General features: G+C 41.3%; 1 protein-coding gene across 3 annotated transcripts; it reads right to left on the reverse strand.

Moving 5' to 3' along the window:
- Positions 1-29,844: 29,844 nt before the first annotated feature.
- On the reverse strand, positions 29,845-57,306 carry LOC105033111 (cycloartenol synthase). Of its 3 annotated transcripts, XM_010907766.4 has the most exons (20): positions 56,973-57,306; positions 51,774-51,851; positions 50,866-51,080; positions 49,808-49,993; positions 49,381-49,470; positions 49,083-49,277; positions 48,902-48,986; positions 47,260-47,426; positions 44,803-44,991; positions 43,125-43,238; positions 42,866-42,988; positions 42,650-42,772; positions 42,487-42,585; positions 41,489-41,545; positions 37,390-37,436; positions 37,149-37,292; positions 36,788-36,965; positions 34,697-34,777; positions 30,925-31,008; positions 29,845-30,259 (listed from the first exon to the last, which is right to left on the reverse strand). In XM_010907766.4, exons 3-20 carry the CDS (start codon positions 51,061-51,063, stop codon positions 30,140-30,142), a joined length of 2,280 nt encoding a protein of 759 aa, XP_010906068.1. In that variant the 5' UTR covers positions 51,064-51,080; positions 51,774-51,851; positions 56,973-57,306; the 3' UTR covers positions 29,845-30,139. The 3 variants fall into 3 exon arrangements, with proteins under 3 accessions (XP_010906068.1, XP_010906067.1, XP_073103517.1); XM_010907765.4 differs by lacking the exon at positions 51,774-51,851; XM_073247416.1 differs by lacking the exons at positions 50,866-51,080; positions 51,774-51,851 and having other exon boundaries at positions 56,973-57,305.
- Positions 57,307-72,089: the final 14,783 nt, after the last annotated feature.

Genomic DNA, 72,089 nt, shown 5'->3' on the forward strand with positions numbered 1-72,089 from the left:
CCGGTACAAGGAGGAGATGCTCGAGTCAGGCTTCGCCTCCTACCGGGTCGGTTTCGAGGACGGTCGGGACGCCGTCCATGCCTTATACCCGGAGGTGGACGTCAGCCGCATCGTCCCGCCGCTAGCCGAGGAGGAAGGAGTCGAAGGAGAAGGAACGGAAGAGATGGCCGACCAGCCGTCGGGGGGCGTCATCGTGGTGGAGGAGGCCGTCCCAGAGCAGGTGCCGACCGAAGTTCCTTTGCCGACCGAAGCCCATCCCTCGGCGGCCGACCAAGCGTCGCTTATGGCCGAGACGCCGATCATCCCCGATCCTCCGTCGGTTGAAGAGATCGACCAGGACGGGTGATCGGCCCTGCCGACCATCTTTACTTTTTGTCTTTTTGAAAATACATGTAATCGGGCTTCGACCCGACTCTGTAATTCCTTTTCATCAATGAATGAAACTTCTTTCTTTCTCTCCTTGTTATTTGTAATGCCGGCTATAGCTGCGATGTCGAACTTTAGTCACTAACTTAAGTAAGCCACTAACCCACATGAGTCGGTAGGACTCCGACAACTTGTATAGCCCTGAAAGTAGAATGTGTCCCGACTTTAGGTCGGCTTCGGGTAGTCGAAGTTGTCAGTCGGGTCCATCCGTTGAGTCGGGAGCCGACCGAACCTGGCAAAGGTTCGGCAGTCGGACTTCCATAGATGCACTTAGTCGATCATCGTCCGGCGCAGTGTCGGGGGTACGATAGTAAGTCGAGTCCCCATGCTCTGCGTCGGGTTCCATGTCTTTTGACAGACGGTGGCAAGCCGAATGTCGTTCAGCCGGCCGTAGGTCGGTCAGCGTCGTGTGTGCGACTAAGGTCGCGTCGTGTGATAAACGGTGGTAAGCCGAATATCCCTCAACCGGCCGTAGCCTGGTCGGAAGTCGCGACAACAATCGCGTGGGCTTTAAGCCTTTCTTTGGTCGGGCCTGATCGGTCTATCGGCCGATGGATCTGCCCAAAAGTTCGACCGTAGACGGGCTGTCGACTCCCGTAGGTGCATCGGTCCTGGCAAGGGGCCGATGGCTCGTCGAACGTCGAAGGAGTATCGACTCCCGTAGGTGCATCGGTCCTGGTAAGGGGCCGATGGATCGTCGAACGTCGAAGGAGTATCGACTCCCGTAGGTGCATCGGTCCTGGTAAGGGGCCGATGGGTTGTCGAACGTCGAAGGGTCAGGACTCCGAAATTTAAAACTGAACTTGTATTCCAACCACAAAATTTACTGGTAATACAGCTTCAGGTTATCGACGTTCCAAGTTCGAGGGATGGTCTTCCCCTCGAGGGTCTCCAGCCGATAGGCTCTCGGCCCGAAAGTGTCTGCGACCTTGTAGGGTCCCTCCCAATTCGGAGCCAACTTCCCCTGTTCCAAGGGCTTCGAGACTTCCGTCTTTCTCAAGACCAGGTCACCGGGCCTGAAAAGCTTTGGTCTGACCTTGGCGTTGTAGTACCGGGCGACCCTTTGTCGGTATGAAGCCATTCGGACTTGAGCCTCGTCCCGCAGTTCGGGGAGGAGGTCTAAGTCGGCCCTCCAACTTTCGGAGTTATCTGGCTCTTGGTACTGCTCGACCCTTGAAGATGGGAGGCCAATCTCGAGCGGGATCATAGCATCTGTCCCGTAGGCCAAACTGAATGGCGACTCCCCGGTCGGGATGCGGGGGGTCGTTCGGTAAGCCCACAGAACGGAGCCCAGCTCGTCGACCCAGAGACCTTTGGCTTCGTTCAGTCGGGTCTTGAGTCCATGGAGTAAGGTTCGGTTAGTCACCTTAACCTCACCGTTGGACTGCGGGTGCCTGACTGAAGTCAGTCGATGACGGATATGGAACCTGGTGCAGAAGTCTTTGAAGTCTTGGTTGTCGAATTGCCGTCCGTTGTCAGTGATGATGGTGTGCGGCAATCCGAACCTGAAGATGATGGACTTTTGGATGAAGTCCTCCATCTTTCGCTCGGTGATCTGCGCCAAGGGCTCGGCCTCGACCCACTTCGTGAAGTAGTCGATGGCGACAACGATAAACTTCCTCTGGCCCGACGCCGGTGGGAAGGGGCCGAGAATATCGACTCCCCACTGAGCGAAGGGCCACGGAGCGACAATGGGAGCGATTTGGCTGGCCGGTTGGTGCTGAACATTGGCATACTTCTGGCATGGCTCGCACCTTCGGACCAACTCTGCCGCATCCTTCCTCATGGTCGGCCAGTAGTAACCTTGTCGCAAGACCTTGAAGGCTAAGGACTTGCCCCCCAAGTGATTCCCACAAATTCCTTCATGAACCTCTTGGAGAGCGTAGTCAGCGTCGGCCGGTCCCAAGCACCTGAGCAGAGGGAGGGAGAACGACCTCTTGTAGAGTCGGCCGTCCATGATCACATATCGCGATGCCGACCATCGGAGTCGCTTGGCCTCCGCGGGATCTTCGGGACCGGTCCCGTCGGTGAGGTACTGGACGATCGGGTCCATCCAACTTGGTTCGGACGTTAGCTGCTGCACTTCTTCGACCCGATCGATGCTCGGCTGCTGGAGATTTTCGATGAAGGTCCGACCCAAGGAGTCATAGGCCGACGTTGCCAATCTGGAGAGAGCATCGGCGCGGGCATTCTCCGATCTGGGGATGTGGGAGATCTCGAAATACTCGAGGTGTGCCGCGACGTCCTTCACTTTCTGAAGATACTTGATCATGGTCGGATCTCGCGCCTCGAAGTCGCCCTTGACCTGCCCCACGATCAGCTGGGAGTCGGAGAATGCCCGGAGGCTGTCGATGCCCAGCTCCTTCGCCATCCTCAAGCCTGCGAGGAGTGCCTCGTATTCGGCTTGATTGTTGGAGGCCTTGAAGTCGAATCGGAGGGCGTATTCGGTGACCACCCCATCCGAATTCGTGAGCAGGAGCCCGGCCCCGCTTCCTTGAGCGTTCGAGGCTCCATCGATGTGGAGCACCCAGGTGGAGATCGGGTCTGGCTCAGAGACCGTATCTCGTCCCGGGTCTTCAGCTCCCGACCCTCGGTCGGTCGTTGGGCATTCGGCGATGAAGTCGGCCAAGACCTGAGCCTTCAAGGCAGGCCTTGGTCGGTACTGAATGTCGAACTCGCTAAGCTTCATCGCCCACTTAGCGAGTCGTCCTGATGTGTCGGGTCGGCGCAGTACGGCCCTCAGGGGCTGGTTGGTGAGTACCACGATGGCGTGGGCCTGGAAGTATGGTCGAAGCCGTTGCGCGGAGATGGTCAGGGCGAGAATCATCTTTTTCGTCTCCGAGTATCTGGCTTCAGCGCCGTGGAGCACTTTGCTGATGTAGTAGATGGGCTGATGAGTTCGGCACTCGTTTTCCCGAACAAGCACCGAACTGATCACCTCGAAAGATGTGGCCAAGTAGAGATACAAGGTCTCCCCGACCTGCGGCTTTACGAGCAGTGGTGGGGAAGCCAAGTACCTTTTCAGGTCTTCAAAGGCCTGTTCGCACTCATCCGACCAAGAAAAACCGTTCGCCTGACGCAAAGTCTTGAAGAACGGGAGGCACCTTTCAGCCGATCAGGAAATGAATCGGCTAAGAGCGACGATTCTTCCGTTCAGTTGTTGGACCTCCTTCTTGGTGTTCGGATGACGCATGTCGAGGATGGCCTTTATTTTTTCAGGGTTGGCCTCGATCCCTCTCTGAGAAACGAGAAATCCGAGGAACTTCCCCGAGGTCACCCCGAAGGCACATTTGGTCGGGTTGAGCTTCATTCGGTGCCGTCGAAGGGTGCGGAAGGTCTCCTCGAGATCCTGAACATGGTCCGGGATCTGCATGCTCTTTACCAGCATGTCGTCCACGTACACCTCCATGTTGCATCCGATTTGGTCTTTGAAGACCTTGTTGACGAGTCGCTGGTAAGTGGCGCCGACGTTCTTCAATCCGAAGGGCATCACCCGATAACAGTAGAGGCCCTTGGGAGTCACGAACGCAGTGTGCTCTTCGTCTTCAGGCGCCATCCGGATCTGGTTGTACCCGGCGAAGGTGTCCATGAAGCTGAGCAGTCGGAATCCGGACATCGCATCCACCAGCTGGTCGATCTTCGGAAGTGGGAAGCTATCCTTCGGGCAGGCTCGGTTGAGGTCGGTGTAGTCGATGCAGATCCTCCACTTTCCGTTGGCTTTCTTGACCATGACAACATTGGCGAGCCAATCGGGATACGTGGATTCTCGAATGAAGCCTGCTTCGAGCAGCTTGTCCACTTCTTCGTCGATGGCCTTCTGTCTTTCTGGGGCGAAGGACCTTTTCTTCTGCCTCACCGGCTTCACCGTCGGGTCGATGTTGAGTCGGTGAGTAATTGTTTCTGGAGGGATGCCCGACATATCCGCTGCCGACCAAGCGAATATGTCGGCGTTGGCCGTCAGCAGCTCCGCCAGCCGGCGACGTTCGGTGTCGGGCAATTGAGACCCGACCCAAACTTTCCTGTCGGGATTTTCTCCAATCGGGATTGCCTCGAGCTGCTCGGCGGGCAAACCCCGTTCTTCCTCCTCCCTTTGGTCCAGTTTGTCGATTGTCAGAGGATCCTTCGTCCCGTCGCTTTGAGCGGAGATTTGGAAGCATCGCCGAGCGAGCTGTTGATCTCTGCGCATCTCCCCGACTCCGTTCTTGGTCGGGAATCGAACAAGGAGATGGTACGTCGAGACGATCGCCTTGAGGGCGTTCAATCCGGGTCGCCCGAGTATGGCGTTGTAGGCCGAAGGAACTTGGGCGATCGCGAAAGTGAGGGAGACCGTACTTTACCGTGGTTCGGTGCCGACCATCACGGGCAGGGTAATTTCTCCCTCTGTCGTGATGGTGTCTCCGGCAAAGCCGATCAGGGGCACAGGGATCCTCCTAAGTCGGTCAGTTGACAGTCGCATTCGGGAGAAGGTCGAGTAAAACAAAACATTTGTCGAACTTCCATTATCAACAAAAATTCGTTTTACATCATAATTGGCTATTGTCGCCGACACAACAACAGCGTCATCGTGGGGAGTTTGGATGTCCCGAGCGTCGTCTTCTGTGAAAGTGATTACGTCGTCCGGGCGCGGCTTTTTCGTCGACTCCCCTCCTGTAGACGTCCCTGGTCCCAGCCGCTTGGAGATTATGTTGATGACTCCGGCCGTCGGCTGGTTAGTCGGTGCCTCTTCAGTCGGCTGGGGGCGTCGATCGGCAATCGGTTGGGTCGGCGGACCCTTCCGAAATTTGTCGAGATACCCCCGGCGGATGAGATTTTCGATCTCGTCCTTCAACTGGATGCACCGCTCAGTGTCGTGGCCGTGGCTCCGATGGAACCGACAGTACTTCCGATGGTCGAGGCCCTTTGCCTTCAGAGGCGGAGGCCGTCGCAGGTATTCTTCCCCCTCGATCTCCATCAGGATCTGCGCACGGGGAACGGAGAGAGGAGTGTAGGAGTCATACCTGGGACGCACCGGCCTCGGGGTCTGTCGCCGGGGTGATTTTTGGATCCGTCGGGGTGGAGAAAGCCGACTATTGGTCGGGGGCCTGCTGGGTTCGGCGGGCTCCCGACCTTTTCTCCGCTTCTCCTTCGGACCCCTGGGCTCCGCCAAGCGTCGGTCGGACGCTCCTTCGTCCGCGCGCATATACTTGTATGCGCGCTCCAGCAGCTCGGCGTATGTTCGGGGGAGGGTCTTGTCCAGAGAATAAGTAAATCGGGACGACCTCAGGCCCCGCTTCATGGCTGAAACTGCCATGTCTTCGTTGAGGTCCCGGACCTCGAGTGTGGCCGCGTTGAATCGCGCCACGAAGTGTCGGAGCGTCTCGTTTTTCCCCTGCTTGAGGGAAAAAAGGCTGTCCGACGTTCGCGGCGGCTTTCGGCTAGTGCTGAAATGGGCCACGAACGAGTGCTCGAGCTGCGCAAAGGAATGGATGCTGCCCGATCGAAGACCGGAGTACCAAGCCCTGGCAGCCTTGCGGAGCGTAGCGGGGAAGCCGATGCAGAAAAGAGCGTCGGTTGCCCCTTGAATCGTCATGAGAGCTTTGTAGCTCTCGAGGTGGTCAACCGGGTCGGTGGAGCCGTCGTATGGCTCCACGTGCGGCATCTTGAACTGACTGGGAATCGGCTCGTCGAGGACCAGTCGGGAGAGAGGTTGGGCGGTCTGGAAGTCGACGTCGTTCGAAGACCTCTGACCGTCCATTTGCAGTTGGGCGAGTCGGCGGTCGATTTCCTCGAACCGTCGCTCGTAGTTGTCCGCTCGTCGATGCTGGGAGACCCCAGGGGTGGAGCCTCCGGAAGATTCTGAGAGAGAGGCCGACGGTGTGCGCGGCCGCTTCTCCTTCCTTGCCCGTTCTAACGGGGAAGGAGAGGGCCGCTGGGACCGTCGGTCGTCGCGCCGTGGTCGTCCCTCCTCCTCTCCGTGGGAGCGCTGTTGGGAACGCTCGCATGGAGGCGACAGGGGTCGGCGCGGCCGTCGGTGGCTGCTCCTGGAAGGCATAGGTCGGGCCGCCGGCTGCTGCTGGAGGCTTTTGACTGCGTCGGTCAGTACGGTCATCTGCCGTACGATGGCCGCAATCTGGGCCTCCGTGGTCACTGCAGGGCGCGGAGAGCTAGGCTCCGCCGCCGGGGGGGGCGGGGAGGCCTCTTCCCGGCGGGAAGAGCGCCTCGCCGACCCAGTGACTCTCGATCGTTGAGCTCTTGTCTTTGTCATGCTGTGCCCCTACCTGGCGCGCCAATCTGTTGCGGCCAATCGCCTCGTCGCCCGATCGCCGGGAAGCGTGCACCTGCAAAAATGAGAAGTCCGCACTGACCGGAGGCGGCTCCGGCGGGGACCCTCCGACGGTCAAGTCAGAGAGGTGACTGGGCAACAGTGAAATGTAGATAGAGAGCTCTGAGAGAGGGAGAGAGAAAGAGGGGCGAGCCTGCGTTTGCGGGAGAGACGGAGCGGATCGATCCCTCGCACTGTTGCCTTCCCCGGTTTATATAGTGGAGCACAATATGGCGCCGTCATTAATGGCGCGGACAAGAGAGGACCTGTCAACTCACTGTGGGCTGTCAGAGCTGCCGTGAAAACGTCATGTCGCCGTGCGGCCGTCCAATCACCAGGGTTGACCCGGCTCCCGGCGGGATAATGCCCCTAGGTAACTGCGCCGCATGTCCGTGTCAGAGCTGACGACGTCTGGCGGTTGTACGGTGGTTGGAGGAGACAGCCGACCCTTGGTCGGTGGCCAGCAGAGTGGCGTCGGGTTCCTCCGTCAGTCGGCGAGTTTCATGTGAGTCGGCCTCTGGGTTTGGTCGGGCGGGATGGATACGTCCGACATACCTCCAGTCGGCGACGGGCCGTTGAAAAGCCGTTGGTAGCGTCCGTTAGTCGGGCACTCCCGGCTTTCAATCGGGGCGTTCCATTCGTTAATCGGTCGGTCGGCCAGTCGGAGACGGTCAGTCAGCCGCTGACGGTGCCCGTCAGTCGGCTATCGCGACCGACGATCGGTCGGTGTATCGGTCAGTCGGAGTTGTCCGTTGGACCGTTAGTCGGTCGGGCCGTCGATCGGTCGGGCCGTCGGTCGGTCGGGACATCGTCAGTCGGTCGGTCGGTCGGTCGGTCGGTCGGTCGGTCGGCGGATATCGCCCAACAAATAGTATGGGACATGCACATCCCGCACTCTTCAATCACTGCCATCATGCAACACGAGCACAAAAGGATAAGTTTGTAGTGGACCTCTCCATTGATGATAGAGGATCTAAGCTCATCCCAAGCCTGTATGGCTTGAATACCAATGTTTCAATACCTAGAGTGATTTTGATTAGGGGTGCAATAAAATCAAACCAAATTGAGTAACTAGAAGCCCGAGCTTGATTAAATTTAAAATATTTGGACTCAAAACTCGACTCAGCTTTACTCAAATATCAATTGGACTACACTTGAGCTCGAGTTCGAGCTTGAATTCCAGTTTTAGCATACTTATAATATATAAATATATATTATAAATAAAAATAAGATCATTAAAAATGTATAAATTTTAATATGCTCGTGAGTTTGCAAGCTGAGTATCTTACTATTTGAGCTTAATGGTAGTTGAGTCCAGTCTAGTTTAGAATTAAATGGAGCTCGAATAGTTCGTGAGGCGCTCGACTCATCAGCACCCCTTAATTTTGATAGCACGGAGGTGCTCAAAAGAAATGTAGGTATAGGTTGGGGTGTTGGACATAGTCCACAAGAAAGACATTTTAGTGGACTTGCATCGGAAGAGAGTAGCCTGTCAGTATACACCTTCACAAAGACTTTCGTAGGATGTAATTAAGTTTATGCTTATAGATTGCTAGGTGATTAATATATTAGGAAGAAGGGTAACTAGTTAAACCGATACCACTAGATTAAATTTCAATTTGATTAGTACTTCAAGATGAGAAATATCTCTTCTCCTAGATCCTCTACAAACATGGATTAAACTTCAATATGGAGGAGTTTCAAGGCCTTTATTGTGTAAATAAATTTAACTGAGCTACTATTGTTGTTGATGGAGACCTTAGTTTGTCTCAATACTAAGCACTAATTAATACAAAATATAAAAAAACTAGCTCTTATTATTTGAGCTAATTTAAATTAATATACTTCAAGATATCAATTGATAAAATAATCATGTCAGCCAAAATGTTTAAAATTGCCTTTTTCCTAAAACATTTTTTAATTGGTACTTTTAAAAATCAATATTTGTAATATAGTTGCTGGTTTAATTAGCAAATCCTTGGGTCTGGGGTGAAAGTCATGACTTGGGTTCATGTCCTGCCGTCATGATCTTAAGAAATTTCTCATCTTTATATTAAAAATTTAAATTAATCTTGGTTTGTGTTAAAAATCTGGGCATCCTTTCCTAAGCTTCATGGCCTAATCTAATAAGTGATCATGCTCGATTTTGATAGATCGACATCCTATAAAGTCTCTTCTCTTGCCTATAAGCCCAAAGTTGATCAAACCTCACTTCTCCCACTTCATCAATTGTACATTCACCCATTGACATAGTTGTACCATTTGGCTGATTTTCCACCATATTCACCCCTAATTTACCCATGCTGTTCGATTTCACCAATTTTTTGTCATTCCAAGTTCACTTCATTCACTCTCCAACCTAAATCCTTTATCAATATTCTGATTATGGGCACAATTGAGCAAGATTCCATCTAATTCCATCAATTAATTTGAATAGGCTAACTCGAGCCCACCCAATCTAACCCTATTCACTAACCTCAATGCAATTCTCTCCTATCAATTCCAAATATGCCTAATTTGCCTAGTTTTCATGCATGTCAACTGATTAGACTTGGCTCAGTTTACTTCTGAGCCTAAATTTGATGATGTTTAAAACTGGATCAAATTAACGGTCTCAGATTGGCTCGAATTGAACCATTATCTCCCCTCATATCCTAAGTGTCCTAGTTAAAACTTCATATTTTCCCACTAACAAAACTCACCTTAATGCATACCTAAAAATCTATCCAAAAATTATTGAAACAAAAAAGGGTGGGAATATAGACTAACTTTTCTCTTGAAAAGAAAAAAAGTTCTCCAAGCCATTAGATCTAAAATAAAAAATCGCATCCCTTGAATAAAAGACTCGATCAAAAGTTGTCTTCTTAAACTAATAACTGGACACCATGTGGCATCATCTTAAACTTTATCGATTAGAAAAATTCAAATCCTATCATTGATTTGTCTCTCCTCCAGCTATAAATAGTCTCTTGGAAGAGAGAATTAGATCCCATCCCTCTCCTTTTGAAGCTTCTTCTTTTTCCCCCGTATCTCTATATTTTCTTCTTAATTTCCTTCTTCTTCTACCTCAATACCTTAAGATCTAAATCCTGCAAACCCAATAAATACCCAATCAAAGATCCAAAGGAGGCCGAAAGCAAAGAAAAACTAAGTCTAGAGGGGACCCCTAAGGGATGATCTCTTGCAATAAGGAGGAGTATTCCGAATATTTTTTGATCTAGTCGGAGAAGCTTGTTTTCTTTTTCTCCTGCTTTGTTTTATTTTGATTCATAATATGATAATGATGCTAGCTTTGCAAGTTACCAAGATCAATAAAAAAACTCCTATTCCTTGATTCTTGCTCTCTTGTTTCTTTCCTTAATTATAGCTCGATTCTAGTGCGCTTGCTGATCAGCTTGTATGTCCTTGATTTCTTTTAATTTTTGGGCATCTAAGTGGGTGCATAAGGTCTAGGGAATCACGACCTTACCCTATAGGAAGTCTTTTTCCATCACCAAATCCTAATATATTTTATCTTAAGGTGTATGGGGAGCTAGAACTCCTAATTTCTAGAGCATGCCCGTAGGTGTGCTCTGAACCCTTCTATATAAGAAGGTATATTATGCCTAGGCCTTTGTGTCTAAAGCTAGTGGGGATGCCTCCCTTTTGAGCCATTTCCAATAGTACCGTCAAGGCTAAGGTTTCATAGATTCAGCTTATGCTCGTCCTTTTCCTTGGTTTTATGCCTTTTTTATTCTTTGTGGATCCATGCTATGATTGCTTCCATATCCAGATCCTAGTGTTTGTTTGTGTATGTGTGTGTGTATATATGGACATATTATGCAATAAATGTATGACAAAATTAAAAAATCATGTACATATACATATACATATATCGGGGCACAACAAAAATTCCAACTACTTCTTAAATTAAATACCCACTAATTTGGATATCAGAAGGCTTATTTTGAGAAGTCTAGAACTTTGGCTTGGATCCACGGGTTGGAGCCTGTGGAGTACCACCCCCATCCTTCCGCATTCGCAGAGTAGAAAACCTTTGTTCCACGATTAATGCACCCCTTCTCAAAGGAAAACAGCCGTGAAACAGGGTTCGGGGCTCCGATAAACCCCTGCATCTATTCCCCTTTCACCTGCCACCAAATAATGGCTACAAGTTTTTGCCCGCTGAAAGCGCTGCAGGTAGGACAAGCATCAGGCTCAACACGAGGTTAATTAATTACAAATTTTCAACCTCAGTTTGTTTCATAACTGGACAAGATTGAACGAGCCTATCCTGAGCTCCACCCAAGCATCGGTTTATTTTTGAGCCTGGAATGTTCGGGCTTTGCTTGTTGGTGAATCCAACTCTAAAAGAGGACTGAGCCTTGGTCTATATTTTCTTAATTAGACATGCTTAATCAACCTCTCCATAAACAAATTGGTTCATTTACGCCTAAAAAGATGGCAAATCATTCAAATTGCTCCATAATTATAGGAACTAGCTTACAACCCATGCAATGCATAGGGTTCTTAAAAAACCTCCGTCCCCCACCGCCGCCCTCCCTCCACCCCCCGTGGCCCCTCTCCTTCCTTGCCCTCAGCGGCAAGCCATTGGTTTTTCCTATGTTTTCCTCGGGATTTTTCATTATTTTTTCATCCTCAGGAGTCTTAATCAGGTGGGAGGCTTGAAGCTGCCAAATAGGAAAGTTTAGACGATGGCTAAGATTTTATGCATCGGAATGAAAAAGAAAATGACTCTCACTCATTAAACTTGTGAGGCATTCTCTTTCAAATACACATGGCTTCCTCCCATTTTTCTTGAAATCCCGCACATCAAACAGAGACTCTGTCAAAATAAAAATTTTTATTTTAATACATATACATATATATATACATATATATATATATATATACATATATATATATATATATATACATATATACATATATATATACATATATACATATATATATATATACATATATATATATATATATATATATACATATATACATATATATATATATACATATATATATATATATATATACATATATATATATATATATATATATATATTAGATGCCCAGGCGCATTAGCACCATCTACTGTTACATGCTCGCACTAGTACATACACTACTTCATGCTTACTATTTAATAAATGAAAAACAAAAACAAATACATGGACTAAAATGAGAAGTAAATATTTCAAAAGTACTCTAGATATCAAGGCTCAAAAAACAAATACAAAACCCATATCATTTTCCTTTTCCATCGAAACAATACAGTACGATAATGAACCCAAAATAAGTGCATGCACCAAAATAAAAAATAATATTAAAAAAAAAATCATCGGTCACCATATGGTTGGATGCATATTGGTACAGACTCTCTCAACAGCCTGGAGCTTCACATTGGAATCATGCGATAACGATGAACAAAAATCATATGGGGCGGGCACTATAAAATATCGCGAGCTCCATAACACGCCAGATGTCTCTTAATATTAATTTTAAAAATATATTTAAAAGTTAAATATTTTTTCTACTGATGAAATTATTAGTCCCATAATTAAAATATTTTTTTTCTTCTTCATTTTCAGTATATAGCGATACATACTATATAACCATATGATACATACTAAATATATAATCAAGTGATATATACTGTAAGCTTTTTTGATACATATCCAGCAACAACTCAATATATACTTACAGCTAAATTGATACATAGTTTATTGAACTTAGTATTTATCAGTACATAGTATATGATTAGTTGATATATATTTAACAAAATATTCATTCAATATCCCAATATACACCTCTAGATAAAGCGATACATAATTTTCAAAACATAGCATTCATCAATACACAGCACATGAGCAAATAATATGTACTAGACAGCTTATTGATACATACCAGAAGATTTATTGATATACACCCAGCAATAATCTAACACACACCTATAAATAAATTAATACATAGTTTATCAAACTTAGTATTTACTATTATACAGTATATAGTCAATTAATACATACCTAGTAAAAAATTCATTCAATGTCTCAATACATAATTTTTATAAATTTTGAGATGTAAGGATCTTAGAAAAAAAGAATGATTTGGAAGAAGAGAAAGGGCCTCTAGGTATATATTGAGTCATTGCTGGGTATGTATCAAAAAAGCTTACAGTATATATCAATAAGCTGTCTAGTGTGTATCATTTGCTCATATGCTGTATGTTAATGAATACTATATTTTGAAAACTATACATCATTTTATTTAGAGATGTGTATTGGGATATTGAATGAATATTTTGCTAAATATATATCAACTAGTCATATATTGTGTATCGGTGAATATTAAATTCGATAAACTATATATCAATTTAACTATAAGTGTGTATTGGATCGTTACTGGATATGTATCAAAAAAGCTTATAGTATGTATCATCTGTTTATATATTTAATTAGTGTATATCATATGGTCATAGAGTATGTATTGCTATATACTAAAAATGAAGAAGAAAGAGAATGTTTTAATTATGAGACTAATAACTTCATCAGTAAAAAAAGTCTTTGACTTTTAAACATATTCTTTAAGATTAGTATTATGAGACACATGGCATATTATGAAGCCCACCCCATTTGATATTTTATAGTGCCTGCCCCATATGATTTTTATTTGATAATGATGATACTTTCTCACTTACCAAAAAAAATGGTGATACCTTCTTGTTCTTTTCAATCCATGCGAAATATCCTGATTGATAGGATGCAAAGTGCTCCTTCCTCTCAGCAAAACCAAGGAAATCAAACATGCCAAGTAGTTATGCATGGGATAGACCTAACCAAAGTGACCAGTTCAACATTCAGCAACAATTTAGGTAAGGGTATATGATTCAAAAGTTTATTAAAAAACATGAAGACAAACCAAAGCCTCACGAAGACAAACCAAATCCTCATGATTCAACTAATAGTTGTCTTGTTTTCTGTTTTTTCAAACCATACGGCGTGAATGCTGCGGGGAATGGTATTACACCATCGTTCGAAATTTCAAAATCGAATCTATACAAAAATAAAAATAAAAATAAAAAAAAGATGCACTACAACGAAAAAAATCTATAGTAGCGATCAAAATTATCACAAAAAATATAAAATATCATTGGTAAAATCTATACCAACGGTTGGTAAATCGTGATAACAGATGGCATCGCTAAAAACTATTATCATCTATTGTTATAGTTTTGATGAGCATTGGTAAGAGTAAGTCTATACTAACACGATTATAACTATCACTATAGATCTAATTAAAATCAAATATTTTTTTAAAAATAATCTATATTTATAATCATATATTTTTTATAAATTAATAATAATTTTTTTATGATCAAATATTAACCTCTTAAAATCATATTTGACTATGGTACTCTTGTATTTGATTACTTATTTGATCCAATTTATAATTTTAATTAATTATCTAAAAATTATTATCACCTATTGCCATGATTTTAGTGAACGTTGGTATAAATAAGTCCATACTAATGTGATTATAACTATCTTTATAAATGTAATCAAAATCAAATATTTTTTTGAAAATAATTTATATTTATAGTCATATATTTTTATAAATTAATAATAAATATTTTTATAATCAAATATTATTCTCTTAAAGTCATATTCGACTATAATATTCTTGTATTTGATTACTTATTTGATCCAACTTATAATTTTAATTAATTATCTATATAGAAAATCAAATATAAGACCTATTAGATAGCTATCTAGTGCTTGGCCAACATGATAATATTAACGTATGATATAGAGTTATGGTGTATTATATTTATTCAAAATTTATTTATATTATAAAGTATATTTATTTCAAATATATTATGCTATTTTAATTTTAATAATTAATTATTTTTATAAAAAATTAATTTTCTTCTTTTTGAAAGTGTTGGTGCAAAAATCTGTCCGCGTCGGAGAAGCTGGAGTCGAGGGAGTCGCGGTCGCCGCCGGGACCTGCAAAAGAAGTCTAAACCGGAGTTGGGGTTGCTCCAGCAAGATCCTCCGACGCTCAAGTCAGTTCTCTGCCTCAACAAGAATGGAGTGCTCGAACGAAAATTTTAGCAGAGTTTTGAGGTAGAAAATGAAAGCTTAGAGAGTAACGTATCTGGAGCCCCCCTTTTTATAGGCGGAGGGAGCAGCGGGTTGATAGCGACGTTTGTAACCGTCTAGTAGTGGGCCGCACGGGGCCAGAAAAAATTTATTATGAAGAGTAACGGGGTGGAGTCGTGGCTGTACCATGGCTCGCCACGTGGAGTCTACTGCGGAGAGTGGAGCGGCGTCCGTTGTCGCGACTCGCCAGGGAGTGGTGGAGCCGTGCAGTATCCGCCGCAGGAAGTGGAGCAGAATCGTGGCCATTACTGCGACCTGTCGCGTGGAGCCTGTTACGGGGAGTGATGGAGCCGCGCAGAATCCGCCGCAGGAGGTGGAGCAGAGTCGTGGCCGTTACTGTGGCCTGTCAGGGAGTCTAGGCCTATCGATCGAAGTTCGGTTGAAGCGCCTGGCGAAGAGAGGTGGCTATCCATCTGAAAGGAGCTCGGATGTTGCTGGCGGGCCGTCTACCGTTGGGTGCCTTGAGTGTTAGTACCACAGGCGAGGGCCATTTGCTGCAGGAGCTCAGTCGGAGGCCCTCTATAGACGAAGTTCGGCTCCCGTAGGAGTCCGGACGAAGTCTACCTGCAATTGAAGTCGGGGGCGAAGTCTGGCTCCCGTAGGAGTCCAGACAAAGTCTACCTGCAATTGAAGTCGGGGGCAAGGTCCGGCTCCCGTAGGAGTCCGGATGAAGTCTTCCTGCAGCCGAAGTCGGAGATGAAGTCCGGCTCCCGTAGGAGTCCGAACGAAGTCTTCCTGCGATCGGAGTCCGGGATGAGGTCCGGCTCCCGTAGGAGTCCGGACGAAGTCTACCTGCAATTAAAGTTGGGGGCGAAGTCCGGCTCCCGTAGGAGTTCGGACGAAGTCTACCTGCAATTGAAGTCGGAGGCGAATTCCGGCTCCCGTAGGAGTCCGGACGAAGTCTACCTGCAATTGAAGTCGGGGGCGAGGTCCGGCTCCCGTAGGAGTACGGACGAAGTCTTCGTGCAGCCGGAGTCGGGGACGAAGTCCGGCTCCCGTAGGAGTCCGGACGAAATCTTCCTGCGACCGGAGTCGGGGATGAGGTCCGGCTCCCGTAGGAGTCCGGACGAAGTCTACCTGCAATTAAAGTTGGGGGCGAAGTCCGGCTCCCGTAGGAGTCCGGACGAAGTCTTCCTGCGACTGGAGTCGGGGACGAGGTCCGGCGCCCGTAGGAGTCCGGACGAAGTCTACCTACAATTAAAGTTGGGGGCGAAGTTCGGCTCCCGTAGGAGTCCGAACGGAGTCTTCCTGCAGCCGGAGTCGGGGACGAAGTCCGGCTCCCGTAAGAGTCCGGACGAAGTCTTCCTGCGACCGGAGTCGGGGATGAGGTCCGGCTCCCGTAGGAGTCCGGACGAAGTCTACCTGCAATTAAAGTTGGGGGCGAAGTCCGGCTCCCGTAGGAGTTCGGACGAAGTCTTCCTACGACCGAAGTCAGGGACGAGGTCCGACTCCCGTAGGAGTCCGGATGAAGTCTTCCTACAGTCGGAGTCGGGGATGAAGTCCGGCTCCCGTAGGAGTCTAGGCGAAGTCTAGAAGGTGGTCGATTATCGTGAAAACTTGGATGGAGTCCATCCGTCGCGAAGAATCCGATCGACGTTGGTGGGGGCTTATCCGTCGGCAAAATTTGGGAGTGTTGCGGAGGCTCGACCGTCAGAGAGGTTCGGAGAGATGTCGTCGGAGGTCGGAAGTCGGTAGGATCCCTAGAGGGTCACTTCTGTCACGAACTTCGGCTAGGGGGTATTTTATACCCAACACCAGTCCCCCTACTTTCGAGTTCGAGTTTCGAATGGAGGAAGTACAAAGAAATTTCACAGCCGAAGTTATCCCCTTGAATCCTGTGCACGATCGCCCTCAGATATTTTGGTATTTAATGCGCGCGTGCCGGAGCCTTTTTCCAATCAGGGCAATCCGAAAGGTCCTTTTGAAATTTCCACCGGAGCGTAGTCCCAAGCGCCACACCATAATGGTCCCGCCAACGATCAGCCCTACGCCGCGGTGAGTGGGACACGTGGCGGGCACTAGTTGATCTAGGGATATCTGCCACCATAACTGTGCCAGGCCCTGTCGCCTATTTAAGCCCCCCTCCTTCCCTCCAAGGGCTTCACTTCGCCTGAGAGTCGACATCTTTCTTCTGTCTGAGAGTTTAGTCACTCCATCGGCGCCCTTTTCGACTCTAAGCACTCTTCGCACCAGTCTTCACCATCTCCGCCGGCACCCCGTCGCCTTCAGTCTTTCGAGCCCCTTCGAGGGGTTCTCCCATCGGGGCTTCTGCCCAGGAGGCCAACCTCGAGAGGATGCCACGGATCAAGAGGAGTAGGAGGGGGAAAACAGCGGCTTGCGAATTCTCCAGCTGTCAAACTGTCACTGAGGGTTCCCACCGCCTCAAAGGGGGCTCGAGGGAGAATTCCTTCAACAACAGGGATTTAATAACAGAAGCAACCGGTGAGCGCGTTCCGCCCGAGAATTTTGGAGTAGTTGAACGAGGTGACACCGATCGAGGGGGCAGAGTTGTCGTCACAAGCCGTGGCGGGATTCCTGATGTCGTCGGGGCCGAGGGACCAGAGGCGGTCGGTGCTGACGGTGGGGCAGTAGAACTTGTTGCGGGGACAGTGGAAGTAGCGCATGCCGACCTTGCCAAAATACCCTGGACGGTGGTTGCCGTGGAGCACACGGTGGTGGTGCATGCCTCCGGCGCCATCGCGGCCTCCGGGATACCTCCGGTTCTTCTTGATGCAGGTCGTCGTCGTCGCTGCCGTTGCCGTCGCTGTCCTTTGAATTCTATCCCCCTCTTTTTCCCCTAGGGTCGGAGCTTCGGCAATGGAGCGGAATGAGGTGGGGGGCGAGAGCAGAGAGGTTTATCACACGCACTGAAAAATATGGCTAAAAAGGACGGAACTGGAAAGAGAAGCCGAGAGCTTGAAGTGGTCCCTAATGTGTTCCTTTCGAGTCTTGTAGTAATGTTCTTTTTCCTCGGCCCTCAGGGTCTTGTAACGTACATCTTGTTAATCGAGAATGAGAAAGAGATTTTGTTATTGTTGCCTGCCGAACTTCTTTCGTTCACCATTGTTGTTGATGTATTCCTCTCCTCTTTTTCTTTTCGTCTGCTTTCTCTCTTCTTCTCCCCCCCCCCTCTTTCTTTTTTTTTTGTCGACGTCGCCCGGAGGTTACTGGTCGTTGCCGCGTTGGCTCATTTTTTCGGTCGCCTTCCTTCCTCAACCTTAAGGGCTCTGTGATGTATACTTAGTTAACGACATGAGAAGAGAACTTTTCGTTACCTCTTTTACTCGCATGTTGAATTGTCGTTTGCCGAGCTTCTTTCGGCTTTTGCCTTGCTCGATATCGATGCCGTTCGGAGGTACCCGATTACCGTCGCATTGACCCATCCTTTTGTCCACGACCGCAGACTTGCCCAGGGCCGCTCGGGTTTGACGCCCCCTTTCAGAGTTCAAGCTCGGAGGTCCGAGCTTTTTGTCACCCCGAGGAAGCCGTCTTATCTCTGGTCTGTGTTGAGAGCTTTCTTGAAGGCCGGGGATTTTGATAAGAACTCCGATCCTCGCTGAGATGAGGTTCCTCGCATCTCCGATGCGATTCATTTTTCATTCGTCGCTGATGCAGTTCGTTGCTTTCCTTTTTAACTCCCCTCTCCTTTTTTCTTTTTTCTTTTTCCCGAGTGAGGGTTCTCCCTCCGCTCTTCGTGGGGTCGCGGGAGCGCGAAGGGGTCGCCGGTAAGGTTCCCTTCTTCTTATCTGGTCTTAAATGACCAGATCTCAATTGGCGTCAGGACGGGGTTCTTCTCCTATTTCTGACGTAATCGATTTTAGCTCAAGTTAGGACGAGGTCCTCCTCTTGTCGCTAACAGGGCTATGGGGGCACATATGGGCGTTGCGGGGCCTCTCCCCCCATCCGGTCTAAGTGTAACCAGGCCTTCGACCTTACTCAAGTTAGGGCGAGGTTCTTCTCCTGTCCCTAACAGGGCTGTGGGGGCACATGCGGGCGTTGCAGGGCCTCTCCCGCCATCCGGTCTAAGGGTAACCGGGCCTTCGACTTTGCTCATGTTAAGGCGAGGTTCTCCTCCTGTCCCTAACATGACTGTGGGGGCGCATATGGGCGCTGCTCGGCCTCTCCCCCCATCCGGTCTAAGAGTAACCGAGCCTTCGACTTTGCTCAAGTTAGGGCAAGGTTCTCCTCCTGTCCCTAACAGGGCTGTGGGGGCACATGTGGACGTTGCAGGGCCTCTCCCCCTATCCGGTCTAAGGAGAACCGGACCTTCGACTTTGCTCATGTTAGGGCGAGGTTCTCCTCCTGTCCCTAACATGGCTGTGGGGGCGCATATGGGCGCTGCTCGTCCTCTCCCCCCATCCGGTCTAAGAGTAACCGGACCTTCGACTTTGCTCAAGTTAGGGCGAGGTTCTCCTCCTGTCCCTAACAGGGCTGTGGGGGCACATGTGGGCATTGCAGGGCTTCTCCCCCCATCCGGTCTAAGGAGAACCGGGCCTTCGATCTTGCTCAAGTTCGGACGAAGTTTTCCTCCTGCTCCCAACACGGTTTGTTTTGACTGTCCTGTCGATATAGGCTCGCGCCAAGAGAGAAGACATGTGGATATGAAATTTTTATTTAAAACAAAGTTATTGGTAATACATTCGTAAGTTTTTCGAGCTCCATGGCCGAGGGAGGTCTGCTCCTCCGAGCTCCTTGAGGTAATAAGTTCCGGGCCGGACTACTTCTTTGACTTCGTATGGGCCTTCCCAATTTGAGGCGAGCTTCCCTCGATCCTGAGGTTGCGAGACAGTGGCTCGTCGAAGCACTAGATCTCCTGCTCTAAAGATTTTATTCTTGATCCGAGAATTGTAATAGCGGATGACTTTCTATCTGTAGGCTGCCATCCGAACTTGAGCTACCTCCCGCTTTTCTTCTAGTAAGTCGAGGTTGGCTTTAAGACCTTGCGAATTATGATGTTCGTTGAATGCCACGACTCGTGCCGATGGGAGTTTAAGCTCAATTGGGATAACAGCCTCCGTTCCGAAGGCCAGAGCGAAGGGGGTCTCCCCCATGGGCAGTCTTTGGGTAGTTCGGTACGCCCACAGTACATGATAAAATTCATCTGCCCAAGTTTCCTTCGCTTTTTCGAGCCTTGTCTTGATCCCTTGCAGCAGGGTTCTGTTGGTCACTTCAGCTTCGTTGTTCGCTTGAGGATGGGCTACTGATGTGAAGTTGTGGGAGATGTTTAGGTCTTCACAGAATTCGGTGAATCTCGCTCCCGCGAATTGCCGCCCATTATCAGTGATTAGGGTTCTTGGCAGGCCGAACCTGCAAACGATTGACTTCCAGACGAAGTCTTGCACTTTAGCTTCTGTGATTTTCGCCAGTGATTCGGCTTCGACCCACTTGGTGAAGTAGTCAATCGCTACCAGGAGGAACTTCCTCTGCCCCGACGCCACAGGAAAGGGTCCAAGGATATTCATCCCCCATTGCGCAAACGGCCATGGGGCACTCAAGGGGGTAAGCTTGGTGGCGGGCTGTCTCTGGATGTTGGCATATCTCTGACATCGGTCATACTTTCTGACATACTCAATTGAGTCACGTTGCATAGTCGGCCAGTAATATCTTTGGCGGAGCAACTTGTGGGATAAGGATCTAGCCCCTAGATGGCTTCCGCAGATTCCTTCATGCACCTCCCACAAGGCGTAGTCGGCTTTCGAAGGTCGGAGACATTTTAAGAGGGGCAAAGAGTATGATCTCTTGTACAACTTGTCCTCATAGAGGATGTACCGGGAGGCTTGATTTCTGAGCTTCCGGGCATCTTTTGCATCATGAGGGAGAACCCCATCTCTGAGATATGCCACCAGCGGGTCGATCCAACTGGGCTCATGATCAATTTCCATCACGGGCCGCGATTCTTCCGTACTTGGGCACTTCAAAACTTCAAAGAGAACACCCTTGGGCAATTCAGCCGGAGCCAGTGTAGCCAGCTTGGAGAGAAGATCGGCCCTAGTATTTTTCGTTCTTGGAATCTGCCTGATGTGGAAGCTACTAAAGGCGGGGACGAGCTCCTTTACCTTTTCAAGATACTTAGCCATGCTGTCCTCCCGTGCTTCGTAGTTTCCGTTGACTTGTCCCACTACCAATTGGGAGTTGCTGTGAACTTGGAGCCGATCTACTCTCAATTCTTTGGCGATCCTCAACCCTGCAATCAGAGCTTCATATTCCGCTCCATTGTTTGTTGCGGGGAACTCGAAGCGCAGAGAGTACTCCGCGATGATTCCCTCTGGACTGATCAAGATCAGGCCCGCGCCTGCGCCTGACATGTTGGAAGACCTGTCCACGTAGAGGGCCCAAAAGCAACCAGGGGGGTCGGCTTCTCCTTCAGGGGAGTTCGGTCGGGGCTCAAGGTCGTCAATTTCACCCTGTTCAGGTTCGGCCTCCTCCGGGATAGTGCACTCCACTATAAAATCTGCCAATATCTGAGCTTTCACTGCTGGTCTAGGTCGATAGTTGATGTTGAATTCTATGAGCTCAATCGCCCATTTCGCCATACTTCCGGAGGCATCCGCCCGATGCAGAATCGCCTTGATCGGTTGGTCGGTGAGCAACGTTACGGTGTGCCCTTGAAAGTAGGGTCGGAGTCTCCAGGCTGCAATCAACAGGGCGTAAGTTAGTTTTTCTAATTTAGTATACCTGGTTTCGGCGTCTCTCAATGCGCGACTGACGTAGTAGATCAGCCGTTGGATTTTTGCCTCTTCCTTGACAAGGACTACTGCGAGAGCCATAGGGGAGACCGCTATGTACAAAAATAGCTCCTCTCCACGCTTGGGCTTTGCCAACAACGGAGGCGAGCCGAGGTAGCTCCTCAGCTCTTCGAATGCCTGTTGGCACTCAGGGGTCCAACAGAAGCTCTTCGGCCGCTTGAGGGTTTGGAAGAAGGGTAGGCACCATTCGGTCGACCTCACGATGAAGCGATTCAGGGCTGCTACCCTCCCTGTAAGGCACTGAACCTCTTTTATCGACTTCGGGGCAGCCATCTCCTGGATGGCGCAAATTTTCTCCGGATTGGCTTCAATTCTGCGCCCCGATACCATGAAGCCCAGAAACTTTTCTGAGGTCACTCCGAAAGCATATTTAGTCGGGTTCAACTTCATCTTATATTTCTGGAGGGCGCCGAAGGTCTCCTCGAGGTCGGCGACGTGGTTCATGAAAGATTTGCTTTTCACGAGCATGTCGTCCACGTAGACCTCCATGTTGCGGCCGATCTGCTCTTTGAAGATTTTGTTCACCAGCCACTGATAGGTCGCACCTGCATTTTTTAGGCCAAAAGGCATGACCCTGTAACAGTAAAGGTCACGGTTAGTAATGAAAGCAGTCTTTTCTTCGTCTTCCGGTGCCATCCTGATTTGATTATAGCCGGAGAATACATCCATAAAGGTGAGAAGCTCATGGCCCGAGGTCGCATCCACCAGTTGATCAATTCTGGGCAGAGGGTAGCTGTCCTTTGGGCAGGCTTTATTCAGCTTTTTGAAGTCTATACACATCCTCCACTTGCCGTTTGCCTTTTTGACTAGGACAATGTTGGAAATTCAGTCAGGATAATTGACTTCTCTAATGAATCCGGCTTTCAGGAGTTTGTCTACTTCCTCGGCTATCGCTTTCTACCTCTCCGGTGCATGACCTCGAATTTTCTCTTTCGTCGGTCAATGCTTTGAATCGACGGCCAGACGGTGCTCCATGACTTCCGTATCAATCTTCGGCATGTCTGCTGGAACCCAAGCGAAAACGTCCGCATTCTTTCGTAGAAAATCGATGAGATGCATCCGCACCTCTTCCCCCAAGTTGGAGCCGATCTTCACCACATGCTCCGCATTCCCGTCGTTCAAAGGATCGAAACCAGATCTTCGATTGGGCCGCCCCTCTCCTCAGCGAGGTCATCACGGGCGTCCAGCCCATCAACTGGATAGAGGTCGGATTGGTCACTTCTTTGCAAGGCTATGTTGTAGCAGTGTCTGGCTAGGGCTTGGTCTCCCCTGACTTCTCTGACCCCCTGGTTGGTAGAGAATTTCAATGTCAAATGGTAGGTTGACATGATGGCCCAGAGAGCGTTGAGGCCAGGTCGGCCGAAGATTGCATTGTAGGCTGACGGCGCCTTCACCACCAAAAAATTCACCAGAGCCCTGTATTATCTTGGATATCGTCCTGCAGCTACAGTCAAAGTTATTACTCCCTCCATCGGGACAGCATCGTCGGTAAACCCTACCAGAGGGGAGCTAATCGGCCCCAAATGGCCGTCAAGGATGGACATTCTTGAGAAGGCGTCGTAGAACAAAATATCGGTCGAACTCCCATTATCGACAAGAATGCGGCGGACATCGTAATTTGCTATATTCAAGAAAACTACAACCACGTCGTTACGAGGGAATTGAACTCCCTGAGCATCTTCTTCGGTAAAGGTTATGGACTCCTCAATCTTTTGTTGCTTGGGGGTACGGCCAATACGCTGGTTGCTCCTTGCCGGGATTCTCCCGAGATGGTGTTGGCAAAGTCCGTCAGAGGCCGATTGTCTGACCGCCCCATGCCGACGGCCGTTGCCGGAGGAGGAGAAGGAGAAGGCTGGGAAACTGGAGGTGAGGTCGGAGCCTGAGACCTGACCGCGGAGGTCGTGGATCATCCCGTGGATGCTTTGCAGGGAGGCATCGGGTGAAGACCTAGTGGGGGAAGGAGGAGAGGACGCCGGAAAAGATGACCGAAGGCGGTCCCGTTGAGCGTTCCTTTAAGAACAAGGGTACTGCGAAGACACAGGACCCTTCCTCTAGCGCCAATCCTGTTGGTGCAAAAATCCACCCGCATCGGAGAAGCTGGAGTCGAGGGAGTCGCGGTCGCCGTCGGAACCTGCAAAAGAAATCTAAACCGGAGTTGGGATTGCTCCGGCAAGACCCTCCGACGCTCAAGTCAGTTCTCTGCCTCAACAAGAATGAAGTGCTCGAACGAAAATTTTAGCAGAGTTTTGAGGTAGAAAATGAAAGCTTAGAGAGTAACGTATCTGGGGCCCCCCTTTTTATAAGCGGAGGGAGCAGTGGGTTGATAGCGACGTTTGTAACTGCCTAGTAGTGGGCCGCACGGGGCCAGGAGAAATTTATTATGAAGAGTAATGGGGTGGAGTCATGGCTATCACCATGGCTCGCGACGTGGAGTCTGTTGCGGAGAGTGGAGCGGCGTCCGTTGTCGCGACTCGCCAAGGAGTGGTGGAGCCGCGCAGTATCCGCCGTAGGAAGTGGAGCAGAATCGTGGCCATTACTGTGACCTATCGCGTGGAGCCTGTTACGGGGAGTGATGGAGCCGCACAGAATCCGTCGCAGAAGGTGGAGCAGAGTCGTGGCCGTTACTGTGGCCTGTCAGGGAGTCTAGGCCTGTCGATCGAAGTTCGGTTGAAGCGCCTGGCGAAGAGAGGTGGCTATCCATCTGAAAGGAGCTCGGATGTTGCTGGCGGGCCATCTACCGTTGGGTGCCTTGAGCGTTAGTACCACAGGCGAGGGCCATTTGCTGTAGGAGCTCAGTCGGAGGCCCTCTGTAGACGAAGTCTGGCTCCCGTAGGAGTCCGGATGAAGTCTACCTGCAATTGAAGTCAGGGGCGAAGTCCGGCTCCCGTAGGAGTCCGGACGAAGTCTACCTGCAATTGAAGTCGGGGGCGAGGTCCGGCTCCCGTAGGAGTCCGGACGAAGTCTTCCTGCAGCCAGAGTCGGGGATGAAGTCCGGCTCCCGTAGGAGTCCGGACGAAGTCTTCCTGCGACCGGAGTCGGGGATGAGGTCCGGCTCCCGTAGGAGTCCGGACGAAGTCTACCTGCAATTAAAGTTGGGGGCAAAGTCCAGCTCCCGTAGGAGTCCGGACGAAGTCTACCTGTAATTGAAGTCGGGGGTGAAGTCTGGCTCCCGTAGGAGTTCGGACGAAGTCTACCTGCAATTGAAGTTGGGGGCGAGGTCCGGCTCCCGTAGGAGTCCGGACGAAGTTTTCCTGCAGCCGGAGTCGGGGATGAGTCCGGCTCCCGTAGGAGTCCGGACGAAGTCTTCCTGCGACCGGAGTCGGAGACGAGGTCCGGCTCCCATAGGAGTCCGGACAAAGTCTACCTGCAATTAAAGTTGGGGCGAAGTCCGGCTCCCGTAGGAGTCCTAACGAAATCTTCCTGCGACCGGAGTCGGGGACGAGGTCCGGCTCCCATAGGAGTCCGGACAAAGTCTACCTGCAATTAAAGTTGGGGGCGAAGTCCGGCTCTCGTAGGAGTCCGTACGAAGTCTTCCTGCGATCGGAGTCGGGGACGAGGTCCGGCTCCCATAGGAGTCCGGACGAAGTCTACCTGCAATTAAAGTTGGGGGCGAAGTCCGGCTCCCGTAGGAGTCCGAACGGAGTCTTCCTGCAGCCGGAGTCAGGGACGAAGTCCGGCTCCCGTAGGAGTCCGGACGAAGTCTTCCTGCGACCGGAGTCGGGGACGAGGTCCGGCTCCCGTAGGAGTCCGGACGAAGTCTACCTGCAATTAAAGTTGGGGGCGAAGTCCAGCTCCCGTAGGAGTCCGGACGAAGTCTTCCTACGATCGGAGTCGGAGACGAGGTCCGGCACCCGTAGGAGTCCGGGCGAAGTCTTCCTGCAGCCGGAGTCGGGGACGAAGTCCGGCTCCCGTAGAAGTCCGGGCGAAGTCTAGAAGGGGTCGATCATCGTGAAAACTTGGGTGGAGTCTATCCGTTGCGAAGAATCCGGTCGACGCTGGTGGGGGCTTATCCGTCGGCAAAACTTGGGAGTGTTGCGGAGGCTCAACCGCCAGAGAGGTTCGGAGAGATGTCGTCGGAGGTCGGAAGTCGGTAGGATCCCCAGAGGGTCACTCCTGTCACGAACTTCGGCTGGAGGATATTTTATACCCAACAGAAAGAAAATTAAAAAATAAGTAATTTTATTTTATTCCTTATAATATTTTAAAAATCTTATTATTTAAAATATTTTAAAATATGCATAATTTTAATATATTCCTATAATCATAAATACTTTTAAATTTTTTTTTAAAATTAGATAATTCATGATTCTTCTTATTTATGCTATAAATAAAAAATAATGATCAATTTTCTTCTTTTTGAAAGAAAATTGAAAATAAGTAATTTTATTTTATTTTTTAAATTATTTTAAAAATCTTATTATTTAAAATATTTTAAAAAATAAATAATTTTAATATATTTCTATAATCATAAATATTTTTTTTAATTTTTTTAAAAATAGATAATTCATGATTCTTCTTATTTATACTATAAATAAAAAAATAATGGTATATAATATATAATATTTTAAAACCCTGTATTGTATAATTTATATAAGTAATTCTTAAATTTTTTATATATTTTTAATATAAGTTAGATTGGATGGGTTAAATTTATTTTCATACAAACTTTTTAGTAATTATATCATAGATCATTACTTGATTGTGATATTGTGCATTCAATATTGATAGTAGATTTCATCTTCAGATTTATTTTTATTTAATTATTAAACTATCTTGACTCATATAGTTAAAATTATATTAATTTTAAAATTTATTAAATATATAAAATATCTTTTTCTACCAAGTTTAAATACATATTTAGTGATTAAATATAATCATCATAAAAAATCTAAATTAGTTTGCAATGATACTAATTTATCGTAAAAATAATTCATAAATAATTAATAATGAAAACTATTAATTATATAATAATATATAGAGAATAAAATTTATTTCATTGATAAATAATTAATATTCAATAATAGAATTATAAATATTGTCAATTAGATTCTATTTAACTGTAAAATATTGTTCTTATATGATACTATAATAGCATTATAAATTTTAGTAATATCTATAAATAAACATCATAATATTACATATATTTTTTTATAAATTTTAAAATTATTATAACAAAATATAATTTTTTATGATATTTATAAAATATCGTCATTGTATAATAACTTTTAGTAACATTTCTGATAAAGTGTTACAATATTATAAATTTTTTATAATATTTTTAAAAATTATCATTAGAGAGTATTTATAGTAACACTCTTTTATGAGCGTTACTAAAACTTCATCGTCATAAACTATTTTTGTTGTAGTGGTGTATTATTATGCAAGACCCTTTCTAGCAACATTTGATGATTTTTCCAAATAATTGCGAACTTTGTTTGGTTGGAAAGCTGAAACGAAGACGAATGATTACAAACATTACGTGGTTGGGTAAGCAGAAGTTAATTATTTTTTGGGAATTGTCTTTTCATGGCAACCTGACCTTAATAAGATTTTAAGCCTCCATTCACAGAATAATCATTCAAGTTGAAGTGCTTATGCATCCGCAGGTGAAAATAAAACTATGCAAACTAGGTAGGAATAATTTGTTGATTTTTCGCTGAAAAAAGCTTCCATTCAATTGGAGCTTTTTGCGTAACCATTAACCAAACAAGAGCAGCAAGATTGAAGCCTTCAAAACACTATATATACCCATTTGCATCCTATCAGCGGAAGGAGATGGCAGCAAATTGAAGCCTTCAAAACATTATATATACTCATTTGCATCCCACCAGTGGAAGGAGATGGCCTCGCCGCCTTCTTCCACTGGCACGGCCTCCAACGGCTCCTCTTCTTGGACAGCGCCCTCCATGATGACTCTGCCTTTGTCCACCATGGCTACGACTGGGAGCTGGACCGTGCCTTCCATCACCTCGCCACCATCCTTCTACCCTCCTCCATAGAGCTCACCCACAAAATCCTCTTCTTCTCCTCAGTCTCCATGTCTGTCCGGCTCCCATTCCGGGCACCCGTCCCATAGAACTCGATGGCCTTCGTGGCCACACTGGCATCCTAGGTGTACTGCATGAGTGTGTTCCTGCTTGTCTGCATGCTCTTCCACCTCACATGCGAGCTCCAGATCCCCAGCTTCGAGGGCTTCTATAGGATGTTCGACGAGGAGAGAGCCGGAGTTGAGCATTGGAGGAGTGATAATTACACCTGGGCCATATTCAAAGAGCACCTGAGGATAAAGAGGCAGCTCCTAGTGATTAGCTACAGGTACCGCATCTTCATCATCGGCTGCATGGTCATCATCGCAGTTAGTCTCAGTTAGTCAGCTCGGGGCTCTCATGCTCGTCTTGGCTTCTGTTATAGGTACAACTCTAGTGTTCGACCCAAAGACACAAATATTGCTGCAATTTGATCATATTGTTGCTGTAATTGAATAATCAAAGAATTTGTCTGTTCTTACCTTGCATGAGCTAATGAGATTGCTTGACACATGAATAAAAAATGAATAGATTTTCAATTCAACTGTTAGAACAAACATTTCAACCCAAGCTTACTGTTAGAAAAAAGAAACCTTCAAGTTAAACAAACCATTTTCACATTGAGGAGCAATATCATAAACCAGATGAGAACAGAGGAAAATGCTTATGTTACCAAAATCCATATGAAAAAAGGAAAATCAGTTAAACAAACCCACAGAGGAAAATGCTTATGTTAACAAAATCCATATAAAAAAAGGAAAATCAGTTAAACAAACCCACAAATAGGATTCTACCCATCTACCGCAACTCACGAGAATAAAAAGAAGAGTACAAGCATTCATTATGAACAATCTGAATACCCTAAGATAGGATTTCCCGATGCACCAGCAATAAAACAAAATTTTGTTGCAATCATATTTAAAATTAACTTAGCACTCAACTCTCACTCAACATTGTGAGAATTTAATTGATAATAATGATAATATTTTATATTAAAAATTACTCTCGTCAATTAATTCTTTGATGAGATTAAAAAAATTTTTAAAAATTTTTCTTTTAAAAAATGACCTCCATGCATCACTTTACTACTATTATATAAATAAATAAATAATAATTTAAAATATTTTTTATTTTTTTATCATATTATTTGTTCTTTTATTTTTATTTAAAAATATAAAAAAATTAAAAAAAAAATAAAATTTGAAATGTAGCACTACAGGATTTAATTTATTCTTTACTTTTTTTATCATATTATTTATATATTTATTTCTTATTTTAAAAATAAAAAAAAAAACCCGACACGTGATATTGCAGAAAATTATCCAATCTCACATACCAACATGAAACGCTACCCCCAATACCTATATATTACTTTACTTTTATTATATAGATGTTATTAAAAATAAAATTTGATGGATTGATCCTGATGCAACTAGAATCTGTACAAGGATAAAAATATATTCAAAAAATATAAACTAATAAAAGATGAAACTAGTTTCTATGTAGGGAACTCATCCTCTGCACAAGTCAAGGGAAAAGAAAATATAAAATTTAAATTTATTTTTGCAAAGAATAATTACTTTATGTAGTAAAAATTAGAAAAAAAAATTAAGTAGGCTAATCTTCTTAGTAACTTGGGGCTGAAATTAAATATTTGTAGATAGATTTATTCTATCTAAAGGTAGAATCTTTTTACGAAGGCATATTCCAACTTAATATTAATAAGAATAAAATTTCTGATGCTCATATTGTTAGAACTTATTTATGATATCAAAAAATTGAACAAATTATACTTGCTAATGGATATAAAATAAATATCTTATTATTTATTTGCATATGCTAATTTTTGGTACTGATTTAAAAATTCACCCATGGTTTACAAGCTGAGAAGGCCCTTGCACACATCTATCAAGTACGCACAAAAAATAGGTTAAAATATAGAGCACATAGTTTACATTACTTACCGTTTCTAACACAAAATTAGCAGGAGCATGCATAGGCAAACTTTTCACTAAAGGCATCATATGCATTTATCAAATAACAAAATATAAAAAAATAGGGAAGGTTTAAATATAGAGCACATAGTTTACGTTGCTTACCGTTTTTAACATGAAATTAACAGGATGAGCGTGCATGGGCAAACTTTCCACTACAAGCATCATATGCATTTATCAATCAACAAAATATTAAAATAGGGAAAAATAAAAATGTAATATTTAATTGTTCGGATGCTATTGCAATAGGGAACATAGCTTGGTGCAATAGTAAAATGCTTGGGCTGACAGATGCAATCACATGGATTTGAGTCCCATGTCAGTCGCCTTGTGCCAGAAAAAATATAAAAGCTGAAGATTAGTCTAATAGTCATGCAACCCATTCTTCTATGACAGTCAAGCAGTAAGATCTGCATCTCTGAATAGTTTGATCAAGGGGGGAAAACATCAACATTCTGACCAAGGATTACAATATGGCAGAAGAGATTAGCATTCAGGTTTTCTTGGTCAGCAGGACACGACAGCGATATTCCCCAAGAGCCCATATTGGAAATATGTTTCGATACTGTGAATAACTAATCATGCAATTTCGGTTGAAGACTCCCATAATTTCCTGTAGAACACACCCAACGCAAACAATGGAACGCATTAAGGAAGAAAAGCCAGACATGCATAAACAAAGGCAATATTTAGAAATTTTAATATGCATATTCATACAATACACATAACACAAGATGCACCATTTTGTGCCCCTATTGTTACCTACTTGGGGTTCAGCAAAAGGAATCCTCGTTTTAGCTTACTAGGAGTATTAGAGCAAGTCAGGTCAAGTTACCTTTTGTATTGAGATCTGTGTTGTTGATTAATTTGACTATGTTGGGGCATCATCGAAGAAAACATAATTGATGATGAAAATCAGCACAGGACAATTTAACATAGAAATAACATAATCTGATTTATCATTGAACTTATCCATCATTATATGAAGAAAGAGAGAAATCTCTCCTGAAAGCCCTTCAATGGACAAAATAAACTTCCAAGCAGTAACATAAAAGGTGTCATTTCAAACAAATAATAATGGATGATCAGTAGTAGATGATATATATTATTTCTTTTAAAAATCCATAAATGTTAGAAATAGTCTGCATTTTTCAGGTTCTTTATAAATTGTTCAACATGTGGAAAATTGTGAGCTCTTTTTCAAGCTGTAAGTCAAGCTTCAACAAATCATGGGTTAAAGTAACATTTCACAGTTTGCTGAAATTAGTTGTGACTTACTTGTTGTGGAAACTCGCCACTCTCCATTTGCATATTAATCAACACCTTCGCTGCTCGGTGCAAAGGTTCTGGGTCTCTCTCAGCCTGTTCCAGATATGGTACAGCAAATTTACACGTTAGAAGCAATTTGACTAGTCAGCTCAGAAATAAAAACTTCTACCATATAGAAATTTTAATTAATCATTGAATTTGCTTATTCATAATATCTAATATTCATAGCACATTTCAGAGTTTCTTCTTTTTGTTTCAACAGCTTGACTGGAAGCTTTATCAAATGATGACATTGGTGGGATCATCCTCACCACCACTGATATGCTCCCATCAAGCATGACATTTAATAGGAATTCTTGTCCTAGTCTTTTATAATTATGACTCATTCTGCGTTTAAATTACAAGAATCTTCACAACAAGTCATGATTACCTTTTTGATCAACTTGATTCATTCAAGTTTCATTCATGGTTCACAGTTCACTCTTTCCAATGAATTTTGTTTGCTAGATGTTAATTAAGAAACCTCTATTTATAAATTTGAAATATTCAAATCAAACTAAACTTCAATTCATACAATTGTTAGCTTCGATTCATTGAGATATATGAGATTAGCAATACATTAATATCAGACTTGGAGAATGATGAATAGATATTCCACACTTGCAGTTAATTGAATAACCTCCGCTTGCTATGCCAACAGCTGTTAGCTCAGCTGGTTGGCACCCTTCTCTCTGAATGAGAGGTCTTGGGTTCAAACCTACTGCTTTGCCCGGGATGGGACCACAGAAGGAAGAGCCTGTATCAACATCCATGCAATCACATGTCATGACAAAATCCTATGTAAATAATATGTTTTGACTGAACCACTAAAGTCACCAACAAATAATGTGCAACATCATATCTAAGGATATGAAGAATTTTGTTAGAGGAAGGACATGTTATTAAGAATTTTATTTGGTATGTTAATGATCTCATGATCATATCAGAGGCCCAAGGCAGAGTCCCAATATCAAGGATATCTTGCCATGAAAAAAACCTCCATTTCGAAGGCAACCATTACAATTTATAGCCAAACCATTTAGTAATTCATTTTAAGATTCTAGTTAATATCAACTTATAGCAACAAACTGTAGTAACTTATTTCATCGACTTGATTCACACTCAACTTTGGTTTCATGTTTTACTCTTTCTATTAAATTACGTTTGCTTGAAGTGAAACGAGAATATACACATCTTGATTTAAGTATTAAAAGCAAACCTAAATTTTGGTTGCTACAAAGCTTAGTTGGGATTCATTAAAATCCAATAGAGTGGTTATACATTGACCATTTAGAAGAATGAAAATGATGAAGGGATGTAGTACATATGGTAATTGAGTGAAATATCTGCTATAAATATCTTGAAATTGCTTATTTCATATTAGATCATTCTTTATTATGAATATTTTGTTACTTCTTTCGTACTAATTTTTAATCTGATAGCAACTTGGCATATTAGATAAAACACAGCAAATAATGCAAATATCATTCAAAGGATATGAAGAATCATGTTGGATGGAAAGCATGGCTTAGAAAGTTCATTTTTATGTTAGTGGTATGATAGTTCTATCAGAGGACCATAATAAAAGCACCAAATATCAAGATTATTTGACATAAGCACCATCTTCATCCCAATTGCCACCATCACTGGACATTGCCAGGCTAGTAATTGAGTCTCCACATATGATTCTATAGAATTCATGTAAACACTCTCAAAGGAGAGTTTTCATGCCACACACACACACACACACACATCAACAGGTTTGTGAATAGCTGGACAAGTAGAATAAAATCATACTGATGCTGACAATGCATAATCTCTGTTGATGAATTGTAGCTCTTAGTCTTGCTGTATCAACATTTTTCAGATAGAAAAAGGTAGATGCAGCAGAATTAATTACATTGCCCACTGCTGCCAACAGTGTCAGCATTATAAATGGCATTGCATTTTCAATATTAAAAAGAGATGAAATATTCGCAGCATACTTCAGATGAGCATGATAAGGATATTTCAACATCTTCCAGAACAAGATACTCTTCAGAAGTAGACCATCCATCAAATCAACAATGAAGGCCTCAACAGTTTATAAACCAAAATATCCCTCTGACTGATTGTTAGGTATATTGTATAATTTAGGTTGAACTTGAAGTTGAATGTCATTGATACAACCCATACGAACCAAGGTTTTACGTCCCGGCGGGACAAGGGGCGTCCAAACGGTCTGGTCCCATTTTTATGAGAAAATGAGACTAGGATTGGAACTGGGTTGGGACTTGGAGGGAAAGAAGAAGAAAAAAGAAAGAATGGAAGATGAAAAAAGGAAAAAATAAAAGGAAAGAAGAAAAAAACAAAAGAAAAGAAGGGAGAAGAAAAAGAAAGGAAGGAAAGAAGAAAGAAAGGAAAGAGAAGGAAGAAAAAAAAGAGAAAGGTAGAAGAAAAAAAGAAAAAGAAAAAAAGAAAAAAAAAAGGAAGGGGAGAGAGATGGAGAATATCTATCGAAATACATCATCAGGACAGTTGTTGGGACAGGACGGAACGGGACAGGACAACAGAGCATCCCGTTCCATGGAGATACCGGGACACATCCGTTCCATGGGATTTAAAACCTTAATACGAACACTATTAATACTGCATAAAAAATTATTGTTTTCAGCTTCATGACCTACCTCATGGAATCACCTTCCACGGCCATCTTCTTGTTATTTTCAGAACATTTCGATGAAAGAACTTATTCCAACATCCATCTCATACTGGTTAAAAAGTTGAAATCTCTGGCCTTTGGTTTGAAACTTCACTTTATTTAAGGTACCCCAGGTCCTTGTACAACAAGATGGCTAATCCTAACATCAGGATTTTCCATTGGGTGTTTTTTTTTTTTTTTTTATTTCCTGCAGAAATATCTAGAAACATGTGATGACACAACATCCATATAATTGATGTCTTAAAGATCTCAAAGTATAATTGCTAATAAACCAATGTTTGAAAAACCAGAACCGAACCCTGTACCATCTTTTCATCAGAACTGTATGGTACCAGCACAGACAGTACATATTGAAACTGATAGTGTCAAAAATAACGAAAAATTTTTGGTACAGATCGGTAAGGTCAGTAAAATACCATCAGTATGCAACAATATGGTTGGTACAAACTGGTATACAGGATTAAGTACCTACCGATTTCACATTGAAACAGTATGGGTACTGATGGTACCATCCCTCTCTGGTGATTTCTGAAGCCATGAATCAAACTGCTTCAATTGGAAGGTCCTAGATGTCTAACGAGCTATTATGAAATCTAATCCTAACAAGTCCATGTTGGGAGTAGAAGTCACTTAATGGGAATAAGAGATGTTATGTGGCTGGTATGGCAATCAGAATATTCAAGATGTTGGCATAAGGAAACTAATATTTGAAAAAAAGAATAGAAAAACAACATTATAATTAGTCATCAACTGCATCAGTATCATGAACACAGTATATCTTAGTGCGTAGCTTAACATTAGCCAAAAGTAACCTGAGACATAACTGCATCGATATGTATTCCATTATTTTCAGTGCATAATTTAATATTGGACACTATTAAGCCAAGACATATCAAGGGACATCTCCATCAATCTCAAGCCTACACTATCTTTTGTCACATTGAGAAATTTTAACAAACATGGGGCAATTTGACATGACTTTAATGCATCATCATGACAAATCAATGATCATGAATATTAATCAGTTCATAAAAAACGGACCTGCCCGGCATCAATTAAAGCTAACATGGCCCATGCAGTGTTCACTGAATGACATCGGTTGTCCTCAAGATTTGAATACACCTGTTTATGAGAAAAAAATAAGTTTCCAAAATGAATGATTCAAGAGAGCGAAGTCAGAGACTATTATTGACTTTATATGAAGCAGAAATAAGTATATACTCTGAGGCTAAAAATCCAGCCAGATTGGCATTAAAAATTCATGAGATAGCGGCTGGCAAACCAACCTTGTAATAGAAAATTTAGTAAAAACACTATAATTGCACTGTAGGATAATTAAGCTTGCATCATGAAGAGGACTTGATAACTTTGTTGCATGCAAAACAGGTAGACATGCAAACTCTAAAGCTCATAGCAAACTAATTGATAGTTTAGAAAATTGAAAATATAAACCAACCTTCAAGCTTTTGACCCACTAAGTTTTTTCAAAGAAATGAACATTTCCTCACAACTGAAGTCTCTTGAGAAGGCAGTTCCATTGGAAGAGCTTAAGCTTTTCAGCATCCTTTCAAGGATCTCTAAATGACAGGACATTCTAGATATTTCTTACCAGAAGAAGATTAGAAGATTGTGCAGAAAGGACTCAGCTGAAACCCACCACTCTTGTACACAAGGATTGCTGAGGTATCTCATTATAACCCCTTAGTGTTAGGGTTTCCTACTCACTTAACGCCTGTTCCATCTGTATTTTTTGTATGAGAATGGCTGATGCTTTAGTTTGATAAGAGATTGATAAGAGAGTCATGCAGAAAGTCCTACTGTGAAGGGAAGGTCAATTCATGCACAAAGGGGCATAGGCAAGTGCTACAATGACTTTGGTCATGAGGAAAAGCTAAATAAAATATACCAAGCCCAAAGTTTTAATTGAGACCCATATGTTGACTAGCTTAAGTATGTTTCCCTTATTAGTCTTGCTTTGCCATCCTCAGTAATAAAATAAGCTAGTGAGAACACATTTAACAAAAACAGATTATATAAGCCTGGAAGTCAGATTAGCAAGTTACTTAAAAATAAGAAAAGAAGGTGACACTACATAGGAATAACATTTGTGAACTAAAAAGAAAGATAAAGTAGGAGAACAGAACTATCCTTACAGGCTTTACAACACCAAAGTGCAATAAGGATTTGCTATTATAGAACTCATTTAAAAGCATAAACTGATGTGCAGATTGTCAACCTGGATAAGATAGCAAGAAACAAGAAGAGGGTTTTTTTCTTTTTTTTTTGCGGGGATGGGGTGGTGGGGGAATGGGGGTGTTGTAGGGTTGGCTGTCGGAAAAGCAACTTATGAGTTATAAGGTGAAGAAAAGGAAAAAAAAATCTCTGAAAGGAATCATGAATGATGTGTCCAACAAGAATTAACAGTGTCTGGTGTGAAAATCTCTTATCATCTGAACATGCAGACATGGAATAAGTGATATTATCATGGAAGAGGAGGAATATCAAAATCTAAATTTTATTTGTTTTTAGTTAGTGCAACATCATCTTCCAATTTGGATACATCTCTTCCATGCAGGTGCAGAGTAGAAGTACATTGACTGTAATACCATTAATGCTGCATGATAAGAAGTCTGTTCAAGTGTCACTATAACAACACAAATAGATTATTGGCCCTTCAGTTCACCACAGTTCACCAAGCAGAAAGGATTTCTCAGCAAAATTGGGAAAGTATATGATGTTGGCATAACATATATAATTTTATTTTAAGTTAGGCAAACTACCAAGATCATCAGATTCTCCCACCAAAAAACTATAAAATGCCAAATTTATTAGTCGAATAAAGTTCGACATTTGAAACTCTTCTGTACACGTAATCGAGAAAAGAAATATAAACTCAAACACTCTCATTAGACTGTCTTATTTCTGTTCAAAAAATTCAATCGTTTCCCTTTTAAATTCAGGAACTTCTCAGCTATGAATTAATGTGAAAATAACATATAGACAAGTTTCGTTCAGAAAATGGAAGAAGTAACACCAATATCTGTGTTGATACACTATAATATGGCATACTCCTGTAGAAGAGTGAAAAATAAAAGTAAAAAATCTGGAGCACATCTTGTTGGAAATAATTACTTTGTTTTGACAAGAAAGATAGCTCTCTCCCCAACCACCTGATGCCAGTTGTTTTGACAACAGAAATTGACATGCTTTACGGATGCAAGGGCTGTTCTTGTAGGTCCTTCCACTAGCAATTAATCCCTTCACTCCAAACCATGTGCCATATGTGAAGCAAACAGCCCAAGAGCCATACCTGCAGAAAAATAATGTTAGTGGGCAACCCAACTCAAAATATTAATGAATTTAAGCCGTCTTTCAACAAAATAGGAGACATTATTGTGGTCTGTTACAGATGAGGTAACAAGGCAGAAATATGCGCAGTTGATGGTGCCATGAGACAGAATTTTGATGCGAATAGGAGACATTATGTACAAACCATGATCCATCAGGTTGCTGAATCATTTCAATGAAATTAGCTGCTTTTCTAATGCAATTTTCTATATCATCTCTGCGATGCCCAGGGTATAATTTTTTAAAAGATGTCAGTGCCTGTATTGCAGCTGAAGTGCATTCCACATATCTGCACAAGAACTATAACTTGTTAAATATTATCTGAAGAGAAATAGTAATAGGGAAAAAAAGACTCTTCTAAAAGAGCCTAAGTGTTGGAATCTTACGGATAATCGATAACAATGTCCCCGAAAGTTTCAGCAGGATTGATAATCTAATTAGAAAAGAGAAGTATTTCAATATACATCTCAAGAAAATTGCAAGAAGAAAAGATGAGCAAATAACAAATATCTGGAAGCAATAATGTGCTTAGCTAACCTAGAAAGTGTAACTTCAAGGGCCAGTCAAGGCTCTCAAGTTAGTTGACAAAAGGATTTTCTGCTGCAGTATGTATTTCAAATTTCAATAATTCTTTTAAAAGAAACTGAGCTTCATGTTACATGGATGCAATCTTCCCTATTATGAATGTAGTTCCTCAAAGTATCCTTCCATATGGGGATATTTTATGAAATCCCTCTATGAAATGTAGAATATCATGCATGCAACAGTTTTTAGAATGAAAATATTAGTTAATTTAATAGTTGAATTTGCTAATTGGTGCTTTCTTTAGGTACCAGCAGAAAAATATGGGACAAAATTTCAAACTTCTTTTCTTTATGTTCAAGCTTTTAGAACATGGTCAATCTCTTTCCAGGAAAATACATCCCATGAACGAGTGACTTTCCAATTCCAATCCTATCAAAGATTGTCTCAAAGTTCTCGATCACCCAATAATGATTCAGGTTTCTAGAATGTAATCCATTGATTTAAGTAGAGAATAAAGATAAATTCAAGAAAAAGCAAATAAAAAAACAAGGAGGTGCTTATTAAGATATTACAGAGGAAACTTTCGTGACCGCTAGTGATCAAAAATTTTAAATTAGCATTGGGGGTAACCTGATATATGCACATAAAGTCAAAGGTATCTGAGCGAAATATGAATAGTAAATTGTTTTATAACATAGTTGAGGTACATGTTGGCTGCTGCTTTGTTGTTAAGGACATGAGGTCAGGTCCACCGCTCAAGAACTATAATGCTTGAGCAACCGAGAAAGGTCAACAAAAATCAGAAAATGATTGAGAAGAATGAAAGTGGGTGGATGATTAAACAGAAAAAAGATACCTATAGCTTCCAGCAGCTATTATGAAGAATTGCATGGAAATACTAGAAGTAGGTAGGCGGTAATTTGGAATTAAAGATTTGATTGTTTTCACGGCATACTGTGTGATGCAAATGTCTAGCATTCTAATCCTAGCCATCAACGGGGAACCAAGTGTTTTTGTAAGTGAACAGAAGAGATGTGATCAATACAATTTTAATATTTCAACTGTTAAAAGAACTCAAGTATAATCACGAAAAAGCAAATTTAATATATATATATATATATAAGATTTGCCATACCGGACCGAACCAGATAGTACAGGACGGACCCTATGGTACCAGTTCAGTACCGTAATGTGGTATGGGGGGTGTACAGACGCTCAGTACACCAAACCGGTCTGTACCAACACAACAAAAGGCTAGCACCGGTACAGGGCTTAGCATTGAGATGGCGAACCTTTACATATACTACCATGGAGGCTTTGCTTGTGCAAAGATCTCCATTCATCACATAGATGCCCATATTAATAATGCCATTAATAGCTCTTTATTTTAGATAATAAGTAGGGCTCTTATTTAATGAAGTTCTTTCTCAAAATATAAAAATATAATATCATGAATAAGAAGCTTATTAATTTTATTAAACCATATTAAATAAAGAATCTTTCATTATGACTACTAAATTAATATAGAAATAAATGACATTATTAAAGATATATTTTTGCGTAATGTATGCTGATATTAATAAAAAACACTTTTCATTAGTATTGTACCCTACCCATATGTAGCACAAGTCATTACATTATACTAATATTTTATTAATTTATGTTGTATTTTTATGATCATGATCTTACTTAAAAGTAAAAGTACAATCACCGATGACCCCGCTATATTGCATTTAAATATCCCCTAGATGCAATACTTTTCTATTTCTTATTATAAGTAGGTCTAATCATTATATTATTATTTTATAATAATATATTATTTTACTATTCCGATAGATACACATATTATTAAAATTTTGTATGGCGACAATATATCATAATCATAGTTTTACATCTCGAGGGACGAAGATGTCCCGATTTCTCTATAGAACCGGATGCCCCGTTATCTCGTCCTATCCTAAAAGCAATCTTGATCATGCATCCCACTAAATATCCTCCATCTCACTCCCCTTCTTTCCTTTCATTCTTTCTTTTTGTCTTTTTTCTTTCCTTCTTTTCTTTCTTTTCTTCTACATTCCTTTCTTTTCTTTCCTTTTTCTTTCTTTTTTTCCTCCCTTTGCTTTTTTTTATTTTTCTTCTTCTTTCTTTTTCTTTATCTTTTCTTCCTTTCCTTCTTTCCTCTTTCTTTCTCTCCTTGCATAGATGGGTTTCAGAGTCTCGAACTTGTCTCGATCCCATTTTCTTATAGGAATGGGATGGGATGGCCGGAACACCCCTGTCTCGTCAGGAAATAAAACCTTAATCATAATATTAATATCCAAAAATTATTTTAGATAGCATGAAACAAGATCAAAGCCAACTATATGGATAATATTAGTATTAATATTATTGGTAAAAAATACATACTAAAATGAAAGAAAAAACCACATTAAATTGTCATAGTCCTGTCTATATTATCATACAAATTTTGCGATATACCCAATAAGCTTAATATATAGTCATTATTAACACACTGATAACAAAAAGTATTGATAACTGAATGAGGCTCAACTTATAAGTGGCATCTTATTTAACATGGTTCTTCATTTCTCAAAATAATATATTTTTCTAATAGCTATTACAATATCATAATGGCACCACAATGGCTTTGACCAACTTACATAATGTTTTAAATATAATTTGTTACACTTCTATATCGCATTTTCATAATAATTTCCAAACTAATAAAAAAACTTACCTTACGCAACCAAATGTTCATCATCCTATAAGTCAGGCCAATAATAATGCAACCTTGTTGCAAAAAGCACTATGTATGTGTAATCAACAATCGCTACCTTAACTGATAACACAACACAACTTACCCAAAAGCAGAACGTCAATTTCATCACTAATTTATGGTTCTCCAAATCACTTTCATAATTCATCTCCAGTAAGGGTGTCCTTGGTTTGCACCATCTCATTTGGATAAATATCGCTGGCCCGCTTGTTGGATGTATCACCACCTTTGGCACCTCTATGCTTTTATAATTAACTATATCATCAATCCTTCATAAATTCTTGAAGCCCACCTCCTCTTTACTTTTTGCAAGGAGGACTTCATGTGATTTTGTTCAAACCGCCAGCTTATGGTTCATAGGGAATTCATGAAATCACTAGGATAGCAAAATTTCAATAGTTCACCTTCAATATCTAGGTAGACAGATAAGCATAATTGAAGACTCAAGCATATTCACAGATGAAGCCACCAAGAGTGCATTTAAAAAAAACTGATTGACAACCTCTGTCCAAGAAACTGATCAAAACAACATGGGGAAAATGATTCTAAACTATAATCAACCTCATACAACAAGTCTGGGTTCAGAAAGACACTGCATTTGTTATCAATAGAACTGAGCTCCATCTTGAACTGCCATGTAGCTTGAGGATCAATGTGCCTACTATTCTAAGACACCATCAAAGAGATATTGGATTTGCAGCACTACTGGAACTAACTATAAAATCTACAAATTCATTTGATTCTCTTAATACGAACATGAAGCTTTCTAATATTTTCTCCAAATAGTAACATTCATAAGTATGGTCCACCTTTATCTAGAGATGCTATCTGAAGTGTCAAAACTACTAGCTTCAAAAAAGGTTCCATGACAAAAAGGAAAAGTGCTCACAAACTTGACTACAAAATTAAGGGTGTTTTCTTATTCACCAGTTGCATAGATACAAGAGGAAGCCATGCAGATGCCTATGATAAATATTTTTATCCAAATAAATTTCCAAGAAGCCAAAAAGGAATTAAGGGATTATACACAAATACATCTTCTCAGTTCAAAAATAAGTAAAGATACTGTAAAAGAATTAGAGGATTCTACATAAATACATATTCTCAGTTTTAAAAAAAAAAGTAAAGATAAAAGTGCTGAGGAACTGTGCACAGCAAGGAAATATACATGTACAAGTACTCACCTCCAACCAAGCATAGGATCTTGTAAGTTCATAAGTTGCAAAACCACCATCTTTGTTCTACAAAGAAGCCAACAAAGGATAACATAAAAAAACAGGGATTTGTTGCACATAGTAAAAGACTAGCAGATATACACAAATATAAACAAAAACATTGAGTAGAAAATACTAGTAAAAGGAACAACGTTAATGAGAATAAGCATTAAAGGGCTCAGAAGGGTCTCACATAAGGCATCCCTTGGCTCATTCCCAGCCCAGGGACAAAAAAGCATGCTTAATAAAGCGGACCCAGTTTGTATACTATTGAGTCTGATAGTGCTTCAGCTCAAAAAGTTCCCAAGTCTGATGCGGGCCAGGATTTTTTTTGGCCTAACCCAACTTGCATGCATCGCAAGCAACACAGATGCACAGGCATGCATGTATGCAAGCATGGATATGTAGATGCACATCTTTCAGATAACTTTTGAAGATGCTGAGTCTATAAATGTATGGATGCATACATTTCCAAGACAAAGCCAGAACCCATCTTGAATATAGCTCAGGCCTTATTGATGAATGCAAACTCTGTCAACAGGCCTAACTTCTCAGCCCAGGCCTATACATTTTACGTTTGGAATTTCATGCCAATTTGCTGGGACAATCCACTAATATTCCATGAGTTAATAAAGTATTTAGGTTTGGTCTGAAGAATTAGGCACATATATAAGCCAATGACACCATATTCAACAAAACTATTATTTAAATGCTCTTTAAATTATGGTACAGACAAATTACAACTAAAGCTAATATTAAGATATAATTCTTGTTTCCATGGTTTTGACTTTTTGTATTATACATGTAACTTTGAACATTATTAATTTTATTAATACATCAAGGTTGAAATCTTGCATAGTTTGGTATGCTACTGACACATATATACATTACTATACTTGAACAATGCTTCTGCGGTTGGAAATGCAACAAACTACAATATATTTATATCCAGTTCATGGCCAAGTTACCATAAGGGAAAGAATGACATTAACAGCATCATAAATCCGCCCTGCACATAATGGTTCACCAACAATTTCCGGAGAGATCTTCGACAACAATAATGAAGCCTGCACAAGAAAGAAAGGTATAAACAAGAATAGCATCAATAGAAGCAATAAATGTAAGATATACCTTCAACCCTTCTGCTGTGCAATCTGATATGGGCCATCCATGATCTGCCGTAGAAAAGGGCCATGCACCTTTAGAGATGTGGCGATACCAGAAGCTAAGATCACCAGGGCAGTCTTCAAGAACCTTCAAAAATATGTGGAATAATACAAACACAAAATTATTGGTGAAAGTGCAACAGGCACATCAAAAAGAGGCATTCTGCTAAAGAATATAAACCTGTGAGTTTTTTATGTAGTCATGTGCTCGCTTAAGAGTAGGACCATATTCTTCAAAAAGGTCAGTTGAGATAATTGCTTGAACGGTGAAAGCTGTATCCCACAATTGGCTGCCATTATAACCCTGCATTTTGTAAATGAGTATTGACTACTTAGACAATACTGTTGGAGATGCAATGTTCAGTCAAATCTTGCAGACAACAAGAAGGATGCCAATGAGCACAAAGAGAAGGAGAATGAACTTGATAGTATCTTAAAACCTGCATTTTCATGCCATCTTCTGCAAGCCACAAATAATCATAGATTCTTGGAAGGTGCAACTTGAATGCTTCTGAATTTGGATCTTCGATCCAGCAGGAAAGCATATTTAGTACCTGCATATGTTAAAATTCAGGCAAGGAGTGCTTGGTGCTACAAGAACTACATGATATAGAAGAAAACACAACATGAAAAACACTAAATAGATGGTGATTTCCCACTAATATGGCTAATGATTTATATTAACCAAAGAGTCTTTAGCAAACTTGGGAACAATTCTAGGATGCCATATGATCAAAAGCCGGATAATGAAGCATCAACATGCAACTGGTAACTATTTCTGAGATGTGAAGCACACAGCTCCAAGATTCTCAAAGCGAATAATAACTTATTAGGATGTAAGTCCAAACTTCAGAGTTTAACCACATGTCAAAGTCAACAACAAGCCTGACTAAGACATATTCAAGTTATTTTGCATCTATAAGAATTAAATTAACTCTTCATCATGATGGATTAGTTGGCATCTACTCCATCACCATTAGGTTGTAACCCTATAACTGAACTATGCTATGGGCTGTGAATTCAACTCAAAGGCTATGAGTTGATTGTGAAATTTGCTATCAAATGCAAAAAGGCATAAAAATCATACAACCATATTTCAGATTTTTCCTTTGACAAAATTTTAGATTATATTGATGTGTACTTATATTTGAAAGCACATAGAGAAGCTGAAGGCAGGTGCAACTCCTTTAACATGTTTATGAAGTTGAATATTAAAGATAGTTTTGGAAACGTAGAATGCCAATACAAAAAGGAACAAGATGGGCACAAGATTGGCAAGACAGAGAATAGGATCATTTTGTGATACATGTGGGTTGGTCTCAAATGACAATGGGGCAAAATATTGGTACAGGATAGGCACAGAACGATAGCAAGGGATGGCATAATGAAGCATGAGAAGCTGGTGGTGGAACAATTTTATAGTCAGTGCTATATGACATATCATTGATAAATACAGTGTCAAGTGCTGGTTCAAGGACTTGTAATGTCCGGCTAACATGGCCTAGTCTCATGGATGGTCGGTTTATGCATTTGATGGATGGAGTAATGGCTTGAAGGCCTCATATCTAGACCTACTTGGACTCAACTACCATAAAACGAATGGGTAATGAATATACTAAGAGTATAGAAAATTTAAAGTTCACAAGAGAACATCTAAGATCCAAGAGAATATTATGAGTCCCATGGTTACAACTTACAGCAGTTTAAATGAAAAAGTATGGAATGTAAAACAAGTATAGGAAAGGGAAAATAAACATCAACATGGAAGAGTTCGAGATCATAGAGCAGTAGAAGAATACGACAGTTCAACTTTAAATCCACATAAACAGCTGAATCAAGCCCACAGTACAAAAGTATTCATGATAAAAAGCCCTCCCACTAAAGCTGCTCGGACATACACCGAGATCTGGTCACGAATGTGTTTGTGTTAAATCCTAAATTTATCAGCATGCATAAAAGAATCATTTCATATACGATGACAAAAATTAGTAAATAATCATTTTTGTATAATCCCAATAATGAATTTCAAGTCTTAAACACCACCACGTATCAACAAAAAACAGCAATCAACTCTTACATCTACAAGATAAAGATGCAAATTGAAACTTTCATGCTTACCTTGTTAACAGGACCAATACAAATATATCGAGTATTCTCATCCTCATAATGAATATGTTGCATTGCAGCATGCAAAGCCTTCTCTCTCAACTTGCTACCAGGTGAATGCATTAGAACAGGTTCCACAACTTTATAAAGTAAAGCCCAAATTATATCCTGTATCAGCGGGTGGGGATAGTACAAATCTTCCTGAAATAAGAAAACAGTAAATACCTCAACCAATAAACATTAGCCCATGTTTAGGAGCCTTCAAAGGTCAAGATATGTTTCATCAACCTTAAGAATTTTGCCAACCAACTCTCAATCTGATGCAAAATCTATGAATTGGTGAAGTTTTTCGGGCAAAACCTCCTTGGCAAAGTGACCCAACAAGGCCAAACCACAAGTGTTACACAGGCCTATGCATGGAAATACAAATTGCAACATAAAGATAACTGTGTTCTATCTAAGCAACATCGACTCAAGACACACTATTAGTTTTAAACACCAAAACCAAATGACAACATCTTGGCAAACATGCAACTCTAGGTCCCCAGCTAAGACATTCATCATAGATGGCATAGAACTACCTGAACCACTCATATCAAAGAATTTGTGTATATGAACTAGGAGTCTAAACCTTGTAGATGGGTTTAATTCAAATCCTTCAGCGTATCATTCATCCATGTGGATTATTCTCACATATCGCATTTTAATGTCCTTAAGTAACAACATGGTTTCTTGAAGTTTAGCCCTAACGAGCTTTTCTTTCTTGTTTTTTGTTTGATCTGATGTCATGCTATTTCGTATTAGCTTGTGAGAAGGATTTCATTCAATAGTACTATGGAAATGTTGAAGACCTTTTATAAGCAACAACTCACATTTTTAGATTAATTTAGAACACTCAATTACTGGAGGTTGAGATATAAAAGCAAATTTTGAGTGCTCTTAACTTGTCAATTTCTCATTAAAAATAACTAAAAACAGCTTGCATGCAAATAAAATTGTGAGCCAATATAACATAGCATGTTATATCTTTCACTGAGTGTTGGTACAATATGTCAAGACTGAGCTACATGGGCACAATTTTCAATAGTCACCTCATCCCGTAGATTATTTACATACACCCTTCTGAAAGGGAGATCATTTTATTTGGAAAAATGGAACTCAATTGTATGTTGTACTATTTAGAAGAAGCATAATGCATGTAACTTCAATAGTAGCAAATCATCTATTATTGCACTGTTTGACAAAGTTGTAATTTTTGCCATGTGGAAAGCCTGTGCCGATGATATGTACATGGCATATGCCACCAAGCCTTCGTTTGGACAGCACAACCCTTGCCACTTGTGCTGAGAAGTAGGGTTCAAATCTAAAGAGCATCAGCCCTCGCTTTGACCCCCATAAATATAAATCCACCATTCAATGAGCAGTACTTGATCTGCCTGGGGTCTCGGCTCTGACCTAAGTGGGGATGGGGTAGTTGTAGCATAGAGGATGGGGAACAGCACCTCCCACTTCTCAAAAAAGATATTTTAATTGTATATTTCTCCAATAATTTCAAAAGGTGGAAGTCAAGTCCACTCACACCTCCAAGATCTTTTATTAAAGGCTACCCTGCTATGAGGGTTATGGGCTGCCTTTCAAATTGTATTGGCCTAACAAACAATTTAGTCTTTGCACTTGCCATGTTGGCCATTTCCACCAGTTTGGTGTCTCCACCAACACTTCCAATTTATTCTTTCTCTTTTCTTTTAGCTCATTAAGTTAATCTTGTGAATTTATGATACTTTAGCAAAATTTTAATTTTCATTAGTTTTGTAAGAGCACAAACATTGTTACATGCATAAGGTCATTCTTGAATGCCCCTTCAAACTTATCTAACAAATAAGGACATCAATTAGCTGGAATATAAATAAAAGTCTTAGTGGCTAAAAAGATGGTAACAAACACAATAGAGCTTCTATGTTTAGTATGGGCATGAAGCTGTTTGAGGCATTACTCAACACCTATCAAGTTCAAGTATTATGTTGTGAATGAAATAGTATCTGATCTCCATAAATCTATCACATTTAGTGAGTAATATATATAAATGCAGCAGGTTCATTTATCCTCTAATGGCTAACCAAGAAAAGGGAATCGACTAATATGAAAGAAAAGGATCATAGCAGGCATGTTTCCAAATCTTAACACAACGCTCCTTAATTTTTTTCAGAATTTCCTTATATCCCCTTATCTTTTTTCATGTAGACTTTCTAAAAGTTTCACACTTTTCTTAATTTTCTTCTAGAACATATTGAAATAGATGAAAGAGAAATACCCACAAACAAACATGTAACTGCCAAATTCTTTAAAATTTTACGTTCACATATACAACTAAAATACTTCAGTATATTCAGAATTCTACAAGGCAAGGCCTACACATAACAAATCTAACTTCACAAGGAAAACACATTATCAAACACATATTTTACCAACCTTTGCACACTCATTTCGAGCCCGATTCCAATCTATCTGCTGATAGGGACAACCATATAGCTCCTTTCTCAGTGATAAAACTGTAGGTGTAATTGGACCTACAAACCTCTTTCCATATATATAAGACATGGGCAAATAAACCATCCGGCAGTGACACCACATTCGTCCTGTGAAGCAAGAAAAGTTAACATGGCAAACCTTGAAGCATTCAAAAATTAAACAAGCAAGCATTTAATATTGCACCAAGGAATGGTCCCAATCAAGATTCACCATCTTGGTACTGGACCTATATCAATATCATCCTATTATAGTGTCAATATGCGGTTCGGTATGGTATACCAAGTGTCAGTATAGTTCAAGACATCCTATCGATATGTGGGCGGTATGAGACAGTACGACAGACCGTGATCCCAATACAAGAATGACAATAAAATCCTTGGATAGTAATAACAAGGGGCATGTCGTCCACTATGAATACTCTTGGACAGTAATAACAAGAGGCATGCCGTCCATTATGAATATTATTGCCTTTATTATCTAAAGCAGTAGACCTCATTTTTTGTATTAACTAGGGAAGAGAACACCATCAATGCTAACTCAACTAAGCCCTAACCCCAAACAAGTTGGGATCTGCTTCATGAATCCTTATCCACCATTCCACTCTATTTAGGGCCACACTTTTTTAAAGATGTAGAGATATGAAGTCAGCATTCTTTACTATGAATGCAGAGGGAAGGAAAACAAATTTAGTGATTTTTTGTTAGAAAAAGAATGATACTTCTATCGATTTCTTCAAGTACAGATATTAAATGTGAGATATTGGATCAAGCAAGTGTTGCTAAGAATGGAAATTCATTAAAGGTCCATAAATTATGGAATAATTGCAATATATCTTCATATATCAAAATTAATTACATGTTCCTGGTTTCCATATTTACTCAAGTGAATTCTTTTTAATTTACTTGTTTATTTGGACAAGATATCAGCTATCAGACCAACCACTTTGTTAGATAAATGGCCTGTAGCCTATGGATCATACTTAAGAAAAAGTTCATTTTGATCTATAACGTGTCAGAAGGAACAGAAGATATAAGTAGACAAAAAAGCAAGGAAACATTTTGTAAATATCAACACCTTTGATCCTTAATTTATAAGGAGGAATATTTGTAAATTTGATAATGAATAAGCTGCCATCTTAAGATTACTGGCAGTAAAAGATGACATAGTATTGTAGCAACCTTTATCGTGCAGAAAGGAAATAAACTTGTGAATTTAACCACACTTCACTGAGACAATCAACAATTGAAGAGGTGCCCATTCTCTCTGGGAATGCATCAGAACACTTAAAATATTACTAAGTTGGTTAGCAATTGCCTCAACACCCAAAGTTCAAAAATAAGTAAAATCAACAAGTTCATTGCTACTGAAAGAGATGTTTTGCCTACAAATTCTTCTAAAATCTGGCTTATCTTTGATAAAAAGAAGACAAGATATACTACTTATTTTGCATTCCTATACATATATGATACTAATCTAATACTACTCAAAAATTGTCACCAATAACCCCTTCTAGGAGAAATGAAAAAGACAAAAAACTGCTAACAGCATAAAGGAAGAAATTAGAGAGAGAAAAAGAGAATACCAGGATGGACAGAGAGAAAATATGGGAGTAACCACATCTCTGGAGGTAGTGGGTTGTTGCCAGACCATTCAAACACTCCAAGTACCTGCAATTATTTCAGCGCAAGGACATCAGAGATTACTCCTTACAACTGACAACCACAAGCTATCATTTATATGGATAAAAGGATCAGATTTATTACAGAGAGCCAAAATTTTCCCCATGATGTTATGGTTGTTGCACCACCATGGTCTAGAATCCAAGTTCGTGCTTTTTGCATCGCCCCATCTCCATCATCAGATCCTTCACCCAGCAACCTCAATGTAACATACGTCAAGACTGAACCAAACATGGTGCTGTGGCCTTCTATATGCAAACCCCAGCCACCATCTTTGTTCTGCAATGTAATTCATTAAGTGTTCAACATATTGAAAGCTTCAGATCCTCTATGTAACAAAGAATTGCTATATGAAACTGAGAAGGTTTTTAATTGTGGATGCCTGATGATTGTAGAGGTAACGACGAATCTCCCGCTTATGCTCTGGTGATAAAACCGTATTTAATGCTCCAGTAACAGATAATGCTATAATCTGCACCACACAATGAATCAAACACATAAAACAACCATCATTGTACAACAAAAAAGTAGCAACATGATGCCTTTACCCTACCCCAACTGATTCAGCAAAATGAATGAAATATATATTCTCTTTTTTTTTTTTCCAAGACAGATTGAAAGAAGGGCAGCAGCCTAAAACTTAGGAATAATGCAAAAACAACATGTTCACATTAAAGACAGAAATGATCCAAAAATCATCATTCTGCAGTATTAAGTATCAATGCTGTCTATACATACACCAACTGTACAGTACTAATTCAACATAAATCAGTGCAAAAATTGAATATGTGCCAGAGGGGAGCAAGTACCAAGCCAGGCATAAGGAACATTGGGCCGCCATAGTCCCCAGGCCAGTGTCCATCATGTGCTTGGAGAGTAGAATAACAGCTAATAGCCCTTCTTAAAGAGGTCAAGACAACTTCTTCTGTAACATCTTCATGGTCTTCTAGCTTGATGCAGGGGAAATTTATTTCAAGTGGACTCTCCTTTGCAAACTGCATTAAGAAAGTTAAAAAAGAATCATATCACCATCTTCAAATAAAGGAGATGATAGGAAAAGTGAGGGGGGGTCCATTTTCCATCAGAACATACTTTGTTGTCCAAACTATGGAGTTCCAGAATCATTCTTATCTATTCAAAGTGAGCAAGCTCATGCTAATGCACTATCATTTGGAATTTTTAATTATGGAAGACATCCTAGCAGATAGAGAGTCTTAGCTACACAACTAGCAAATATAGATGACTTGATGCGAGTGTTAGCAAATTCTTGTTTTTTGAAGGTAAGTGTTAGCAAATTCTACCATCATAACGAGTCATAGCACAGCAATTTGTATAATCATCCAAGCAACATTGCCTATCATCAACCCTTAAATCCCAAAACTAACTATGACATAATTATTTCAACATCAGCTAAGTACCATAATAGGCGAAAACCCATAAATCTCAAAATTAATTTCTAAAGTGTCAGAAATAACTTAAATCCCAAAATAACTATACCAGACACGCTAGATGCTTTCCTATGCAATGATTTTTAATGGCCTAGATATGAATTATGCAAGACAACCAAATCCAGTCATGTAATTATGAGTGTCAGCACACATGACCAAATAATTTTCCACCTTAAAATATATATGTAGGTCTTCTTGTTCCAATATTTCTTAGTCTTACATATTCTCCATGAATTATAACTAGCTTGTGACAGATATTCTCAAGTCATTGATTGATGAATTATAAGTTTACACATATGGAATAAGAATAACAGCATATTTAGGTCTCATAACTACTGCCAACAATCATGACAACTAGCACATATTACTACCTGCCCTAGTATGATAAACATTAAAAAAAAAAAAAGGAAGAAGTATACCTGCAACCGCATGAGGAGATCAGTGCTGTGCTTCATCTCAAAACGATGCTCTCGAAACAGCTCACGAGCCTTCTCGACCGCAGCGATCTCCTCATCCGTGCCCAGATTCGGTTCAAATTCCCACAGCTGCCTCCCTACATGGTTGTTCACGGTTCTCAGCCACGAGCTGCCGCCATGCGCAATCTTAAGCCTCCACATTGCCGAATCAGGAAGAACTGCAAGAATCCATCCATTAAAATGATCAAAACAAAATCTAATGAGAAAAAAAAATTCAAGATTAGGGTCAAAACCAAAGTTCACCGAACTGGCCCGAACCGGATGATTCGAGGCATGCCGAACCGTACCGACGGCTAACCAGTATGATTCAGACGTCCGATTTGAAATGCCGATGAAAACACAATAAGGGAGAAGGAAAGAAAGGATTAGAGAGAGGAGAGGGGACGGCCGGCGGCGGCCCATCGAGGCCGCAGGAGGGCCGCCGAGTCTTCGGATCTCTGTGGTCCTTTGCGAATGAAACTAAGAAGAGAGACATAGAAAGAGGGGAAGGGAGAGGAGGGAGGGGAATACGGCGAGGAGGCCACTGTAGCCGCCGTACGGCCCAAAACCCCCCCGCGACCATCGTGGGTTCAAAATAGGGGCTTCACTATGCATCAGAACAAAATCCTATTTTGAACCCATGGCGGCCCCTTCCCCTCTCTTCTCAATTTCTCTCACAAAGGACCGCTGAGATCGGGAGGCCTCGATGACCCTTCGACAACGTCTGCGGTCCTTCGGTGGCCACCGCAGGTATCTCCGTAGGCCTCCAATTCCTTCTCTCCCTCTCCCTCCCACCCTCCCCCTCTCTCTCTCTTTTCATCCCCCCTTTCCATGTCGGTTCAGACCCGATACGGTTCGATACGAGGGCGTACCGACTCGTACTGCTGGCTGGCACAGGATGTCAGTTCCAAGTCGATGATCCTTGACCGCAGCAAGAAAAAAAAGAATGCCTGCAAACATATAAACCACATAAAATCCATTCTTTCAATAAACAAATAAAATCAAGAAATAGAGAGCAATGAAATAAGAATAAAGAGACCAAGTAAAATATTTTTGATTCGATTTGAGGAGAGAAATCAAGAAAAAGATATGCACGAAGACTGTACTACCTTCAAGATCAGGATATTTTGATGGCAATGAGATGGAAAGGAAAAATCAAAAAAAAAATGCACGAAGATAGTACTACCTTCAAGATCGAGATATTTTGATGGTGATGAGATGGAAAGATTGGAAAAGATAGGAGTGCAGATTAGGGTTCTTCCGTTCTTGAATGCATCTGGAAGCTCTCAATGGCACACGAAGGTGGTGGCAGTGAAGAGCTCTCTTCCATCTCCTCCGATCTCCGTTACCATCGACTAAAGACTCTTGGGTCTGCAGGGATATTTATTTTCAAAATCTGTGGAAAGAACTATGGAGATTTTTCTCATGAAAAAGAAAACTAAAAAGGGATTGGTGAGGACCCAGAGCAGTTTACCCCGCATCACGATGCGGTCTCCTCTAGTGTGGCTATGGCCCCTCCCAACGCAATGCAATGCATCATGGGAGCTCCAAACCCATCAACTCAGCTCGACCACCTGCAAGAGGGAAGGGAAAAAATAGATGGCACCCAAGCAACGGACATGATCGTAGGGCGGCGCTTGCAATGGCAGAGGGGCTAAGCCCTTGGTGCAGATAGAGCAAAGGAGCCAAGACAAGGAGGCAAAGTCATCAAAGAGGAGAGGGCGGAGTCATAGGATTGCTTTGCCGAAGGATCGAGGGTAGAGCGGAGGGTGGAGGCATCGAAGAAATATCGATCTGTGTATCCAGGCAATCTGATTGAACCAGAAGGTTTGATAATCGCCCCGGCCTTATTATGCGATCCGTGGGGTGTGATTTTTTTTAAAATGATATTTGATTTTATTTATCTATTTTATTATGTCATGATAAGGCCAGGGCGATGATTATCAAACCTCCCAATTCAGTCGAACCGTCCAGATGCACAGATCGATATTTCTCGATGTCTGCACCCTTCAGTCCACCTCTGGCCCTTCGGCAAAGCAATCCTACGACTCTACCCTCCTTTCTTCTTTGATGACTCTACCTCCTCGTCCTCACTCCTCTGCTCTGTCTACATCAAGGACTTGGCCCCTCTACCATCGCAAGCGCCGCCCTGCAGTCACATCCACTGCATGAGTGCCACCCATTTTTTTTCTTTCCCTCCTGCAGGTGGTCGAGCCGAGCCGATGGGTTTGGAGCTCCCACGACACATCGTGTTGTGTTCAGGGGGCCACAGCCACACTAAAGGGGACCACATCATGATGTGGGGTAACTGCTTCTGGATCCTCACCGGTCCCTTTTTAGTTTTTTTCTTTTTTCATGAAAAAAAATTGCCACAATCCTTTCCAAAGATTTTGAAAATAAATACCCATGCAGACCCAAGAGTCTCCTGTTCACTCCTCTCCTTTACTAAAGGGTAACAGAGATCGGAGGAGAAGATGGAAGAGAGCTCTTCACCACCACCACCTCTGCATGCCATAGAGAGCTTTCAGATACATTCAAGAATGGAAGAACCTTAATCTACACTCCTATCTTTTCCAATCTTTCCATCTCGTTGCCATCAAAATATCCTGATCTTGAAGATAGTACTATCTTCGTGCATATCTTTTACTTGATTTTTTCTTTCCACCTCGCCACCATCAAAATATCCCAATCTTGAAGGTAGTATTTGTCTTTATGCATATCTTTTTCTTGATTTTTTCCTTCAAATCGAACCAAAAATATCTTAACTTGATCCCCTTCTTATTCTTATTTCATTGCTCTCTATTTCTTGCTTTTACTTGTTTATTAAAAAAATGGATTTTATATGATTTATATGCTTGCAGGCATTCTTTTTGCCTTGCTGTGGTCAAGGATCGCCGACTCCTGGCACCCTGTGCCGGCCGACAGTATGAGTCGGTACATCTCCATACCGAATCATACCAGATACGAATCGACACGAAAAGGAGGGATGACCCAGGGAGAGAGAGGGGGAGGGAGGAAAAGAATGGGAGGCCTACAAAGACACCTGCGGTGGCCACCGGAAACCCACAGAGGCTACCGAGGCCTCCCGATCTCCACGGTCGTCCGTGAGAGAAACTGAGAAGAGAGAGATTGAGAGAGAGGGGGGAAGGGGCCGTCGTGAGTTCGAAACAAGGATTTTATCCCGATACATAAGGAAGCCCCTATCTCAAACCAACGACGACCGTGGGGGAGGGGGGTTTGGGCTATCTAGCAGCCGCCATCTTCCCCTCCCTCCTCTCCTCTCCCTTCCCCTCTCTCTAGCTCTCTCTTCTCAGTTTCTCTCATAAAGGACCGTGGAGACTCGGAGGCTCGATGGCCCTCCGATGGCCTCGATGGGCCACCACCGACCTTCCCCTCTTCTTCCCTCTCCTCTGTGTTCCTCTCTTTCCTTCTTCCTTGCTCCATTTTCATCAGCGTTCTAAATCGGACATCTGAACCACATCGGTTAGCTATCGATACGGTTCAAGGAGCCTCGAACTGCTCAATTCGAACCAGTTCGGCGAACCCTAATTTTAACCCTAATTTTGAATTTTTTCCTCATTGGATTTTGTTTTGATTATTTTAATAGATGGATTCCTGCAATTCTTCCTCTTGATTCGGCAATATGAAGGCTTAAGCTTGCGCAGGGCGGCAGCCCATGGCTGAGGACCACAAACAACCATGTAAAGAGGCAGCCGTGGGAATTTGATCTGAATCTAGGCACAACCGAGGAGATCACTATGGTCGAGAAGGTCCGTGAGCTGTTTCGGGAGCATAATTTTGAGATGAAGCACAGCGTTGATCTCTTCATGCGGTTGCAGGTATACTTCTTTTTTTTAATGTTTATCTTACTGGGGCAGGTAGTCATATGTGCTAGTTGTCTATGATTATTGACAGTAGTTAGAAGACCCGAATATACTGTTATTCTTATTCAATATACGTAAGCTTAAAATTCATCAATCAATGACTTGAGAATATCCGTCATAAGCTAGTTATAATTCATGAAAGAATATGCAAGACTATGAAAGAATAGCAATTTGTGTAATTATCAGAGCAACATTGCCTATCATCAACCCTTAAATCCCAAAGCTAACTATGACATAATTATTTCAACATCAGTTAAGTATCATAATAGGGGAAAACCAATAAATCTCAAATTAATTTCTAAAGTTTTAGAAACAACTTAAATCCCAAAGTAACTATACTAGACATGCTAGATGCTTTCCTATGCAATGATTTTTAATGGCCTAGACATGAATTACAACCAAATCCAGTCATGTAATTACAAGTGTCAGCATACATAACCAAATAATTTTCCACCATAAAATACATATGTAGGTCTTCTTGTTCCATTATTTCTTAGTCTTGCATATTCTTCGATCAATCCTAACTAGCTTGTGATGGATATTCTCAAGTTATTGATTGACGAATTCTAAGTTTACACATATTGAATAAGAATAAAAGCATATTTGGATCTCCTAACTCTTGTCAAAAATCATAACAACTAGCACATATTACTACCTGCCCAGTAAGATAAACATTTAAAAAAAAAAGGAAGAAGTATACCTACAACCGCATGAGGAGATCAGCACTGTGCTTCATCTCAAAACGATGCTCCCGAAACAGCTCACAGGCCTTCTCAACCACAGCGATCTCCTCAGTCGTGCCCAGATTCGGTTCAAATTTCCACAACCAAGGTTTTAAATCCATGAGACGAGACTGTCTCGATTTTTTCATGGAACGGGATGCACCACCATCTCGCCACCATCCCATCTCGACACTTGGGACATCCTTGGGACAAAAGATGTCCCAAGACATTCCGATCGAGATGTTTGGACGCCCTATCCCGACACACGGGATGGTACCCCATCCCTGTTTTTCGTGGGACATCCTGCTAAGACCTGAATTCTTACCCACAACTGCCTCCCTACATGGTTGTTCGTGGTCCTCAATCATAAGCTGCCGCCCTGCACAATCTTAAGCCTTCATATTGTCGAATGGACAGGAAGAACCGCAGAAATTCATCCATTAAAATGATCAAAATAAAATCTAGTGAGGACAAAGATTCAAGATTAGGGTTTGCAATGGCAGAGCCAAGCCCTTGGTACAGACGGAGCATAGGAGCGAGGACGAGGAGGCGGAGTCATCAAAGAAAAGAGAAGGATGGAGTCGTACGATTGCTTTGCCGAAGGATTGGGGGTGGATTGGTGGGTGGAGGCATCGAAGAAATATCGATCTGTGCATCCAGGTGGTCCGACTGAACAGGGAGGTTTCATAATCATCAAACCCCGCCCCCCCCCCAGCCTTATCATGAATGACTAGCTTATAATCCCATGCGATGCATAGTGTGTGATTTTTTTAAAAAAATCTTTGATTTTATTTATCTATTTTATTATATTTATTCTAAAAATATGTATGATTCATGCATGTTATCTATTTAAAATATCTATTATGATTCTAAATAGTATGTATTTATCTATTTTAGTGTGCATAAACATTTTATTGTATCTATTTTTCTTAACCCCAACGTAGAAGCCTCCGTTTAAAACTGGTTTCTATGATTCCAAGCACAACTCCTACCCAAGCTTTCAAAACACCACAACCTATCTCACAGAGCTAATGTTCAGGAAGTAAGGACATATTACACCATAAGCCTTGAGTCTCCGTCTCTCTCATTCTGTGGTGGCTGGTGCAAGCTAACATGACACGCAGTTGGCCCTTGAGTTGAACAGCATGAGAAAGGCCTTGTTAATGTGGCTCTCATTCTGTGGTGGCTGGCGCAAGCTAATGCATCTACATTACAGTTCAGAAAGGTGGAACTTAGCCTAGTGCAAGTCTCACACCATGGATTTGGTATCACATTCATATTACCATGAGAACAGAAAGGGAACAACTCACACCGCAACAAATCGCACAAAATCCCAAGAAAAAACTCCAATCGGAACCTAAGAAAGCCCTCCGATCTCCCTCAGGTACTCTCCTTCCCATGGATCTCCCAAAATGAAAAAGAAGCGAAACGAAAAAAGAATGATCAATCTATGTGGGAACTTTACCTTTCAAATTTTTTTCCGTCTTTCCCTTGTTTTCGTTGATTTTTCCTCCCCAGGTTTTTCCGCTGTTTTTCCGTCCTCAGGAGTCTCAATCTGGTGGGAGGCTTGGAGCGGCCGACTAGGGAAGCTTAGACGATGGCGGTTTTGTGGCGTCCGGATCAATGCGGGGGGTGCTCCCGCCGCTTGAGGCCTTTTCTTTCAAATACACGTGTCACGGTGATGCCATTGTCGAGGTGGGTGCCGAGGGCCGCGCGGTCGGAGCAGGCGAGGGAGGGCTCAGAGATGAGGGCCGCGGCTTCAGTGAGAGAAGATGAAGAGAATGAGGGAGGAACCGGACTCTCCGAATGAAAATAAACTTAAATTGGATTAGATTAAATTAGAGATATTGGATTAGATATATTAACTTAGATTAGATTAGCTAATCGGCATTTTGAGTCCCATACTCCCATTAAGGAAGTATGCGATAAGTCCACATTGATGGACTGGCTCGACGTGATGGTAGGCCTCGTTCAGCGTGATCCCACCCCGCTCACGTGAACGTCAGAGAGAAACGTAATTTAAAAAATTGAACAACAGAGAACACGGCAACCTGTCATCCGAAATCTAATCTCCGCGTGTGATGTGACCGCAAGGAATGAACCTTATCGAAGAACATGTATCCGACACGATATCATATCTACTAAATAGATCAAAAAGAGTGCTCTGTCATTTTTATTATTAAAAATTCTAAAAATTATAAAAAAATTAAAATGATGTCCTTTTTTTTTTTTGGTAGACAAAATGATGTCTATCTATTAAAACGAACTTATTTGATAGGTACCTACTAAATCATACCCATTTACTAGACATCTGTTACACCGTGCCTATTAAATACTTTGGATAGACGCACAAGAGAAAATTTTTTAATTAATTTCATAGTATATAATTTTGTATGCTTATACTTGATATGTATCATTGAAACATGCTGGAAAATATCTTTATTATGCATGCATTTTACATATTTGTAAAAAAAAAAAATAATAAAATTTGTTTATATCTTTAAGATTTGAGAAAATATAAAAAAATTATGTATGAATAAAAAATACAATGATATTACTAGCATATTTTTTTTTTGGATTTCTATCTTCAAGTAGTTTCTGGATATTTGTTGCAATTTATATTAACTAAATATTTTTTTATTAAATAAATATTTACTCATCCCTAATTTTTTAATTAAATTTAAAATTTTTTATTTCAAAATATATATATATAAATCATTTTTATTTTCATAGTAATGAATTGATGTCTTATCGATTGGGTATCTGTTTATAGCCAGCGATTTCCAACCGAACAAGCATCGATAGTAAACAAATCTCATAATTAAGAATTTTTTTTCCAAAAAAATTGTCGTAACATCTGATTCTTCTTCGGTCCCTCAATATATGCAGATGAAGCTCAAGTCTAAATTCAAATCTGTTAAAAAAAAAAATAGATGTGGTTGTTTGGAAGGGATCCATACTTTTAATGTATGATTTTTGGTTGTTGTGAAGAGGAGAATTACGAGTGGGATCCACAAGCTCTTAATCTTTTTAGAGGCTGAGACTTGGGTGCTATTGGCTGGTTCATGCGTGGGATTTGATGCGTGAGATTTGAATGGCCTGGGGCTTCAAATGGGTGAGCAAGAAGTGGACTCATGCCATGCCTGGGAGCATGCTTTGAGCATTATTTGAATTTGGATGCGGTCTTTGCAGATCTTCACATGGATGTGATGCGGTTGATACGAGCGACGGGCTTAATGCAGTGAGGACATGGGTGTGGCCTGATACATGATGCAATAGAGAGTGGGTTCCGAACGAAGCCTGAGACACGAACACGCAGAACAACAACTAAAAGAATTAAAATCAAAAAGAAAAGAAATCAGGGAGGAATCAAAAGATTGAATATGGTCACGATTCTTAGCCCATAAAAAGAGATTAAGAGAAAAGAGAAGAATAGAACAAAAAATAGAGAGAAAATTATAGAGAAAAAAAGAGAGAAAGAAAGGAGCAATTCTATGCGTGGATAGCAATCTCCATCTTCAGGAGAATAGATGAAGTCCTTCGATCCAGATTTGTATTCTGATCTTATTGTGTATTTTCTTTTATTATGCAATCAATTATTTAAATGTTGTAAGGCTTTTTTATTTTTTTAAATAATATTGAATATTTAGTAAATATGAATAGTTTCTATGATTTTATTCATATGTTCAAGTAGTAGTTTTCATTATTTTATGAAATAGATTTTTGAATAGTTTATGATTATGTAGAGATGAGTCGTAATCTAACGATACGATTCGTGCTTTGCGAGATAAGCTATGTTCAAAATTTAATCATGAATTTATCTTTTTTCAATCACTAAGATTTGTAGTTTTTAATGATCTAGATTGCTTTAATTAAAATACAAATTTGTAATCAAAGGATGGATTCGAAAACCTGAGGTACTTTCTTCTATTTGATTTTTTTCTAACTTTATTTCTGTCAAACTTGTTTCTTTTACCTTTTCAAAATCTTAAAAATTTAATTCTTCACTTTACTTTCTAATTTGAATGCAACTCAGTCTTTTAATCCTTGAGAATATAATTTCGACTTATCCTATCAATATAGTTTGAGTTAAGGTTTATTTTTGACCGCTTACGACAGCGATCAATAAGGCCCAGATTTGAACCAAGTTTTCCAACCCTAGCATGGAGCCAAGGTCACTAGGCCCGGAAGCCAAATCGGCCTCAGAACCCTTGCATTTTTTGATAGGGTTCCCAAGACTTGCCCCCAAAAAAATAGACCATTCTCCGACTAAATCAATGGACTCCACCATTAAAAGAGTTCGAGAGGAAAGATCAGGATCCAGAAACAAAAAAGAAAAGATCGAAACAAACATGAAAACAGATGGGCAAAAAAGAATGACCAAAGAAAACCCACCAAGATAGAAGCAAGAAAGAAAGCTAGAGGACAACTGGAGACGATGAGGAAGACTCCTGGATAGTCGCTTGAAAATGTCACAGTGAAGAAAAAATCAAGACAGAGCAAATATAGCATGAAAGAAGATTCAAATATAAAAGCTGGGTTGCCTCCCAACAAGCGCTAAGTTTAAAGTCTTCAGCCAAACTTCATGATTCTGTCTATCTCATGTCAAATATTAGATTGATAAATTCTAATAATTTTGGATTGATAATCACAAGAAGATGGCCAACAATCTCTTTATTGATAAATTTTAGTATTTTATTATTAATCTCCAGAAAGTAGTTCATGATCCCATTCTTAGTCAATTTTATCTTTTTAATTTTAAAAAGATAATTTACGAACCCATTTACAGACCCTTATTTGTTGAAAATTTCTCCTATTTATTCTTCTAAAATATACATAAATTGAGTTTTTGAATTAGAAGTTGAGTCCGATGCAATAGATACGAAAAGGTTATCACTTGATTCTAAACATATGTACTCAAGTGTGATCAATTTTTGTAGATTGAGGTTGAAAGTAGGTTCACACTAGCTCCTAAATCTAATAGGACTCGATCAAAGGTGATGTCTCCTATAACACATGAAATCAAAGGAGAACTAGAATTTTTTATTTTCTGAGACAATGGGTTTAACATAACTGCACTTATATTCTCAAACAACACAATTCTCTTTATGATTCTCGACTTACATTTTTGGATGCAAAGTTTTTTGAGAAATTTAGCATAAGCTGAAACGTGCTGAATCGCATCGAGGAAGGGTAGATTAATATGAACTTGCTTAAACAATTCTATTAACTTCTTATTGCGTGCTTCTTGCTTTTTGTAGGAAGAATCGGCTTCCAGGACTAAAGAGAATGGGATTCTAGGTTTATATCTCTCGGATAACACATCTACTTTCTTCTTTCCTTTATCTTTCTTACTAAGATTAGAACCAATATCAATACTAGTCGAACTCAGATTCTTTTATATGGTTAGTCTCAGTACTAACTTCTTCTTCTAAGTTCATATTTTGGCTAGCATCAATACTAGCTTCTCTTATCTAGTCTTGATATGGGTCCTTAAGAATCCTACCACTTTTAAACTCAGAAATTACTTTGACATTCTCAAATTGAGGATTCTTAGGTGGGACATTGGATTGATGACCAGATCCAGATGGTTGGTGGACATTTTAGCTTGGCAGTTGACCTGACTTTCTTCTCATGATGGATTTAGCTAACTATCCTATTTATGCTTCTAGTCTGACGATGGATTACTGTTGGATCATAATCAGTTGTTGAAATTGAGTAAACTTATCGTCGACTAGATTAGTTTATTGAAGAGGTGGATTGATGGCTGATTGTGATATGATGGCTGGATAGGCTGATTAGGCTGATCTCTATTATGAATATAATTTTGGTATTGGGGCCTATTTTGAATGTTTTGCACAAAAAAAATTTGGGTCTAAGCCTAAGTTTGTTGGAGTTTCCAAGAAAAATTAAGGTGGTTCCTCAAACCTGAGTTATATGTGTGCGCGAATGGATCATTAACTGGCTTGGAGTAGCCTTATGCAGTTTGAACTTGTTCTTAGATAAAAGGTGAAAACTATGTAGTCATGGGACATTCACTCATATGATGGGTTGGGCTAGTACAGATAGAATAAATATCCTAATAATTAGAAGATGATGCGTATTGTGCAGGAGATTGTTGACTTAGGACTAGGATTTGATCTAACTTATAGGCAAGAAGGTCAACTTTATCTGATTTATGAGCTATCAGGTTCAAGTCAGCCTTAGAACTAGAGTCTAAAAATTTGATCTCATAGATTATCCACTTTTTATGAGGAATCGACCTTTCATAGAAAGATAATGAAGCATGGTTGCTTGAATTTTTACTCAAAGTTTCAAACAAGGCATAGACTTCATCCTCACTCTTGCTCATGAATGTACCTCCATAAGATGCATCCACCATCTGTCTATATTGGTCTCCTAAATTTTTATAGAAAGTTTGAACAATTTATCACTTAGATAGACCATAATGTGGATATTTTCTAAGAAGTTTCTTAAATCTCTCTAATGACTCATGAATTTGTTCACTTGAAAGCTAAACAGATCCAGTGATGGCTCACCTCATGATGTTGGTTCGATCTATGGGATATAATTTCTTAAAAAATTCATGTTGCATTTTAGCCTAAGTTCAGATTGGTCTCCCTATTGTGCTAAGCCAGTGCTTGGCTTTATTCTTTAGTGAAAAAGAGAACAGGATCAGTCTAAGTGCATCATCAGTAAAGTTTTGGATCTTCACCATGGAATAGATTTCTAAGAACTCATCTAGATGCTTATAAGGATCTTCATTGATGTTCCCATAGAAAGATGGGAGCATCTGGATTGTGGTCGACTTGATCTCATAATAACTTACAGAAATATCAGATAAGTGGATATAAGTCGATGGGTTATAGGTGGAAAAAATAAAGTATTCCTTCATCTATTTAGATGATTCTTCAAAATTTCTAGCCATTTAATTGTCAGATTTAACATGGATCAGCCATTCAATTTTAGGATTGGGTTCAACTAGATTAGAAAAAAGAGATCTCCTACCGTGCATGTACCAATGCAAACCCTAATATATATGGTTCAGATTTTTTTTTTAAGGAAAAGAGAGAGAGGGAGAAGAAGAGAAGAGGAAGAAAAAGAGAAGTTCTAAAGATGAGAATCCTAAGAGAGTCTTAGACCGAGAGACGATAAATAAGAAGAATTAATTATGGTTAGATGTTAATTGCAATCAAGTTAGTACAAAGTAAACTCTCTGTCCTGAGGTTATCTTAAATTCAGACAACTCCTAACTCTTTCAAGTATACTATCAAGCACTCCAAGTGTGAACCTAACCATCAACTAGCCAGATAAGTATAAGGTTGGTGGGGGTCCCTCCGTTGCTTTTCTTAGACATCAACTAAGTTGGCCAGATCAGTGAACAGAATCAATTAAAGAATCATCTTTTTACAGGATGTAATCCTTAAACTACTTTTTTAGACATCAATTGATCAACTAGATCCGATCCGGTTCAACTTTCGGGGTTATATGTCTTATTGAGCTCGAGTTTCTTAGGGGCTGGCATCTAGTTAATTTTAATTTAGAGGCTTGAGTTAATGAGGGATGCTGGTTGGTTATTTTTGGACTAAGAAAGAGTGATGAAATCTTCACTTTATCTTATTAATGGGTGTTGTCCTTAAATTAATTTGAGATGAATATGCATAATTAATTTCAAACAAGAGGTTCTATACAACTAAATTAGATGCATGAAACTAATTAAACTTGAGAGGCTCATCTTGTCTCCAGCAAATCATAAAAAAAAATCTAAATGATGGATGCTCTACGCAATTAAGGTTTTTACTCTTGTCATGAAGTTTTGATTATGTTTAAGTGAGTTATTTTTAAGTTAATTTGAAAAGAAAGTAACTAATACTAAGAAAAAAAAAATCTAGGGTTAGGATTGATCTCACTAAGTAAAATTGAAAGCTTTTTTTTCTCTTTTTTTCTACAATAAAAATAAGAAAAGTTAGTAAACTGTATTCATAAGAAATTAAAGAAATTAAAAATTTTAGCATTTGTGCCTTTTCCAGTAATGGCATCAAAAATTTGATATTACGCGATATTATCGTTAGGACACCATAATTATCAGTTTAAATCTAAATTTAAAAAAAAATTAAAAATATATAGAAAGTAATGAGTTGGATCAATTTCATAAAAAAGACAGTGCTGATTTGAAAACTTTAATTTTAAAAAAAATATATAAAAATAATTAAAATCGAAAAATAAAAATTTAAAAATGTGAAAAAGAAACTTAGTACTAAGATCTACTATTTAAATCTTAGCTTCTATTTAAATCTTAGCTTCTACTTGCAACAAAAGTAAAGAATAGAAATTTAAAAAGCATGAAAATAATTTTTACATTAATTAAAACTAGAATTCAATTATAAAGGATTTAAAAGAACAAGTAAATAAAATAAAAAAAATTATAACAAAGATTTGGAATAGATTAGCGCAACCTCATCAGAAAGATAGTTGATGAGCTCTTCTTCTTTCAAACTCTTCAGAACGTGCTGAGTTTCATCTTTTTCTTTCTCTTTGGATCTGATATTTGAGATGATATGGGCGTGGAGATGATACAGGAAATAAAGTTCTTTTCTAAACATCTCTTTCTTACAAGCCAACCTAAAATCCTAAGCTATGCTGCTTTTTCTCTCTATATCTCTCCCTCTCTTAGGTGATATTTTTTTTGTACGCTTGAGGTTCTTTTTATAACTTTTCTAGCCTCCCATGTCTTAACCATATCCAATCTCCTAATCTCTTGCAGATTCTCGGCTTCCGCATATCAAGCACATCTCAGTCTCAGTCGGCATCAAAATCCACATGAAAATAGCCCGCTATTCCACGTATCAGGCCACTCTCGCACACCTGCTCGCTCGCCAACCGTGCCGTGATCGTGCCGTGTCCTTTCTCTCGCTTAAGCCACATGAATCAGCTCTGTTCAAACCTGCTCGGACCCACACACGAATGCCCGCTGTGAGCTCCCGCATCCAAACCACTTCAAATCCACCCATAGTCGTTTTTTATTTTGAACCAGTTCACAGTGCCCAGCACCCTTGATTTTGCCTCATGGGTCCCCCCGCATAACTCTCCTCTTCACAACAACCCCTCACTCTCTCTCTTTTAAGAGCCATGGTCCCGCTCCCTTTCTTTTTTTTTTTTTTCTTTTTTTTATCCATTAAGTTTCTACCATGCATCCGTATATCTTAACATATCATCCATGTGACAGGTCTGAATTTGGACTTGAACTTCATCTGCATGTATTGAAGAGCAATCGTTTATTGGTTTGCAATTAAATCTTTATAATTAATTATTCCTAAAAAAATATAAAAAATATCAAATACTAAATAATAAAGATTTTAATACTTTTTATGCTATATTTAATGCACTGATCACCGTATGATAGAACTGCTGATTCGGTGGACCACTTAGAATATTTTAAATCTCTTATGCTCCTGCAAGGAGCAACCGACGCAACCCTCTATCGAGCTTTTCCTTCAACCTTGAGGAAGGCCGTCCGCCACTCGTGTTCAAGCCTACAACTAAACACCATGGACTCTTTTATTAGCTTAGTTGAATGTTCGTCGTGTACTTTGTTAGCAATCGTTGGCAGCATCACAACTCAGACTTCCTTATTAGCATAAAGTAGTGGAAGAATGAGTCACTTCGGGACTATATCAATCATTTCAATGCTGCGATCTTGGAAATGTGGAACTTGGATCAATCCATGGCAATGACCGCACTAAAGGTCAAACTTCTCCAAAATGACCTCTTCTTCTCACTCAATAAAAAAAATTGGAAGGACTTTGTCGAAATATTGGAGAGGACAGAAAGATATGCTCAAGCGGAGGAAGCCTAGGATCAGCAAGGAGAGAACTTCGATGGTGGATCACAACCAAATACTGAACAGGATAAAAAGAAAGATTATCAATGAGTGCAGCATCGATGCGTTGAGCAAGGGCCCCGTCATTCTTAGACTCCACCTCGGAGAAATCGAGCTAGGTCTCTTGCAAGGCAACACCGATCTAGAATCCCACCATGGAAGTTTCATTATTTCACTCCATTGCACACCACCAGAGCTCAGCTACTGATGGAGATTGAATGGCAAGAAGAGCTCCCTTGGCTGAGGAGGATGTTTGCTCTGATGCGAGTGGGGAATCTAAGAAAATATTGCAGGTATGACCAAAATCACGGGTACGATATGGAGGAATGCTGGCAACTCAGAGAAGAGATAGAAGCACTCATCCGATAGAGGTGTCTTCGGTACTATGTTGATGAAAGACTAATTCTAGAGAACCTATGGGGCAATCCTCCGCAGTAAGGAGACCCCCACAGAAATCAACCAATAGCAGATGAGATCCGTACCATCTCTAAGGGGCAGCTTGGCCATGACACCTCCAAACTAAGCCAAACTAAAGCAAAAGAATCGAAGAAGAGAAAGGTCGGCGACGAAATTACTTTCTTCGAAGCTGACCTGAAAGGAATAAAATGCCCACATGATGACTCTATAGTTGTGTCCTTAAACATTTCAAACTATGATGTGCTTCGGATCTTGATTGATAATGAAAGTTGGATAGACATTTTGTCTTATGATGTATTTGTTCAAATGGGCTTAAATTTTGAGCGATTGGTGAAGAGGAACTTACCTCTAATTGGATTCTCGGGTAGCACAGTCTCCATAGAAGGAACCATCTCCTTCACCACGATAGCTGGATGAGCTCCAAAATAAGCTGTTGTTGAAGTAAACTACTCTGTAGCAAGGAGTCCATCAGTGTATGATGTCATCTTAGGTTGGTCCGGATTGAATATTCTCTGAGCTATAGTGTCGATCTACCATTTGATGATAAAATTTTATGCTCTTTTTAAGATCAGCAAGCTCCCAAAAAATCAACAATTAGTGAGGAAATGTTACATGGCTACTTTATGCAAAGAAACATTGGGAGAGAACAGTCAACACATGAGCTCGATGTGCGGGATGAGCTGATGGAATAGAGAGGTCAACTAGTGGAAGATCTCGTCCCAGTGCCAATTGATGAGATTCAAGTAAAGTTGTTAAGATTGGCTTAAATTTATGTAAAGAGGATCATCGATACCTCATCTTTTTTCTTCAAACTAGTGCAGATGTGTTTGCCTGATCAGCTTCTAATATACCAAACATCAACCTAGACGTCATAGTACATCGGCTGAACGTACATATGAAGCTTCGTTCGATTAGACAGAAGAAGCATAGTTTTGCCCCCAAGCGACAAAAAGTCATATAAGAAGACATCGATAAACTTCTAAAGGTGGGGTTCATATGAGAAGTTTACCATCCGGAGTGGTTGGCCAATATTGTACTGGTCAAGAAGGCTAATGAAAAGTGGCATGCATGTATTGATTATACCGATCTCAACAAGATGTATCTTGAAAGATAGCTATCCTCTACCTCGAATTGACCAACAAGTAGATGCTACCTTAGGGCATTAGCTCCTATCTTTCATGGATGTATTCTCTAGATACAACCAGATTCGAATGGCCCTTGAGGATGAGGAGAAGACATCTTTTGTTGCTGACCAAGGCCTTTTTTGCTACTGGATCATGTCATTTGGTTTAAAGAATGTGGGCACGACTTACCAACGACTCGTCAATAAAGTCTCAAGGAACAGATTGGTAGGAACATGGAGGTATATGTAGATGATATGCTTGTTAAGAACAAAGCTGCTGAGCACCACATCATCAACCTTGAGAAAAGTTCTACGGTGCTTTCAAATGAAACTCAACCTCTGCAAGTACACGTTTGGTGTCACCTCTGGCAAATTTCTGAGCTTTATGGTGTCTAATGGAGGATTGAAGCAAACCCTAAGAAGATTCAAGCTCTCTAAGAGATGAAACCCCTGAAGATGATCAAAGAGGTACAATGCCTAACTGGGAGGATTGCGGCTCTTAATAGATTTTTTTCAAGATCGGCCAAGAAAAGTCATTCTTTCTTCAAAACTCTCAAACAAGCAAAGAACTTTCAATAGTCAGATGAGTGTCAGATCGTATTTGATGAACTGAAGAAGTATTTCAGCTCACCACCTCTCCTAAGTAAATCAGAGCCTGAAGAAGTGCTATATCTGTACCTTGCAGTTTCACCTTCGGTGATTAGCTTGGTCCTCATCCAACAAGAAGCTAAGGTGCAAAAGCCGGTCTACTATGTCAGCTGAGTTCTTCATGATGCTGAGTCGAGATATACAAAGCTGGAGAAGGTGGTTTAGGCTTTCAAGATATCCTCTAAAAAATTGTGCCCATACTTCTAGGCACATACAATTGCTGTCCTCACTGACCAATCGGTTAGGTCTGTGCTTTACTAGCCTGATACTTCAGGGCGGCTAGCTAAATGGGTCGTTGAGTTAGGAGAATTTGACATAAAATATCTTTCGAGGCCATCCATCAAAGCTCAGGGCTTAGCTGATTTTTGTCTTGGAATGCACCATCCCGGACGAGGAATAGAGTGATGGATCAATAGCTCCGACACTCAAAGAATGTTGGGTTCTTCATGTGGATGGTTCCTCTAATACCATGGGTTCAGAAGTCGGATTGATTTTGATCAGCCCAGATAGAGTAATCGCAGAATATGCACTGTACTTCAAATTTTCTACCTCAAATAATGAAGCTGAGTATGAGGCATTGGTGACAAATTTGAGAATAGCAAAAGATTTGAGAGTTCAGCATCTGAGGGTTCATAGTGACTCCCAGCTCATTGTCGGATAGGTACAGGATGACTATGAGGCATGAAAGCCAAACATAGTAAAATATCTACAAAAGGTCAAGGATCTCACCTCTAACTTCACCACCATGAACATCCAACAAATTTTGAGATCGAAAAATGTGAGGGCCGATCTCTTATTTAAGCTTGCGATGCTTGGTATGACTGATCTAAAAAAAATTCATATCTAGAAATTCTCAAAAAACTAAGTATTGAGGAGTCTTCGATGATGCAAACAGTGTTGTGCAGATTCTCAGGATATGGATACTTGAGAACACCAGCAACCTGCACCAAAGAAGACGACACCAGGGTTTTGCTTGATCTCTACCAAGGACGGCGTGCAAACCAGAGAGATGAAGAATTTAGGGAAAAAAGCTTTGTATTGATTTCATTTTTAATATGTTACAATACATGATTTATATAACCTAGGGTTTACACACAAATCCTAATAAACCCCAGTTGAAAAACTTCTCTAACTAAATCCAATAACATAAATGCACTCACTTGAGCCCATGTACACCTATGTCTCACATACTCTCATTTTTGAACATAATCCTAGTCCAAACCCTTGAGTTAACCACCTTAAGACCTAAAATCAGGTCTTAAGATTCTAGGATCAAAATCTGATCCCAGATGAAATAAAAAATCCCGCTGTACTCTGCTTGTGCAGCTGAGTCGGCTCAATCTCAGACTCAGTTAACTAATCTAGTACTTAATCGACTCAGTTTGAAACTAAGCCAACTAATTTGTGTGCCGTATTAATTTTTTTGAGAGCCTATTTTCTCTCTCTCTCAGATTTGGTTGACCCAGTGCCCTGAAATCTGTTTTCCACCGCAATCTTCAATCCTTTCTTGGTTTCTCACTCCATTTTATGCCTTTAGATATCTGAAGCCCCAACTAAGCTCCTCAAAATCCTTGTCTCCTGAACCTCAAGCCTGTGGATGCTATGCACCATTTTCATCCTAAGATCGCTCCCATCCTAGTCTATGACCACGCCCATCATAGTGAACTTGAAGCCTATCGACTGGCTCCACTTGTGGTCACCTCCGAGGCCATGGGGCACCACAAAAATCCTACAAATCTCCACCTTGATGCCCTCAAAGCCTTGACGATCTCCACTCTTCATCAAGTGCTGATCCTCTGCACAACCTGGCCAATGAGGAGTAAAGCTAACTATGTAGACCTCCTCAGCATCATAGTATATCTCAGTCCTGGAGCTGTCCGGAAGATCGCCATCGCCTTTTTTATGGCTGAAGATCTCATCCTGCATTCGGACATCTCTCCTGTAGGTCCTGTCATCAATAGCTATGACCACTGCTGATCTAACTGTTAGAAAATATGCCTTAAGATTCGGTCCATAAGAAGCCCATAGTGAGGTCTGCGATGACGAACGGAGTCCAACGAGCCCAAAATCAACCCAAACAAGTCCATACGGTGAAGTTACGTGCGAGATAAGATACACGATCTACGGAGCGATGGAGACCGGTGGTAGTGCATCCAGGCTCGGAGGATGTGGATGCAGGCACACGCGGCCCATGCGCACATGCGGTTCAGTGCATGCAGGCCGACCATGGGCGCACGACTCAGTACGAATGCACATGGGCGTGCGTGGGCTGGCCCAGCTAGCAGGCGCACATAGACGTAGCTTAGGGGTGTACCTCGACCCACGATGGAGCGACGGTCCATAGGATGGAGCGTGGATCATGAGAACATTTTGCTCATGTTCCTTACGATCCACTGTGCACCAAACATGGTTTCCCTGTGTTTCACATTTGTCCAGGGGTATTTGGGTATCGTATCGCATCAGATTTCATGTGGAATGTGCGACCAATGGGCCTGAGATACATGCGGCTGAGATCTAATGGACCGAAGTCTATTTGAGTTGTGATAGGACTCCTACATCGAGTCTAATTGGGATGCAGGTCTTTAAAAGACCTGTGGCAGAACAGAGGGGGTGCTGCAATGTGTTGTGCTGGATCGAGGACCCAGAGTAGCAGCAGATCGAGAGGAACTATCAGAGAGCAGAGGCAGGGGTGCTTCAGACAGACTGTCAGGCAGTAGACAGTGATTGCTTCAGGGGTTCAAGAGATCTTCCTACAGAGAGAGCTTTTGTGTGGGAGAGTTTCTTATGAGAGAAAGATTGGGTGTATGAGGGTTGAGGGTGTGATCTCTTCTTATAATTTTTTTTTTCATAGTGAAGCATTCATGCCCCATGGAGGCGAACCTTTTGGCTGATCCACGTATTTGATTGTATTTTTATTTTATTTCTTCTTTCTTCCTGCTGTGACGTGTTATATCAAAAAGGTCCTGTGGTGGTAGTATCCTGGCCAGACATCTCCAACAAGTGGTATTAGAGTGAGACGATATCAGGACGTAGGTTGCAATGGTGGTGAGCAGGATTGAAGATGGAGAAGACAGACTCAATCAAGATAGAGATCAATAGATTTGATGGAAAGAACAATTTCTTCTTATGACAAGCGAGGGTGAAAGATGTGCTCATCCAGTAAGGATTGATCGATGCTCTCTTGTGTGAGAAGAAGTTAGACACCATGGAGGGAAAGATCAGAGAGCGGCTATAAATGAAAATGATGAGTACCATCCGTATGTACCTAATGGATGAGGTGATGATACATGTACTTGGTGAGACTTCTCCGAAGGTGTTGTGGTTGAAGCTCGAAGACTTGTACATGATGAAATCTCTCATCAATACTCTTTTTCTTTGGAGGTAGTTCTACCAGTTATGGATGGCTGAGAGACAGTCTGCAAAAGCATCTCAGCCACTTTTAGAAGATCCTCACCGACCTTCTTAGCATTGGCGAGAAAGTTGAAGAGAAGATCAGGACACTGGTCTTGCTAGCATCGCTTTCCCTTCGTATGAGTCCTTGGTATCTGCTCTTCTAGTGGAGAAAAGCATCATCAAGATGGATGAGGTCACCATGGTGATTCTTTAGAATGAGAATCTCAGGAGGGAGAATCCAGCTTCGAGCTCAGATGGCAGCTTAGCTTTGACGGTTTCTGGAGGAGTAGGAGGTGACAGACGGAGTGACAGGAGATCACGATAAGGGTGGTCTAAGTCCAGAATGAGAGATTTAAGAAAGATCAGATGTTATCAATATGATGAGTTGAGATATCTACTAGAGATTGCTCTCAACTCAGAGATCGAACAAAGGCTATTGTAGCGACGGTTAGTAACGAGTCAGAAGATGATGTCCTAGAGATATCTGATGAGGTATCTACTTCTTTTTAGTAGTAAATTTTAGATTCTGTATGTATTTATCATGTATGTTGTAGAGAGGAGTAGTTTGACTCCTTAAAGAGCAATGAGAATACTATTTATCTGTTGGATGGATGGAGCTGTGTGATCAGAGGCATCATGATAGTCAGCTGGAGGATACATGATGGTGTAGTGAGAAAATTAGAGGAGGTCTGATACATATCTGATTTCAGATAGAATCTTATCTCACTGAGCAGATTGAATTCGAGAAGCTACAGAATGATAGTTGGTGGAGGAATCTTGAAGATGTTGCACGGCGATAGGATTATTCTGAAGGAAAAGAAGAGGACTAGAGGACATTACTAGCTAATAGAGAGTCCAATACGAGGTGGAGCTTCAGAAGCTAGGAGGAGCCCAGATCGAGGTAGAGCTTCATGTGAAGGTGGATTGGACACGAGATGCGAGATTCGGAAGGATGAGAGGCGATATTGTAGGGTGAGATTTCTATTACCGCAGGAGGATACCCCAAATAGGTCTCATATTAGGAGGAGCATAGCATACGATAAAGATAGAATCGAGCGACCTAGCTCGACTCCCATATTTATCCATTCATGATCAACAGACGATTGCCTTAGGACATGGAG

The sequence above is a fragment of the Elaeis guineensis genome, chromosome 13 (genome assembly GCF_000442705.2).
Source record: "Elaeis guineensis isolate ETL-2024a chromosome 13, EG11, whole genome shotgun sequence".
In the NCBI taxonomy this organism is placed as follows: Eukaryota; Viridiplantae; Streptophyta; class Magnoliopsida; order Arecales; family Arecaceae; genus Elaeis; species Elaeis guineensis.

Bases quoted from the DNA above. Each gene is read 5' to 3' on its own strand.
- LOC105033111 (XM_010907765.4), bottom strand. From the start codon at position 51,063: ATGTGGAGGCTTAAGATTGCGCATGGCGGCAGCTCGTGGCTGAGAACC. The intron at 37,437-41,488 runs GTGAGTACTTGT...TTTTCTAATTAG, and splicing joins GATCCTATGCTTGGTTGGAG to ATTATCAATCCTGCTGAAAC. The intron at 37,293-37,389 runs GTAAGATTCCAA...GTTCTTGTGCAG, and splicing joins GACATTGTTATCGATTATCC to ATATGTGGAATGCACTTCAG.